This window comes from Acomys russatus, chromosome 11 (genome assembly GCF_903995435.1).
Source record: "Acomys russatus chromosome 11, mAcoRus1.1, whole genome shotgun sequence".
Classification (NCBI taxonomy): domain Eukaryota; kingdom Metazoa; phylum Chordata; class Mammalia; order Rodentia; family Muridae; genus Acomys; species Acomys russatus.
The window spans coordinates 35,441,861-35,513,949 of NC_067147.1; the positions used below are offsets into that span (position 1 = coordinate 35,441,861).

At 38.8% G+C, this 72,089-nt stretch overlaps 1 pseudogene; it reads right to left on the reverse strand.

The window, feature by feature from the left end:
• Window positions 1-26,845: 26,845 nt before the first annotated feature.
• Window positions 26,846-27,729, reverse strand: LOC127195034 (ER membrane protein complex subunit 2-like; annotated as a pseudogene).
• Between the last annotated feature and the right edge of the window lie 44,360 nt (window positions 27,730-72,089).

Here is a 72,089-nt window from a genome sequence, read left to right on the forward strand (position 1 = left end):
CCGCTACCCAGATCTAGCCAATGGTCAGAACAGTCTCCACAGTTGAGTGGAGAGTGGGATATGACTTTCTCACATACTCTGGTGCCTCATATTTGACCATGTCCCCTGGAGGGGGAGACCTGGTGGCACTCAGAGGAAGGACAGGGTTACCGAGAAGAGACTTGATACCCTATGAGCATATACAGGGGGAGGTAATCCCCCTCAGGAACAGTCATAGGGGAGGGGAATAAGGGGAAAAGGGGAGGGAGGGAGGAATGGGAGGATACAAGGGATGGAATAACCATTGAGATGTAACAAGAATAAATTAATAAAAAAATTTTTAAAAAGTTGATTATAACCATTTCAGTTTGCACTGACTTCTTTGGCACTGCTGTTCTGATAGTTTGCTGGGGTTACCTCAGGCATCCATTCAAGGCTGCAGTTAGTTTTCAGTATTTAGGAAATACCCACATGCTTGAGAAACTAGTTATAGAAAGATTTATTAAATGTGTATTTTGTGATTATAAGGGTTTCGAAGGCTTTTTATATTAGTGCTGGGATATCTATCCGACTGTCTAGCATCTATCTATCTACCTATCCATCTATCTACCTATCCATCTATCTATCTATCTATCGATCTATCTATCTATGATATCACAAAAGCTCAGGTAACAAGACAGAAACAGACACATATTACATCAAACTTGCTTCTGCACTGGTCATGAAATAATAACAAATTTTGAAAATAGCCTACAAAATGAGAAAAATACTGTTTTCAATATACACCATAGAAAAGCATATCTGGTAGGAAATTTACAAATGATAATTTATGAGGAAATATAATATGAAGCCAGGCTTGCTGATTATGTTTGTAATTGAAGCATTTTGGAAACTGCAACAAGAAGGCTGATTACAAGGCTCCTCCTTGCCACGTAGTGAGACCATGTTATAACAAACAGAGGAAAAAGTAAAAGAAGAAAGACAAGGTGACAGAACAAAAATTAGTTTCCCAGTTACTAAGTAGGCCAAGAAGCTTACAGACATTTTTTTTCCAGAAAAAAAATACAAAATGTCCAGTAGGCATGTGAAAGTAACTTGACTTTTTTAATCATTAGGGAATTTCAAATTAAAAATCACCAGAGGCTTCACTTTTGATTTTTTTTCTCTGTTATGGAATTGGTGCTGGAAGGCTTCAAATTTGTCAGTAATTGGCAGGAATAGGGACGGTGAAGGGCAAGCATCTTTTCCACATAAAACCTTAACTTGGAATGAAAGATATTCTTTTATACAGACATGTTCTGTTTCAGCATATTTAGCATTCATATAGTGATTAAAATAAAATGTTTTACTTTAAAAAGGCATCTTTTAAGTCAGCTGAATGTCACACCACAATCCTCTTAACTGAATATTTAATCAGTTACGTAGAGATCATATAAGATTAGTGTGAAGCATAGAATTCATCTCATGTTAAGTGCTTAATGAACAGCAATAACTGTAATCTTGAGTAACAGAAAAATATCAGAGGAGGAATAAGCATGTGAAAAAGCAACATGGGTTATTTCTTTTGTATTTGTATGAATATTTCATTATTGGATGCTGGTTGATGTTCCTATAGTGAAATTTTTCTTTCTTTCTTTCTTTCTTTCTTTCTTTCTTTCTTTTCTTTGAGGACATTTACTGGAAATCCAGCATATTCTAGTTCACGAAAGCAAAACTTGACAAACTTAAAAGATGACTGAATCATATTAATTTGCCTTGAAGGCTGATTGTTGCTTCCTCTTTTTATTTCACACAGCTGAATGTCAACAGACATTTTCTACCCGCTGGTGTTAGAGACCATCACTATACAGAAATCTTAGTCATAGGGATAAATACAACACTTCCTCTGGTCAACCATTTACTTTTAAGTGACAACGCTAGGAAGTGTAAGTTCGAAGTTTTTTATGTTGTTGGATAATTTTAAATATTTTATTAATTTTTATACCTATAGAGAATGTATCTTGATTATACTTACACTCCATTCTCTTCCTCCAACTACTACTCTCTCCTAACACTTATGCTTCCCAACCTCATTTCCTTTCCATCTTTTAACTTAACCTACCAAGTTCAATTAGTGCAGCCAATGTGATAATGGATGTGGGATTATTTTATATCATTCTATTTTATTTCGCTAATTAATATCCAAGCCTTAAAATATTCAGTTTTGCAAAACAATCCTGTTCCAATTCTCAACATGAACAGTAAGAGCTGAAGGCACCTTCTTAGCACAAAAGAGTGAGGTGACCCTGCCCTCTCTGTTTGGATTGTCATTACTAGCAGACTCTAGTAATGCTTCTACTGCTGACAGTGGCCCTCACCCTGCCTTCTTCTTATCCTACTGCCACGTCAAGTAGTATTGCTTTTTTATCTTTAAATTCTCCTTTTTTCTTTTATTGAAAATAAATTCTTTTCTCATATAATATGTCCTAATTATAGTTTCCGTTTCCTCTTCTCCTCCAGTCACTCCCCATCTTCCCTCCAGTCACTCCCCATATTCCCTCCCCTCTTTGTATACTTTCTTTCTGTTTCTCATTAGAAAAGCCTTCTAAGAGATACCAGACAAACATGAGAAAATAACCATAATAGTATGAAGCAAAATCTATCATATTGAACTTGGGTTCAACAACACAACAGGAGGAAAAGAATCCTAAGGGAAGGCACAAGAGTCAAAGATCCATTTATCCCCACAGTCAGGAGTCTCATTTACATACTAAGCTAATAGCTATGATATATACACAAAGTACCTGGTAAAGACCTAGGCAGGCCCTGTGCTCGCTGCTTTAGTTTCTGTGAGCGTATCCACACCTTGCTTACTTGACCATGGAGGACCTTGTTCTTGGTGCAATATATATCAAGCCTATAGCCAACATTAACTTAAATGGAGGGAAACTTAAAACAAATTCCACTGAAATCAGGGAGAAGACAAGGATGTCCTCTCTTTCACTATCTCTTTAACATAATACTTGAAGTCCTAGGTAGAGCAGTAAGGCAGCTAAAGAAGACCAAGGGTTTACAAATTGGAAAGGAAGAAGTCAACGTATCACTATTTACAGATAATATGATAAAATACATAACTGACCCCAAAAATTCGACTAAGGAACTCCTACAGCTAATAAACACCTTCAGCAAAGTGGCTGGGTACAAAATTAACTTTAAAAATTGAGTAGCCCTCTTGTATACAAAAGGCAAATGGGCTGAGAATGAAATTAGGGAAACAGCACCCTTCACAATAGTGACAAAAAACCATAAAATATTTTGGAGTTACTATAACCAAGCAAGTGAAAGACTTGTATGAAAAAAAATTTCAAGTCTTGGAAGAAAGAAACTGAAGAATATATCAGGTGATAGAAAGAACCCCCATGCTAATGGATCAGTAGGATTAACCTAGTAAAAGTGTACATCTTACAAAAATTAATCTACAGATTCAATGCAATTCCCATCAAAGTGCCAACACAATTTCTTACAGACCTTGAAAACACAAATCTCAACTTCATATGAAAAAAAAAAAACCCTGAATAGCTAAGACAACCCTGTATAATAAAATATCTTCTGAAAGTATCTCCATTCCTTATTTCAATCTCTACCATAGAGCAACAATAATAGAAACAGACTGGTGGATAAATGGAATGGGACCAAAGATACAGAAATAAACACACACACCAAGGTCACTTGATTTGTGACAGAGGAGCAAAAACCATACAATGTAAAAAAGATAATATCTTTTCCAAATGGTTTATATAACTGCACTGAATCCATCTGGGCTTGGGCTTTGTTTTGGTTGGGAAACTTTTGATGACTACTTCTATTTTCTTAGGAGATATAGGACTATTTAATTTGTTTAGCTGATCTTTATTAAATTTTGGTAAGTGGACTCTATTAAGAAAACTGTCCATTTTGTTTAGATTTTCAAATTTTGTTGCATATAGGCTCTTGAAGTAAGATATAATGATTCTTTGGATTTTCTCAGTGTCTGTCATTATGTCTCCCTTTTCATTTCTGTTTTTGTTGACTTGGATACTCTCCCTCTGCCTTTTAGTTACTTTGAGTAAAGGTTTGTCAATCTTGTTTACTTTCTCAAAGAACCAGCTTTTGGTTTAGTTAGTTCTTTGAATCGGTTTCTTTATTTCTAATTTATTGATTTCCAGCTGTCTCCTCATCAAGAGTGTGTCTGCTTCTTCCTTTTTCTCTAGGGATTTCAGGTGTGATTTTAAATAGCTTTGTATGAGATATCTCCAATTTCTTTATGAAGGCACTTAGTACTATGAGCTTTCTTCTTAACACTGCTTTCATTGTGTCCCATAGGTTGGGTATGTTGTGCCTTCATTTGGACTGGGTTATTATACAGGACGTACCTCCTGTTTCTAAGCGTGAATGCATGGGGGTGGATATGTCTGGGTGGAAAGATTGGATTTGACATAGGAAAGTCCTATATTTTGGGGGAGAGATAGAGGGAATCCTCCTTAGAACTCAAATCTTAGGGTTCTTTTGCAGTGAAGGCAGGAAAGACCAGACTAGAGTGTTGGTGTGTTTACGGTACCTGGTGGTTTTTAGAAAATCTGTGGATGGGGTGGTCAGGAGTATTCATCAGGCTACATCTTGCAGGAGGATATGGGAAGTCTGGATACTGAGTGGTGGTTGAGGCACCCAAGGGGATCTATGGGTGAATGTAGACAGAATGGTTCCTGGAAGAAGGCAAGAATATCCTTTCCTGTAGTTAGTTTTTTAAAAAAATATTTCTTGTTTATTTAGTCTAAATCTTCTATTATTTCAAGTTTGGATATATTCTGGTTGATTGCTTCTATCTGTAAGACTTTCCTTTGGGTTTTGGGTTATTGGATTTTTAAAATTTCATCTTAATTTCAGCTTGAGTCTTCTTCAAAATTTTAGTCTCTTTATTGAATTACATTTTCATTTCCTGGACTGTCTTTTTCATTCCCACCAGCCTTGTGTTTATTTGTTTAGGCATCATTCAGATATGTATTTGCCTTAATTTCATTGAGCTGTTTCTTTGTCTGTTTTTAACTCTTTGATTTCTTTCATGAGATTTATTATTGTTCTTTTAAATTCTGCATCTTGGGGTCTATCTAAATAATTCTTTTTGGAAAACATTTCTACATGATTGGTTGAGTTTGGGGGCATGGTAATAGCTTGAGCTATCATATTGGTGTGTGGACTTCTTTTGTTCTGTTTCTGATATGGACAGACAGAGTGGGTTGGGGCAGATGAGAGAATGTGTAGTCATTTTATATCTAGAGATTGGGTATTGTTTAGGTGAAATGAAGTCAGGAAGACAGAGGGGACAGTGCTGGTGTGCTGGTCTCATCCTAGAGAATGGAATAGATCTGGTTGGATAGAGAGGTTGCAGGTGGTGTGAGAGGAGTATGTGGGTCAGGACCCAGTTATGGTGGAAGTCTATAAGTTGGTTGTCACACTGGTGGGGCTGGCCAGACTAGGCTGCGTCACTGGATATAAGACCCAGGCTAGATATGATATCTTAGGAAGTATGCATAGAGGGGATGGTCAGACAGACATAAATGCCTAGGCCCTGGAGAAGGATGTATAGAACCTGTCTGTGTTGAGAGGATGGATGTAGTGTGATAGGGGCATGGTGTATAGAAGTAGGTAAGATGGAACCCAGCAGCATCCTAGTGGTTGGTTATGAAATAGGCAGAGGTGGCCTGCCCAGATTGGGGAACTGGATGTGGGAGCCAGGCTAGATCTGCTGTGATGATGAGGACATGTTCAGGAAAGGGACAGCCAAAACCATTGGGCTAGACCCTGGAATAGTGGAGCTTTATATGAATACAAGTCAAGTAAATAAAAATAAAATCTGATGAGATAAAACCCCAAGAGAGAAAGCCGTCTCTGTGTACTCTGCTTGTTGGTGTGATGGAGAGACAACAGAATAAACTGAGGTTACCTTGAGCTGCGACGTTCCAGAAGAGGACACAGAGAGCGGAGTTCCTAGATGTAAGAAGTCCTGCATGGCTCACTGGAACTAGCAATGCCTCTCCTGTCACCTGAATTATGAATTGTCATGTAAAGACCTGATATGTAGAATATCTGACATAAAACACTGTGAAAAGGTTAGCCACAAAGGAAGCCAATGGCCTGGGTGAGTCAGAGTATGTGTGTGACCAGAAGTGGCACATGATCCTTCTGCGCTTGTTTTGTTGACTGTTCTGCCTCTCTTGGTGCAAAGGAGGCTGGAAATTGTATTAATTAGCTATCCAGCTATTTCTCCACCACAATTACTGTGGGAAAAGGGTAAGGCGAGTGTGAATTGTATCAATTAGCCATCGAGCTATTTTCCACCACAATTACTGCTGGGAAAGGGTAAGGCACAGCTTGGTATGACTCTAGTCAGTTCTGTATAGTAACCACATATGTTAGACAAATCTTGAAACATTTTTTGAACATTCATGCAGAGAGGAAGCTAGTGGATATTTGTTGCAATCTGCTAACTTGGAACAATTGTTAGGGTTGTGTCAAGGAAATGCTCTAGTATAAGCCACTACTGGTCGCTGACTTAGAGCTGTCAATTATTCACTGTTCTGAGATTCTTCAGCTTCCTAAGGTCAGTCAACTGGATCTTCAGTTTTTTTGTTAGATGTCTATATAAGTAGTGAAAATCACCTATCTCATTTGCTGCACTATTAAAATCTTTACTTATTCTCATCTTTTTTTCTATTTTTACCTTATCTATTTAGCAATTAACACACAATAGCAGAACAAACTACAGTGTCAGTAATGAACTCTTTTAACCCCAACCCTGGAGAGGCTGAGCTGGAAGGGCCAGCTCGTGCTTCATAGTGACACCCTGTATTACAAACATCACAACAGCAAAGGAAGCAACATACGTGGAGAGAACTTGATGCTTTTAGTCCATCTACATCACGAGAAAGCAAGGCCAACTCCGTGGGCTCCGAGAACACGTGTGAAGAGCCGTGTTTGCTCTAAGTGATGCAGAGTCCTAACTGGGAAAGCAACATTATCTGACATGCATGCGACTGCTTGGTGGCAGTGCACTTGAGATATGTGCAGATAAACGAAGGGAGGCAAGGCTTCAAAGAAAATCTTGCTTTCCAGGGGTGATCAGCTGTCCAAAGGTGTTAGAATGTGAAGGGATGGAACCCAGACTAAAGAGAAGCTTCTAGGCACATAAAGAGTAAAGACCTCCCCCGCCCATCCCTACAGCTGTGAGCAGAGAGGCATGCCCTGCTCGTAGTAGATCAAACTGTCATTTGTTAACTAAGAAATTGCTTCAGAACCTCACAGGCAACACTCTAAATAACAACCTAGGCTGCTAAAGCGCCTGTGTTCTGAGGAAAGGCCTGATTGCAAAGCTCTGTGTCTGCACTTGTGAATATGATATTAGCAGTTTCTCAGTATGTTTTCCTCCTCCATATATGCTAAAGGACGGCACCCCTCAGTGGAATGAAGGCACTGCTGAGCAGAAACAGCCCAGCTTGCACCTACACTGGGAATAAGAACAGTACTCAGTAGCGCAGAGTTCCAGAATCACACAGAATGATATTCAAGCATCTGCCTTAGACTGGCTTATTTTTTCCCCAGCTGACTAACTTACACAGCTAATCGATGGTATCTAGAAACCTGCAGAGCAAGATCTAGTCAGGGGGTCATCACAGGAAACAGCTCAGTATAATTAACCTAGGCTGTTTTATGCCCTCTTAGTGTGTGTGTGTGTATGTGTGTGTGTGTGTGTGTGTGTGTGTGTGTGTGTGTGTGTGTGTGTGTGTGTGTCTGTGTGTAAAATATGAGTATGTGCACATCTGTGTACAGTTGTTTTCATGTGGAACCAAGTGTAGAGGCCTGAGGCCAGGGTAGTCTTTGGATGTGTTCCCACTTCCTTTCTTAGTTTTGTTGTTGTTGTTGTTTGGTTGGTTTTTGGGGTGTTTTTTTGTTTTGTTTTGTTTTGTTTTTTTGGTTTTTTCAAGACAGGGTTTCTCTGTGTAGCCTTAGCTGTCCTGGACTCACTTTGTAGACCAGGCTGGCCTCGAACTCACCGAGATCCACCTACCTCTGCCTCCCGAATGCTGGGATTAAAGGTATGCACCACCACGCCCTGCTCTTTCTTAGTTTTTGAGAGGGGATTTCTCGCTGAATGAGCCTCACCTTGGTGAGCTGGGCTAGACTGGCTGGCAAATCAGCCCTGAGCATTCACCTTCCACAACCATACCTGTTACTTTCTTTTCTCTTGCTAACAATTTTATTTTATTGCCCCCCTGTCCTTATGTCTACCTCTTTGTTTATGAAAGATAACTCACAGATATGTATCTTAGTTATTATTCCCATATATTTATCTTTGGAAAGGAAAAAAAAAATCAGACCGCCTAGCCTTTGTTATGTTTGGACTTTTGCTTTGATTTGTTTTGAATCTTTTATGTTTCCAGCTTGGAGCCACAATAGACCTTTGACTAACATGCCTGTACTTCAGTATTTCACAAACAAATGCTATGTTTATCTTCAAGAGTCATTCTAAATAAAGGTTGTTTTTGCTGTGTAACCAAGACCACCTGAATATCATCTTACATTCCATCAAGGCATTCTGAGCAAACTTGATTTTCTTCTACTGAGCTCACAGGGAGCTTGCATGTTGATCTGTTCATCTCTCTCAGGTGCTTCCTCTTTTTTTTTTTTTTTTTAATCTTTTTCTCCTTTCCTCTTCTTTCTCCTCCTCCTCCACTATTTCTTCATTTTTTATTCTTGTTCTTTTAAAGAGTTAAAGGTCATTGACTCAAGCTAGATATATGATGGCCCATACTTGTAGTCACAGTAACCATTGGGCATTTTTCTTTTAAAAAATTGTTAGTATATTTTCTTTAAAATAGAAACAACTATCATAGGATTAAATCATTGACCCATTATTAGGAATATATAATGTTTGATATATTCCACGGTACCTGGTAAGCACTTCCTACAAGCTAGTTGTTTTGCTACTAGTAAATAAGGATTCTAAGATGTCCTTGCCGTTCCCCATGCATCTAGGCTGATCAGTACATCTGGGGTACAGTAACCTGCCATGCTGACTACTGATAGTACTTGCCTTAATTAGTTTTCAGTTGCAATGCTAAGCACTATGATCAAAAGCAACTTAGTGAAGAAAGGCTTTATTTCAGCTTAGAGCTTATAGTTTACCATCCAACAAAGTCAAGACAGAAACTCAAGGCAGAAGCTTAGAGACCTGAATTCAAGCAGAGACCGTAGAGAAGTGCTGCTTGTTAGTTCACAAAGAAGATTCACTAGCAGGCATCTAGGTTGCTTAGCAACACACCTGCGGCTGCCAGGTGTGTAAAGGACAAGCTATCACTAAGCCATGCCCCCCCTCCTTCCCCTCCCCTCCCCTCCCCTCCCCCTCCTCTCCCCTCCCCTCCCCTTCCCTCCCCTCCCCTACCTCTCCTCTGCTCACTCTCCTCACTCTCCTCTCTTTCTGCCTGTCCCTATGATTTTTTGTCTGCCTCTCTCCTCACCCTGTATTCTCTTCTCTTTCATGCTCTCCTACACTGTCTCTCTCTCCATCCTCATAATAACTTTCTTGTACCACACCTGCTGCATGGCGCGTAACTTATATATCATAACCTTGGTGCTGAGACTCAGTGATGCTCTTCTCGTAATGTCTGGACGTGCTGGAATCTCATCCCCTATACCGCCAGCAAGGGATTTCCTTTTACTCTTGGTACCACAAATTAGGACCTTATTTCCAAACCACCACCACTTTCATCTGCTCTGGCTCACAATAAATCTCTTGCACCAGCCTGTCTACTGTTACGACTGCTAGGTAGGCAATTTTCTGCTAAGCATGGTGCAGCCTGGGGCCCTGCCTTGAGCTGGAGAGGGTTTTTAAACCACTCTGCCACTGCACGGCCTTGCCAAGCACTGATAATTCTAAACCGCCGCTGCATAGATTGCAGCACTGCCACGCTACCAGGCAAGGACTGCTGCACTTCAGCGGCCACAAAGGACACATAGTGGGCCACCATGTTGATTTTGGGATAAAGAGGGCAGTCACATGATTGCCAGCCATCTTGGTTATGAAAAAGTCCTGGTTTCGCTGCTGCCACCTGTGTTCACTACCTCACTTCCCTCCCACTATTTTCTTCTGTCCCACTGTTTTTGGAGCTACAAAACTGTAGTCTCTTGTAGGCCCTAAATGACCACTTAGCCCCCTTCCTACCTCCACTTTGAAGCTGCCTATGTGCCTCTGTCCTTTCCTGTGGATGAGATCCCCTCTATGAGAATTCGTTTTACTGATGCTAAAACCCTGGTACCAGGCACCAAGTTTCTTGGGCTTAGCCCGGCTAAGCAGTTGTTCTGCTGTGCTAATTGGTTGAAGAACTGCTAGCCACATGGTCCATGCTGGGTCCCACCTGAGTCCTAGGGACACCCATGACTGCAGGCTGCTGGAACACTCCATTTCCCTCTCTCACTTGCAGGAATGGTTTCTTCATATTCTCCCCCTTTGCAAAAAACACTCCAGTCTCTACACCTACGTTTCGACCTCAGGGTCTTTCTAATATTCAGCTACACTAAGAGCGATCGATAAAGTAAATAGTTATTCCCTATTTCTCTTAAAGTCCTGTCTCTTTCTCTGCCCTGCTCTCCCACTTGGCCAATGGCCCCTCCCTCCACTCACATGGCTGGCCTGCAGGAGCCCGAGCCCTGCCCCCCTCACTAATTGGCTCACTGTTACAAAAACCTGGCCTCATTAAAACCCTAAAACAATCCCATGCATATGATTGCCAAATATCAAGTCCTCTCTGATTTCTTTTTCTGCTCTCAAAAAAAAATTTTTTAAGCCTATGCTGTAAACTCTTATCTAAGGATTTATAATTTGCTTATTGGGTATGATGCTTAAAATTTAAGTTCACACTCTCATTTTGACCATAAATGTATTTGTAACATATGTATTTGTAACATCTATAAACACATAGATGTTTTCAAATACCTGCAACATAACTCCATCATCTTAAGGCAACCACATGGTATGAAGCAACATTTATAAAACTTCTTAGTCATAATTAATTCTCTGTTTATCATTTTATCTCATTCTAGGCTAAGAAAACAACAGGTCTCATTTAAATTGGTATGCATTTTTATAGAAGTTATATTTATAATATATATATATTCAACCATGGTTCAAAATGTCTTTTATATGATGATGAAATTTTAAGGTTACAGAGGTCTATTCAGATTAACAAGCTAGTTTAAAATGTATCCTGAATGCATGAATGAATGAACGTTGTTTCTCCTGCTGCCAGCTGCCAGTGCTTAGAGTTAACCTACAGGCTTCCTGGCCAATGGGTTTTATATAATAAATTCAAATGCAATTTTAAAGTTGTCTTTTACTGTTCTCCTGTATTACCACCTCTGGAAATTGGGTTATATTAATTCTAGAGACATCCATTTGTTTATAATGTTAAAACTTGGTTATTATGACCCACCTTCACTCTCAAAAGGCTAAAAATCACTGCCTTAGAAATATGTCTAGCCTTGTTTTCTAAATATGATAGTATTATTAGCATGTTAATATAGCCTTGGACTTTTTATAAACTAAACCATACAAGAAACTGTTAATGCTCCATAGAGCTATGCCATAAAAGATCAAAAGGTTCCCAGTCTCTTTATGAATGATGCTTATAATTTTTAAGGCGGCATCCTAACAGTGATGAAACCTTAAGTCCTGGTCCTTAATTACTAAAATCTTATGAACAATCAAATTCTTTAATGTGTCCAGAAATATATTTTTAATCATGCTAAGAACCAATGTGATTGATTACAGGATTAAACTTTATTTAGCATCCTGTACATATCTTCAAAGTTAAAAGGCATCTAAAAACAAAATTTGTCTATCTAGGTCTACTTGAGATGGACTGTGTTCCCACTGCTATCTTAACTAATGGGCTGAGGATTTTCCCTGAGTCCCTATACAGGAGTTGGCAAGAATGGGTTTTTAACCCTTTAAAGCCCGAAGGGAGCCATCCCAAAAGGCTCAGCTACAGCAGAAAACTATGCTGCAGACCCAGGCCTTGGTCACTGCCCTGAGGCTAGCGGTATTTCCGTGGAGGAAACAGAGGTCGGCTATGCCCCCTCCCACCAGGGTTCAGCCTGAGTCAGCTCTGCCAGGGAACTGTTCTGAATGCAGCCAGGAGGTGAATCTGGTCCCACAGCTGCCTCAATCAGCCATGCTCTGCCTACTCTCAGATTGGCTTCTGGAAGTTAAAATGCTCCCATGCAGGCTTGTCCTCTGTTCCCAGCCATGGAGGCTTAACCGGCACAAGCGCCACAGCCACAGCCACTTCCAGCCTTCAAGCTCCTTGGCCTGGTGGAGGACAGATGGCTCTTAGATTCAGCAACCTCTCCAAGCACAGGATGATGCGGCAGGTCTGTTTTAACCTCATACTCAAGTCCAGGGTCACATTGCCAACTTCTGTAGGGGAAGCTTCAGATGTCTTGTCAGTCCTCTTCATGTGCAGGGACCAGGCCTTAACTCTCACTCCTAGAGCGTCTACTGTCAAGTTCAGATATAGTCTACCTTGTTGCCAGACTTTAAAAAGCAGGTCTCAGATGCAACCTTTTAGCTAAATGACAGTGAACGCTCCCTACAGTCTTACTTATGTCTCATGGAATTTTTTTTTAAAGGCCCAAGGATTCAAAAGCTTAAGATATGAGATGAGAACCTAAAAAAAAATCATCTCTGACTTTAAAAAAAAATCACTATATAATTCACTATCATAGTTTCAAGCTCAAGATTTTAAATTTTCTTTGATCTGTCTTTTAAGTATAGACTTAAAATGCTTCTTGCTGTGCTTGACTTATACACATCCTCCTGAGAGAAGGAAGAAGCCCCTCTTTCATGATTCGTTCTCAGGCTGAAAATTAAGATCAAGTGAACTTTCGCCTCTCTGCTCTACCGAGGTTTCTGTGCTCCCTGAGGTCACCCACATTACTGTTTCACAGACGTCAGAAAGACCCATAAGGCTTCTGCCCTGCCTAAGCTCATCTCCAAGAGTATTCAGGCTTTTAACCCAAAGTTAGTTCCCAAGCCTCTGCTATGCTATGACACAAAAACGCATGTCTACTGCCCTTTTCTACAATGTGTAATTCATTACAGGTTGCAAACAATGGTGATGCTAATGCGTCTAAAGCTTATCTATGTTGTAAACTTAAAAAGGATTCTTGTAAGCTAGAGAAAATCCACCGGAATCTACCTCTCGCATCGAATGGAATACAGATGTCAACCAACAGCCCCAACCAACAGCCAAAGTGTCCGCACCCATTGCCTATTTCGAGGGTAGGATTCCTCTCCATTTCCCGGGTTCTGGGACTCCAACTACCAAAAGGTTGTGTGCAAAAGTCTCAAATGTGTGCTGACACTCCATAGACTCTCCCAGCTACCCACTCATAGGTTGAAATCATGCCACTGGGACTTTATTCCCAGACTCACTTTCTGGCCACTAATACCTTGTTACAAGCCTTCTAGATGTAAAAGCTTGTCCTTTCTGTCGGCCCAAAAGACGATTCTCTGAGGTTATCATATTAAAAAGCAAGCTGCTGTGAGTGAAAGATCTGCAGCTCTCCATGGCAAAGGCAACCCAAAGAAATGGAGCTGATTCTGAGTTGTCCTGCTGCTGATTGGTTCAGACTGGAATGTGAGTTTCTGCGTAATAAAGAGCTGGGGGAAGAAGAAGGGTCAGACCTGGGCAGGCAGGAACTCAGGGAGATGTGCACAGACACAGAAGGAGACAGAAAGGAGACAGGAAAGAACTAAGTGGATAGGTAGGCAACGAGAAAGACGGAATGCCCACAGAGCTCAGGATAAGTTAGTAGCTGGCTGGGAGACTACCCAACAAAAGGCCAACAGCCTTAAACGATAGACATGTTGCTGTGCCTTTATTAGTAAACCTCAAGCAGGCTCCACAACAGCCAGGCAATAGCTTACTTACTTCTCTACACTGAGGATGAAACTGTCTACTTAGCGTTATTGCATGGTTCAAATGAAAAGAGTGTCCAAACTAACCTGGGAAATGTTCTCAGATGGAGGCATCTAAGTTTAGAAAATAATGTGTTCAGCCCACATGAATCATGATTTTTTTTTGTTCTGGCATATTCATTTTGGCTTAACCAAACTGCTCTTTTCTTTCTTTTTCTTTCTTTTTGAGGCATTTCATAGACTTAAAATTCAATGTTTATATGTTAGAGGACTGTTTAAGAAAAAGAGTTATGGTCACACCAAAATATAAACAATAGCACCAACAGCAAATATTTATGGGAGCCGTGTTTAAACAAGAATAAAAATAATTGAAGTATGCTTTAATGAACCTATATGCCTGAAATATTTTAAGAGGCGCTAGGTTTTGAATGTTTTGTCAGATTTCAGTTGTAGCTATCCACTTTTTGAAGTCCTTTGTAGTCATAGGTAGTGATTGATTTTTGTGTTGACCACTTTCCATTGAGAATATCCCAGGAAATTCACTCTTACTTTACAGCAAATGCATACCACCTGTCATTTGTGCAGAATATGACAAAATATGTTTAAAAATTCTGGGTGAAATTACCAATTATTTGTCCTATCAGGATTAGTAACAAGCAGCCTAGCAGGAATCACATTAGAGCCTTATTGCATCTTGCTATTGCTTCTAGGTAGAAGGAAAAGAAGATACAGTTTGTTGCTTTTTTTTCTTTCTGCAAATGATATACTGGCTTTATCAATCTTTTGCCTCACCCTGTCTAAACAATTATCACTCCTTATTAAAATGCTATAATTACTGTGAAATGGTCTATTAAATTGTAATATGCTTTAAGATTTAAAATGCAACCGAGAGTATAATTATTATATACTGGTTCCTTTTCTGGTCATATACTTTCATTTATAAAGGACACCTAGTAAATGTTTGTGTACCTAACTATAGTCACTGTTAATTGAAATTAATGATTATCAAATGATAATGTAGTTCTTGGACATAATAATTTTCAAAAATCCTGGGTCTTCAGAGTGATGTCATAGTACACAATATGGATAGTCTGAGAACAGGCCCCATCGGCTCATAGAGTTGAAAGATTTAGTCATCAGGGAGTAGCACTATTTGAGAAGCTTTAGAAAGATTAGGAGGTATGGTCTTGTAGCAATAGGCGTGACCTTTTTTGCAGTAGGTGTGGCATTGTTGGAGGAAGTATGTCATTGGGGGTGGGCTAGGGGTTGGAGGTTCTAAACAGCTCACAGCAGACTCAGGGTCACTCTTTTTCCTGGCCTCTCTCTTTCTCTGCCTTTATATCAGGATGTGACCCTCTTAGCTGCTGCTCCAGTGCCTGCCTGCATCCAGCCACACACCCTGCCATGATAATAATGGGCTAAATTTTTGAAACTGTAAGCAAATCTCATTTAATTGCCATCTTTTATAGGAGTTGCCTTAGACATGGTGTCTCTTCACAGCAATAGAAAAGTGAATGAGAGAGAGGGACAGTTAATGGAACTGTCCCCCAGCATGGATAACTGATCCAAGTAGTGATAAATGATTGGCTTCTGTTCATAGGATTTCTCCAAAAATATTTATTTTTCTTTATTCTAGAACTAAAATGGAACTGTTGGTTACTGACAATATATACATGTCACTATTCTACGTTTAGAGTTATTGTGCCATTATGGTTGTGGTCATTCATAGGTGTCACACCTGGGAAAAATATTGTTTGCCTTCTGGTGCCTCACATTTGACCATGTCCCCTGGAGGGGGAGACCTGGTGGCACTCAGAGGAAGGACAGCAGGTTACCGAGAAGAGACTTGATACCCTATGAGCGTATACAGGGGGAGGTAATCCCCCTCAGTCACAGTCATAGGGGAGGGGAATAAGGGGAAAATGAGAGGGAGGGAAGAATGGGAGGATACAAGGGATGGGATAACCATTGAGATGTAACAAGGATAAATTAATAAAAAAATATTGTTTGCTTTCCTCCGTTGGACAACTGATCAAAAATGAAGAAAAACAGAGATGGTAGGTACCAAATTCCAACTGATACATATTCAACATAATTCCTTCACCTAAGGCTCAAGGATCATCACAGAAGAGGGGAAGAATGATGGTAAAATCCAGAGTAATAGGAAGTTTGCTGTGAGATTGTGTCTTCTTGAAATTCCAGAAAGGTTGTGCTATTAAAGTCTCATGTACATGGCTATCTAAATAAGAATTGAATGGCACCACCAATAGACATGCTGAGATGGAAAATGGAAAGCTATTCAGGTCTCAACCTTAGACAAAGAAGTACAGCCAACTGGTAATGCTGAGAGTGGAAGAAATGGCCTTTACTAAACAATAGCCCTACAATTGGTGGTCCAACACCAAGCGGTGAGGCCTGAAACCATTTCCAAGTATGTATGTATGTATGTATGTATGTATGTATGTATGTATGAACGTATCATCTATCACCTCTATCTATCTATCTATCTATCTATCTATATACACAGTTAATATTATATGGACTAAGAAAGTTATATTTATGTAATTAAAGGAAACATATGTATATATATATGTGTGTGTGTGTGTGTGTGTGTGTGTGTGTGTGTGTGTGTATGTATGTTTAAGAAAAAGAAGTCATGATTTGAGAGAGAGTGAGGTGGGTACTTGGGATGGATTGGAGGGAAGAAATGGAATAAGAGAAACAATAATTAAATTTTATTATAATTTCAAAAATAGATAAGAAAACATTTTTTACATTCTCTTGTGTTTTTGTTTTGTTTTGTTTTGTTTTTGTTTTGAGGCAGGGTTTCTCCATGTAACAGATCCCTGGCTGTCCTGGACTTGCTATATAGATCAGGCTGTCCTCAAAGTCACAGATATCTTCCAATGTTTCTATATTTGCTTGTGATTAAAGGCAGTCATCACCCCCCCCCACTCTTTTGCATCCTTTAAAAAAATGAATAAAAAATTTGTGGTCAGCATCCTACATTGGCAGGGACACAAAAGCGTGTGGAGAGTGTGTGAGGGGACGTGAGATGATACCTATAGGAGCACTAGAGAAAAGGATCAACAGCAGGGACCCACACCTCAAGCCAGGAGACGACAAACTCCAGAAAGTGTTTCCAAAGCATTCTGCTTCAGTGGGAGCAGTCACTTAGAATGCTGAGAAAACCATAACTGCTTCTTGCTTTAGGTCTTTTTCTGATGAGCAGTAAGAGATATCCTTATTATGATGTTGGTCAATAGAAAGAGATAGTCACAAGTCCCTACCTCCGAGGCACCCCGACTCTTTTGTTTGTTGTACAGCTAAGTAATGTCACTTTTTAAGTTGGGTACATTCACTTATCTTCACCTCACAGTCAACTCATGATATTAAGACATAAGCCTATTAGAAGTTGAAGAGCTGTATCGTTGTCCCTTGGGCATCTGCAAGAGAGTATAACATTTCTGCTGCAGAGAATATAAAATATACTATTTTGTTAGGTGAGTGCACATAACGCAATCCACCCATGGTAAAGTCTCTTTTATAAGCTGCATTAGTGTTTGCATATCACCTCTACACATCATCCCATTGCTTTGACCCATGTTTCTCTCTCTCTCTCTCCCCCTCTCTCTCTCTCTCTCTCTCTCTCTCTCTCTCTCTCTAACACACACACACACACACACACACACATATATCACAGTGCTTGCTACAGTGAGTACTCTGTAGGTACTCCTTGTTCTGCATCATTGACCACATGTAAGTTCCTAGTAGGTGGATGAACCCATCAGTGTAGAACCCATATATGCAGAGGGAGTGCCTGTAGGTTGAGTTTTCAATGTTCAAAATAACCCTGAGGCAAGGTTGTTGGTTGCAAAGCATGTACCCTAAAGATATTCACATGCTGGTCTTTGGAACCTGTGACAGCTCCTGACTTTATATGTCTGAAAAAAAAATTATGACATGTGATTACTCTAAAACTCCAGAACAAGTATAAGCATTTAACCCTCTGTTTGTGGTTTCATTATTTATTTATTTATTTATTTATTTTGTGTGTGTGTGAGAAAGAGAGAGAGACAGAGAGACAAAAAGAGAAAGAGTGACAGAGACAGAGGCAGAGACAAAGAGACAGAGGGGGTGGGGAGGAAGAGAGAGAATGTGGAAACCAAAGCATAGGCTCAGATGCTGTTTCGTTTTTCAAATATTGAGTCTCTGTAGTCTAGGCTCTCTGCCTAGCAAGCTGGAAGGATCTGCTAGTCTCCAGCTCTCCAAATTTATTATTTATTTTTTCTGTTGCTGTGATAAAATATTCTGAAAACTTTGAAGGTGGTCAAAAGGCTAAGCAAAGTGGTAGCTTTACTAAACCAGCATAGTCCTTAAGGACATTCTAAATATTTGTCCATATAAGATATGTATAGTCATAGGCCTCAGCAATGAGACTTCTATTTACAATAAATATAACACCATTACGGAAAATCACAACAAATCAAAATGCACATTTATGGAGCCCAATCACAGTAGGAATATTTACAAAACAACTCCTTTCTTTAAGGCTCAGGGGATCTTTGTGGAAGATATGGGAAGAAAGATTCTAAGAGCCATAGGATTAAAAATCTAAGGAAACATTTTTTAAAGGGGCTGAATTAATTTTTTAAATTTAATTAATTCATTTATCCAGATTACATCTCAATTTTTCCCCTCACTTGTATCCTTCCGTTCCTCCCTCCCTCTGGCTTTCACCCTATTCCCCTCCCTTAGGTCTGTGACAGAAGGGGACCACCTCCCCCACCATATGATCATAGACTATCAAGTCTCATCTTGGTAGCCTGCTTATCCTTTCTCTGAGTGCCACCAGGCCTCTCCACCAAGGGGAAATGGTCAAATATGGGGCCCCAGAGTTTAAAGTTGGTCATGGTGACGCACTGCTGTAATCCCAGCACTCAGGAGGCAGAGACAGCTGGATCTTTGTGAATTTGAAGGCAGCAGGGTCTACAGAGTGAGTCCAGGGCAGCCAAGGCTACACAGAGAAACCCCATCTCGAAAAACGAAAAATCAACACTGCCCCCCCAGGCTAAATTTAGACCTGCCAGTTGACCACGCAAAGCCAATCCTGGTCACGTATCCAAAATTCTTACCACATACATATTTCTATAATCTGTCCATTGGTGTTCTGGTCACAGTTGCCAGCAAATGGAAATGCCCTAGATAGCTATCAACATTTATTGACATCGATAATAAAATTGTGGTACACACTCAATGGAATTTGTATGGCTGAAAGAAAAATTAAATTTTCAAGAAAATGGAAGGAATATGAGGAAATAGAAGGAGTAAGGGGTCCCAAGTCTGGGTAGATAAATACATTGTTTCCGTTTTCTTTGCAGATCTTAGCTTGGAACTCAATATTGAAGAGCTTGTACTGGCAAGGAGGGCAGAGAAGGACTTCAGGTGGGGAAACAAAGAGGATTGAGGGGAGGAGAACAGCAGAACACCTGTGACATAAAATTAACGGCTGTTTTCATGAAACGATTATTGTAACATAAGTGCATGCACACACGTGTTGCGCTCTGAATCAGTGGCATGGAATAGCACATGGTTTAAGATTGAAAGGACCATTAGGTTAGGTTGTAAAAGCTGAATACTTGAGAAATCCAAGACAAGTGAGTTTGGTTGTTACCGTGTTCTCTTAAAGTCAGGCTAAACTAATGGGCTGAGCACATAGCAAGATACGAAGCTGAGTCTTATGTGACCACAAGATGTATCATGAATTTGGCTGGGAAACCCATCAAAAGGTCTGCTATCATAGCATATAAGAAATATTAAAAAAAGAAAGTACCCCTACATCTAACTTTCTAAATGTCCTTTCTTGCCTCAGGAATGTGAAGAAATAGAGACAGATCATATATTTGAAACAGAGAGAAGAAAAATGTTGATGTTTAATTTAAAGAACCTATGACATTATCAGGGTGTGTTAGGACTTGATGGGAAAAGACAGGATAACTTGAATTCTTCTGTTCTGAAACCAGACATTCTCCTCGGGCTTTCACAGAGAGCACTTAAGCCTTCACTTGCTTTGGTTGTTTATCTGTTTCTTTTCATTCCACGATTAAATTATGTTTGAGACATGAAAGAGTTTCATTTGAGATAATAACATCTTTCTTCTTCAACAAGAGTAGAACCTTTTCTGGTTCAAAATGTAGCCTCTTTGAGCCCTTTCCCCACCCATGCCCATTCTTCAGGCTTTGAGACAAGCGCCTCCTGTCTTACAATGTTTATAGCTTCTTAGCATTCCTCATCAGATTCCTTTAAAACAGAGTGTATATCACAGAGAAAATCTCTTTTCCAGCATGTTTTGTGTGCTTTAAACACTACGTCTACCTCACCAATTTAGCAAGGTAGCCACGACACTAGTCTGGCTAAGACTGAGGATGTGGACACCATTAGTCATAACATTCAGTATGGCATAGAATTTAATTTCAGGCCACCCGTCACTCAGTGCATTTTATTCCTGACATCCACCTGCGAGCATCTTACTCTATAGGCCTTTATTCTCTAGGCATTTACCGTTGTAGAATTGGATGGCATCCTATAATTATGAACATCATGTGACAAATTTTCTTTTGACTATTCTGGCTTTTTTGGACTTTCTTTTTTGCACACATTTGTCCTCTTCCCACTCAATTTGTGTTGTAAGCACAACTTTGAGGCTGAAAATAGCACTAAAATTCATTTACAAGACCATCCACTTGCCCTACTAATTTTCATCAGGAAAAAGGAGTATAGAATAGTTTTATCCCTTTCCTGAGATAGAAGAGCTCCTCAGTGAAAAATCCACTGCTAATACCTGTTCTTTCTTTGTTTCTAGTCATGATAAGATACTTTAGAAATAGGAGCTTTTAAAACATTCGATCAGATTGGGTTTGACACACATACATATATTTGTTTAACAGTAAAAACAAGAAAGCAGATATCTCAATAGTTAGTTTTGTATTCAGAGCACAGACTCTGATCTTTTCATTTCCTATGAACTGTGTTTAGAGTGAACAGTAAACAGGTTGCCACCTTGAGTCAAGCTCAAGCCCATGTTCATGAAAGTGATGGATTTGGGAACTGGAATAGACAGGTTCTGTAAACATATGCTGAGAATTCTGGCAAACAAGTAGGTCTGATAAGTTGATTGGTTTGCTCTGAGAAGAACAGCTTGGAGAAGAACTGGGTGTTAATGCAGTCAGGAGGCATTTACTGCTTTCTATCTTCTAGAAATTAAGAGTATAAACAGTAAAAAAAACCCTTCATTGTTCTAATTTGTAACCCAAATAGTAAAAGGTAGACATGCATGTATTCATAGCTACAGATCATAGTAAATGTAAACAACCATACACAGGGCTATAATTGTCTAAAAGCAAGTGAACTATTTAAGTGATACCATAGAGATTAAAGGAAAACAAAGTTTGTATACAATTTTCTAGCCTTAGATATATATGATAGACACATAGTCAGAGATATATTATACCTTAATTTTTGTCCAGAAAAAAATGCCTGTGTCTAAAACCAACATAAACAGAATACAAGTAAGAACCAAGGTTAGAGTACATCCAATTAGTGCCAGGTAACGGTATATAAAAACATTTCTTCACACCCTCCTGACTTTAGTCTTTTTTTTTTTTTTTTGAAGGTCTGGAACACACTACTCCATTTTTTATTGGCTTTAAGGCAGGTCTGGTGTGAAACCTACAATAGCCTAAAACTTACAGACATTTGCTTCAGTCTTCTACTATTCTGCCCAGTGTCAATCCATTTTGATTCTAACGATTTCCTCTCTTGTCTCAGAACAGTATTCTCTGAAGACATTCTTAATGATGTGGTGATTTAATCTTGGCTGTCCTTTATTGCTTAGGTGAGAAATGTCCTGGTTTAGTCTGATCTGATCCCACAGTGAAGGGATAAGTGGCAAATGAGTAGTTAGTGCCAGGAAAACCCCATGTGACCAATTTTAAGCTACAGAAGGCATATGTCTCAGGTCAGGTCACATGTCTCAGGTCACATGTCTCAGGTCACATGTCCCAGGTCATATGTCCCAGGTCACATGTCTCAGGTCAGGCTTATCTTGAGTACATTCTTGAACTTTAATTATATGTCTACTCCTGATGGTTTTAGCACCTCAAAAATATTACTCAGGTTCTTTTCATCACAATCTATAGGCCTATAGATTGCTAATAAACAGTATTTATAAAGCCTTACAAACTCACAACAAGTAAGTCTAAACATTTATGCTAGTTGAAAATTAAATGCTCATTCACAGACGTGTGCCTTGAGTGACCAGTGTCCAGTGCCTTTTAAATATGAGGAGATTCTGCTTAGAGTGGACAAAACTGAAACATATCAAATTATTAATTCTTAAAAGAAGTAGTCACGATACATTTGTATACACATGAACATGGACTTAATGTAAGTTAAATCAATAGGAGTCCCATTTAAGAACACCCATCTGGAAAAGTATTTTTTTGACTTTGCGTCAGAGACACTTACACATGGAGCATAAATACACTCGTGAGGGCAGCAGCAACTAGCATCATCACACAAAAGAACCATTTTCAAGTCTCTCACTACAAATCTAGTGTGCAGTGCTAGTGACTGCAGGCTCGTTTTCTGTTGTACGCATGCAACTTATATACACAGAAACAGATGTAGCCACAGTTTCAAAGAGAATTCCCCAATGGCAGTTTGCTTAATCTGAATTGGACTGATTAAAAATACAGGAAATGTCAGAAGAATTTCCTTGGCCATTTTATAGATTGACAGCCCAGATGAGATTCATATTGTATGAAGTAGAATATTCATGAGTCCTTTTGAATATATTAGTAATAAAGTTATATGTCTTTAACTCACAAACTTCTTATGATCCATAAAATTCAGACACACACTTGTAAATACCTCTAGTAATTAAATGTCTTTAGCATTGAAATAGTTGTTTACAAAGTGGTCATTTTCAGAGGGCTGAAGATCAAAAGGAATCTTGACTTCTAGGTATCCAAACATGACAAGATCAGTAGAAAACATAGGTAATTATCTTAATAAAGTATAAAATGTTGATAACTTATCAGTGTATATGTAAATCAAAATGAATATTAAAACATGATTTCATAACATTATTTACAACAAAAGACATTATCCATTATCAACTCTACCAATAACAAAATTATCTCTTCTTAATACTGACTATATAAATTGAATATATACACAAATGTTATATGGGCCAAAGCCTCGAAATCTTGGGAAAGTATATCTACACACAGTGCCACAGTAAATCAGTTTAACCTCTATTTCTATAATTAACATTGAAACCACTGTATATAAACCATTCTATCAGGAAGGACCCTCAAAATTTCACATTTAAATTATTCAATATTTTGGTCAGGCCTGCCTGAGGTAAAGGCCTATATAATGAATTATTTCTTTTTCTTTCTTTTTTGCCTCCAATTCTATAATCAACAAATAAACTTCTGCATCTTAGCTAGGAATGTTTTCAAAGGCAAACTATAGATGAAAAACAAAACAAAACAGAGACCCAGAAATCGCAGCTAATATATTTTAATGTGGTCTAAAACATTCATAGGTATATTTCAAACTACACATAACAAGAATAGGAATTTTAGCATGTCGTAAGTTCAGAGAGAAAATTTAAAATGAAGAGCCAGAACCTTGCTATTCAGTTATTTATAAGAATTCTTTGGGGGAGATTAGCTTTCTTGGAGTCCCTAGAAATTCCAGAAATCTGGATGTAGGATTCAATATTTTAGCTCAAGGGCAGGGAAGATGGCTCAGTGGGTAAGGCTTTTGCTGTCAAGCGTGATAACCGGAGTTTGAACCCGAGACCCATATGGAGGAATGGGAGAACTGACTCCTGTAATAGCTTTGATAAAGTAGTTGCTGCTTTAGAATCCGTAGTAACTTTACAAAGGATGAACCAGTTAGAAGTCTCCCTAGAGGGCACCAAGCTTTATCCACTTGACATTTTTCATGGTTACACAAATCACAATAGAAATCTCGAAGCCCTTGTTTCTCTGTCTAAAATGTTTCTGTAGAAACTTAATACTTCAGCTGAGTAGAAAAGACAAATACACTTCAACATTTCCTGCCACATGGGGGCCACTCAGTGCTCAGCAGAACTCCAGAATTTGTTCAAAAGAACTTTGAAGCTGACAAGGGCTGTCACAGAAACTGTAATAGTCCAAGTAGTTCAAAACAGCTCAGAAGTCCAAAAGATAAATGGAGTCACTAAATGATAGTAGCAAGAAAAAGTTCAAAGGGGACTGCCTCACCAAGCAGGGATCAAATAGCAAGGATCAAAACACATACACAAACACACACACACACACACACACACACCCTTGTGTGCATATCAACATATATTGAATATATATGTGTGTGAATACATAATATGTATTATATGTGTATACACATTATATAGTGTGTATGTGCATATATTAATATATATTATTATGTATGTCTTATTCTGTGTTTATATACCAGAATATATTAGTGTGTGTGTGTGTGTGTGTGTGTGTGTGTGTGTGTGTAAAACCTGTTGAGACCATTGAGTGTCTCAATGTTTATCCCATCCCTTGTATCCTCCCATTCCTCCCCCCCCATTTTCCCATTATTCCCCTCCCCTATGACTGTTCCTGAGGGGGATTACGTCCCCCTATATATTCTCATAGGGTATCAAGTCTCTTCTTGGCTACTTGCTGTCCTTCCTCTGAGTGCCACCAGGTCTCCCCCTCCAGGGGACATGGTCAAATGTGAGGCACCAGAGTATGTGAGAAAGTCGTATCACACTCTCCACTCAACTGTGGAGAATATTCTGACCATTGGCTAGATCTGGGAAGGGGTTTAAAGTTTACCTCCTGTATTGTCCTTGGCTGGTGCCTTAGTTTGAGCGGGACCCCTGGGCCCAAATCTGCCTATCATATTGTTCTACTTGTAGATTTCTAGGACCCTCTGGATCCTTTTATTTTGCTGTTCTCCCATGCGTCTCTCATTTAGAGTCCCAATAGGATGCCTTCCCCTCTGTCCCAGTTTCCTGGTAAGTGAAGGCTTTCGTTGCTCTTATATATATGTATCCATGACTAACCACTTGGAATTTAAAAACCTATTGCTGAGTTTGTCCTTGGAGAAAACAGATTCTCTTTCTCTCTGAGCCACCAGGTATTGTACCTCTGCATCTGTGGTAGGCTTTGTAGAACTTCCTTAACTCGTGTTGGCATGTCCATTGGTATGGTTCTTATGCATCTCTTGTTTAGGCAATCATGTTGTTGAGATTTCATTGGCACAGTTTTTCTGTGATGTCTAGAAGACACTATCTCATACCAAGCATCCTGGCTATGTCCTCTGCTTCTTAGAGTCTTTCTATCTCCTCTTCTGCAATGCTTGGCTTATTGACTTTTTTTGAGAACACATGATACAAATAGAATGGCTTTGAACACTTACAATAATTGCTTTTTATCCTGCATAACAGACATGCCTGAAGTCAGTAGGGTGTGTGAGTACACACTGCATGAGCCATGTGTAGTCCTGGGAATACTAGGGTTAAAATTCCTGTTTTCTACTTAAAGGACATGGGGAATTTCATGCAATTTACTGATATTGCAGTTACTTCTCATGCCTGACATCCAGACTATTATGATTATATGATAAGACAGTAAAATAATTTGAGGATTTGGTTGTAATTGTTCTTCAATGGTAGATAGATGCTTACTTAGCAGTAATTAGTGACTTGTTGCCATCATTCTGTATAAGGTGAAACTTAGCACTTTTTCATTCTGGGAGAGAGAACAGGTGTTGTACATAGGTAAATATGTTTATGTATCATATCAGAAAAGATATATCTATTTTGGGAGTTAATACTTGATCAATCTTTATACTTTTTTCTCAATATATTTCTAGGCCACTTGTCTGGACACACTTATGAGAACTGCCATTATCTTTAAGGTGAAAAAAATAGATGAAATAATTTTACAAAAGGTAACATAACAATAAATATTCCATTTAATAAAAGATATAACATTTAATTTACTTGAACTTAGTAGAAATAATTTATCCAACTTTATAAAAGAAAAGGAAAAATGATGGGATACCAAAAAGAAACATAAAACTCTAGGTTAATAATTTTTTAATAAAGATATTTCTTTAGATGGATGCAGCCTCTTTACAGTTTAATAAATAGAGATTTATTAAGTTTTAATAATATAACACTATAATTTATGTGTGTGATGCTCTCAAATGGACATGGGTGATTTTTTGTTTGCATTCCTATATGCTGCCAGGAAAGAGTTCCTCAGACATTTTATTTTCACCTCTTCACATACTCTTACAATATGGGAAACTAAAAATAACGATCTATTGGCATGTCTTCCTTACATTTGCCTGCACTTAACCATTCAGAAATCAAAACTTAATTATTTATTAATTCCTACAGAATAAAAATAATATATTCACCAGAGGCAAAAAAAATCTGTATTCTTCTAAAATATTCCCCGAAAGTAAAGAAAAAATGTTGTAAAAATGACTTTATTTTACAATCATCTATACCTACTAATTCTGACTTAGTAGAATACAGTGAACTTCTCCTCAATTAGTTCATTGTGATGTATTATTAAGAGGATTTTTTCAGTTAATAAATCATGTTTTATTTAACAAGGTGTGTGTGTGTGTGTGTGTGTGTGTGTGTGTGTGTGTATGAGATGATATGAAAACTTATATACAATCAGTAGTCTTAAACCTTAATTCCATGAATCCCCTCTACTTTTCCTACTTAGTTGCACAGGCAACTTAAGGTCTATATAAACATGATTTATAACTGACTTCTTCAACAGAAAATTAGAATAAAAACAGCACTAAGCATTTTGTAACTGTCACAGACCAAGAAGTTCTACTGTACACTTTGAAACCTGATGTCACAGAGTCTCTAAAACCCAGAGACTGATTGATCCGCAATGTTTCCATTGTGTCTTCAACTGCCTTGAGAAGCTTCTGGTTTTCTTTTTACACTGACCTGCCAACTGAAGCCCAAAGAGAGCTCCCATGTTTCTGTTGTTGAGTTTCAGTGCTGTGCAAAATACTTTCTTGAAGGCTCGAGGTCTTTGGGTTTGCTTTGGTATATTTGACTTCTACACACTGCTGACAATATATGTGGCCATGTGGATTAGTCATCCTTAGCTCCTCTAAGCAAAAGACTGGGTTTGCAGAGCTGCGTGTGTTCACTGTTATAAAGTTCTATAAGCCTGTGCCAGGCTTCTTGATTTCCAACAAATTGTTCCAGAAAATGCTTATTGAGCTCTCAAATGGTCTCCACGTTTTCTCCCTGGATTTTTCAAATGGCAATCTTTCTTATGCTTCCTTGCAGCAGTTTGGGCTGGGACTTTTTGCAAAATTCAACCATTCAATTGCAGAGAATCGTCATATTTTTCTATAGTTTCCAATCACACACCTGTCAACAACTTGACTCTGTGACTGTCCCAGAACTGTTTTCTTAATTCCTGAAGACAAAACAATTCCTAGGAGTCCTAACCAAATTCCAGGGCAGCGGTCATTTGCTGCTCATATATAATCAAAATATCCCCAAGCTTACCAACATAGCCACTAACTAATTTTTCTCCAACCTCTCTAATATATTTGCTATTTCTTGAGCTTTCTTCTCTCCCTTTTCTCGTGTTATCTTGAATTTCTTCCCAAGTTATTTCATAACTCTCAGTGACCTTCATCTTCTTCCTAGAATCTAGAGCAGTGGGGAAAGAAGGCTGTGAGTTGGATTTCAATAGTTATTTTTAGATAGATAGCAATATACTTTTATTCTTAACCAAAATGAACAAAACTAATAGACTGAAAGGGAGAGTCGGTGGGAACTGAATTAAGCATGCTTTCCTCTGTTACATTAAAATTGTTCCTCTGAGGTGATTACAATTGGGATGTAATGTGAATAAATTATAATTAAAAAAGAAAAAAAAAAAGAACTCAAGGCAGAAGCTTGAAAAAATAAAATTATTGCTCTGATTTAGGTTACAAATGAATCTTATCTATTTTGCATTATTAAGCAGTAGTTAGCTGGAAAATGGTGCTCATTGAGCTGTACAGTGTTTTCTCAATGCTGATAGGTCTCGTTATGCAATATCACATAGCAACATTTGTTAATAGTACAAACAACTACAACCAGAACTTCCTTTAATGCTGGGAAGATACAGAGCTACAAGTTGTTTTATTTTTTTAAATTCACAGGAAAGCTAGATTTTTATCCTTTGCAATAATGTTGCATCCCCTGAAGTAACTGTTTCACCAATGAAAGTACTGGGCAAATCATCAAGCCTGAAAAAAAACCCACCATTTGTACCTTAACAATTTTTTCAAGGATATTTGTTATCCAGTGGAAAAAATCAAGTTCAATTTACAGTAAAAACAATTCAATGGATGATTTTTTTTTCTTAAGATGCAATTTCTACCCTGTAATCTCATACTTCATTAAAGTGAATAAAAATCACAGTGTTTAAATGTTGAAAGTTAAAAAAAAATTAACAATGTATGGACCCATACTTTAAAAGCAGACTTTTGCTAGGACATGGTGATGACTGTGAGAGCCCAGAGGTACAGTTTATGTTACTGGATGTGGGATAGGTCTAGTGTCATCAGTTGATACGGCATTTTGTATTATCAGTCCAAAGGCCAACTCACTGAAATAGGGAGTGTTTTAGTGTTATTATGAAAAAGATACAGAATATAGTCTTGTGGATCCTATGATCTATCTTTGGAGACCCACTGGCCTGCGACCATGATCCCCATGTCCATAGCAGCATTGTATGCCTATATTCAGAACATCTTTAGGTAAATTTCCAATATTTTCTGAGAGTGATACTCTTTGAACCATTTTCTTATATTTATTGTTTTGTTACCTCAAATCTCTCTCTCTCTCTCTCTCTCTCTCTCTCTCTCTCTCTCTCTCTCTCTCTCTCTCTCTCTCTCTCACATTCTTCCTTCACTACATCCCATGAACCTTTTCAGTTAAATCATCTGAAGATATTTCATTGTTTCTGATATCCAATCACTTAAACAGAATATGTAACTGATTGGGAAAGCATCTGCTATTTAATTATGTTTCTATCCTGTGTGCTGGATACTCTTCATGTAAGTAATGCACTGGCTTCTCTGTCCAGTTATGTTGTTATCACTCTGCTTTCACTAATGTTATCCTCTATATTTTTTTCAGAGTAGTATTTAGAATAATTTAATCACTTTACAGCCTGATCCCAGCCCCCTCCCTTCTCTCCTACCAGCCCCCCCCCACTCTCTCCTTCTCCTATTCCTTCCTTTCCTTCTTCTCAGAGAAGGAGGGGTCCCAAAGGCAAATCAAACCACCCTATCACCTCAAGTTAAAGCAAAACCAAGTGCATCTTCTCCCACTGGGGCCTGACAAGGCAGCCCAGATAGGGGAAATAGACCCAGTGTCAGGCAACAGATCAGAGACAGCCATACTTCCATTTTTAGAGGGCCCACATGTTGACCAGGCTGCACATCTCCTACAATATGTAGGGAGTCTAGGCCCAGTCTATGAGACCTCTTTGGTTAATTGTTCAGTTTCAGTGAGTCCCCATGAGGCCAGGTTAGATGACTCTGTAGGTCTTCCTGTGGTCCTTGACCCCTCTGGTTCCCTCTATCCTTCCTCCCATTCTCCCACAAAACTCACCAAGCTCACCCTATTCCTTGGCTGTGGGTCTCTGCATCTGTTTCCATCAGCTGCTGGATGAAGCCTCTGGAAGACAGTTATGCTAGGCTCCTATTTTCAAACGTAGGATAGTGTCATTCATAGTGACACAGGTTGGCTTTCTCCTGTGGGGTGGGTCTCAAGTTGGACCAGTCATTGGGTTGCTACTCTCTTAATCTCGGCTCCATCTTTACACCTACTCTTCTTGTAGGTAAGAAACATTTTGGGTCAAATGTTTTTTCGGTGAGTTAGTGTTCCCTTCCCTCTATTGGGACTCCCACCTGGCCACAGGAGCCATCAACTTCAGGCTCTTTAACCCCTGCTGCTGGATGTCTCAGCTAAGATCACCCCTATAGACTCCTGCGAACATCCCCTGTCCCAGCGATGCCCCACAAAGATTTCCATTCTCTCTCCTAGTTACCTCATCTGCTCTCCTCATACCTCATCCCTATCCCGTTGCCCTCCCCATGCCCTCTCCCACCTCTCTACATCTACTTCAGTTGTCTGTTTTATTTCCTGTTCTGAGCGAGATTGATGCATCTTCCTTTGGGGACTCCTTGGGTCAGTGGATCGTAGCATGCTTATCCTGTACTTCATGGATAATATCCAGTTATAAGTGAGTACACAGCATGCAAGTTTTTCTGGGTCTGGGTTACCTCACTCATTTCTAGTTCCATAAAGTTGCCTGCAAATTGCATGATATCTTTGTTTTCAATAGGCAAGTAGTATTCCACGATGTTAATGTAACACATTTTCTTTAATCATTCTTCATTTGAGGTACATCTAAGTTGTTTCCAGTTTCTGGCTATTTTGAATAAAGCTGCTATGAACATAGTTGAGCAAGTGTCCTTGTGGTATGGTAGAGCATCTTTTGGATATATGCCCTGGAATGGCCTAGCTAGGTCTTGGGGTAGCACTATTACTAATTTTCTGAGAACCTTCCAGAATGATTTCCACAGTGGTTGTACAAGTTTGCACTCCCATGAGCAATGGAGAAATGCATTCCTTGTTCCACACCCTCACCAGAATGATCTGTCATTTGAATTTTTCCCCTTTATTTATATATTTAATCACCATGCAGCCTGATCCCAGCTGCCTCCATCTTATGCTCTCAGCCCCACCCTCATATCATCGCCTCCACCCCCTTCTCCTTCTTAGAGAAGAGGAGACTCCAAGGGGTACAGCCTATACTGGAATCTCAAGTCAGAAGGACTGAATATATCACCTCCCACCGCTGACTAACCAGGTAGCTCATCTAGAAAAAAAGGAATATAGAGGCAGGCAGCAGAGTCAGAAACAGCCCCTACTCCCGTTGTTAGGGAGCCCACATGCTGACCAGACATCACATCTGCTACATATGTGTAGGCGGTCTAGGTCTACTCCATCCGTGTTCTTTGGTTGGTGGTTCAGTCTCTGGAAGCCTCCCTGGGCCGAAGTTAGTTGACTCTGTAGGTCGTCTTGTGGTGTGCTTAACCCTCCAGCTCCCTCTGTCATTCCTCCTGCTCTTTCACAAGCCTCCCTGAGCTCAGCCTATTGTTTGGCTGTAGGTCTCAGCATCTGTTTTCATCAGCTGCTGGATGAAGTCCCTCAGAAGACAGTTATGTCAGGCTCATGTCTGTAACCATATCAGAGTATCATTATAGTGACAGGAGTTGACTCTCTCTCCCATGGGGTAAGTTTTAAGATGGGCTAGGTTTAACATTTCCTCCATCTCTGACCTATATTACTTCCCACCCTCCTTGTAGACAAGACAAATTTTGGGTTAAAGGTTTTATGGGAGGCTTGGTTTCCTGCTACCTTCACTGGAAGTCCTACCTGGCTACAGGAGGGGGCAACTTCTGGCTCCTTAACTCCTGCTGCCAGGTGCCTTTGTCAAGCCCCCAGGATCCAGCAGCGATGCTTCCTTGGGAGAAATAAGTCTCAGACAGTCATGGTGGAGGAGTTGAGTGAGAGAACAAGCCTTAATTTTGTGAACCAGGGACATTATACACCTTAGGCATTGGAAGGGGTTTTGAAGGGAATGTGTTTGATTTGCTGGGGATATGGGTTCCAGGGATACTTAATATACATGTAACAAAGCAGCCCTGTCAAAAGAGGGGAAAGCAGCACTTAATTATCCTATGGGTAGGGGAGAATCTCTAGTTAAGTTAAAGGGCCATTGGTTAAAAGTCAAGACACCAAGGCATATTATTAGCATAGATGTATCTCTAGGAATCCACAGGTGCCTGCTAAACAGGTTTCTTATCAGGAAAGGTTTGGGCCTATAATCCTCCCTGAGGGCTATGTGGTACTCCTTAGGGGATCTAGGGTTCCCGAGATCAGGCAAAGAGAGAACTGCACTGAGAAAGGGCATCCGAAGAGGAAAGTTGATTGCACAAAATGCCTTCATCAAGAAATTGGAGACATCTCAAAAAGCAACTTAACAGAACACCTGAAAGCCCTCAGGGAGGGGAGTGGGGAAGGGGGCGGGAGAAGCAGACACACCCAAGAGGAGTTAACAGCTGGAAATAATCAAACTCAGGACTGAAATCAATAAATAAGAAATAAGTGGGGACTGCCTCTAACATGAACATTGGTGTCCCCAATTTGATCATTTCCCCTTGGTCAGGAGGCTTGGTGGCACACAGAGGAAGAGGGAGGGCTATCTGGATGAGACCTGATAGGCTGTGGTCATATGGTGGGGAAAGTGGTCCCCTTCTGTCAGAGGTCTAGGGAAGGGGAATAGGCAGAAGAGGGAGGGAGGGTGGGGATGGGAAGATACAAAAAGAGCAGATAACAATTGGGATGTAATCTGAATAAATTATAATAAATTAAAATTTAAAAAATAAATTAGAAACAACAACAACAAAAAACAATTCAAAGACTCAACAAAACTAAGTGCTGTCTCTTTGAGAAAATCAACAAGATAGACAAACCCTTAGCCAAACTAACTAAAAGGTGAAGGAAGAGTATCCAAAACAACAGAATTAGATGAAAAGAGAGACATAATGACAAATACTCAGGAAATCCAAAGATTCATTAGGTCTTACTTCAAACCTATATGCCACAAAATTAGAAAATATAAATGATATGGACAATTTTCTTGATAAATACCACTTACCAAAATTGAATCAAGATCAGACAAACAAATTAAGTAGTCCTATATATCCCATTGAAATAGAAGCAACCAAAAAAAAAAAAAAAAAAAAATCTCCCAACAACAACAACATCCCAGGGCCAGGAGATGGAGTCAGTGCAGAATTCTATCAGACCTTTAAAGAAGAACTAATATCAATACTCCTAAAACTATTCCACAGAATAGCAATGGAAGTATCACTGCCAAACTCATTCTATGAAGCCACAGTCATTTAGTACCTTAAAAAAATACAAAGATCCAACAAAGAAATAGAATTTCAGACCAATTTTCCTTATGAACATTGATACAAAACTACTCAATAGAATACTCACAAACTGAATCCAAGAAAACATCAAAAATATCATTCACCATGACCAAGTAGGCTTCATCCCAGGTATCCAGGGGTGGTTCAAGATACAGAAACCCATCAATGTAATCAACTATACAAACAAACTGAAGAAAATAAATATGTGATCATTTCTTTAGATGCCATAAAAGCACTTGACAAAACACATACCTAAACATTGTAATGGCAATATACAGCAAGCCTATAGCCAACATCAAACTAAACGGAGACAAACTTATATCAATTCCACGGATATCAGGGATTAAACAAGACTATTCACTATCTCTGTATTTCTTCAACATAGTACTTGAAATACTAGCCAGAGCAATAAGACAACTATCATAGATGATACGATAGTATACATAAGTGACACCATAAATTTTACCAAGGAATTCCTCCAGTTGATAAACACCTTCAGCAAAGTGGCTAGATAAAAAAAAAATCAACCAAAAAGTCAGTAGCCCTCCCATATACAAATGACAAATGGCTGAGAAAGAAATTAGGGAAACATCACTTTTCACAATAGCCACAAATTATATAAAGTATCTTAGTGTAACAACCAAGCAAGTGAAAGATACTGGGACTCAAAGCTGGACTTTAGGTAGAACATTGAGGTCTGTAGGGTAGAGTTGGGGGATGGAAGGACCATGAGGGGTCAGGAGCCCCACAAGGCCAGCAGATCAGGACACTGTGGGGCCTTCACAAACTGATGCACCAACCATTTCAGATGTAACCTATAGACAGCTGATTCTCCAAGTGGTGGTGGTGGGGGCTGCTGCTGAACCTCTGACATGCACTCTGGTGCCCATGATCTGATCAGTGCCCCTTGGCAGGACAGCCTTGTGGGCACACAGAGGAAGGGGATGCAGGCTATCCCGATGAGACCTGATAGGCTGAGGCCAGGCAACGAAATAGGAAGGCCTCTTCTGTCAGAGGTCTAGGGGAGGGGGCATAGGGCAGAAGAGGGAAGGAGGGTGGGAAAGGGAAGGGAAGAGCAAGGGGGTAACAATCAGAATTGTAATGTGTGAACATATTACAATAGAATTTATAAAAAATAATGTTTTCATTGCACAAGTATGTTTCTATTTCTCAAAGGAAATAGAAAAGCTTTCTACTCTGTGTGTCCCAAACATGAAACTTGAATGGTTAGCTCTGGTGTTCTTAAAACTGGTGTGCTGATGTGGAAAAGTACTGTGTGTGAACATAACTCATGGAGACTCTAATACAGCATCTAGTATTGAAAGAAGAAAGTGACAATGACAAGTGGGCTTTTCAGAGTGCCCCGGCTTGACACTCTGAAGGAAGGGCGATGCATGCCTGCAGTAAAACGCAGACAATACGACTCATTGCTATTTTCTCAAGTGGTTTTTTTTTTTTTTTTTTTGGTGTGTGTGTGTGTGTGTGTGTGTGTCATCCATCCCTGGAAATTTTCTGAGGTGCAAGTTCCCAGAAGCAAGGAAGAGATAAATGCAAAATGAAATGTGAGCTTTCCAGTGAATTAAAGTGTCTGCCAGTGTGATTGGCTCTCAGTTGAAAAGTAAACTTAATTAAAAAGAAGGAAGAAAAAAAAACCTAATGTTGCTGCTATTATAAAATCCAGGATGACAAAAAGTAAGCTGGGCTGAAAAGCTAATAATTCAGTGATGGGCTAAAGATTATTCAGTTTTCATTCTAAGTTCTTGCATATAATCATTTGTTTATTTATTTATAAAACTCTCTGGCTGCCAAAAAAAAAAAAAAAAAAAAAAATGGCACCAATTAATCCTGGCTCATTTGAAGTTGCATTTGTTCCAGCTGTCTGTATTAGAACTAGAAGGCAGGGGTTAGGAAATGTCCCCTCCACACTTGTTCCCTGGTATGGAAATTAAGGAACTGGCTGGTTGACTGTCCCCTAGACTCTCTTTATCTAGCTGGCATAGACACCTGGGAAAGAAGCCGTAAAGGGAGTGTACAAATGGGCCTTGAGAAACGCAGTTTGTGTAGGCCTAAAAGGCCACCAGAAAATCATCATCAGTTGTCAACTTTGTTAAAATTCAGATGGCGTGATATTTACTTTTCTCACTATGAAATGATGACGCCTGTTGGAGGAAGCGGAGGTTTGGTTCTGGCACTCATATTGAACATGAGAGCATGTTGCCTTATTTTGGTATTTCTCATATTGCTATAATTCAAATTCTGTAGCTTAGGTTTTATTTTCTTTCTAACATGTTTGCTTTCTTTTCCTCTGACTGCTATTGAGAAATAGGTGAATAAGATTGCTAGACATGTGTAAACTTTTCAGTATGGATCTGCTGAATACAGTGTGCACTTTCCTATTGTTAAAATTCATAAAGGAAGTATGTCCATGTAACCACAGGGAGACGTGTAGGCTGTTTCACTACAGCCTGATTTATAGCCAAGAATTAAAGCATGGCGGCACATGCCTTTAATCCCAGCACTCAGGAGGCAGAGGCAGGTGGATCGACGTGAGTTCGAGGCCAGCCTAGTCTATAAAGTGAGTCCAGGATAGCCAAGGCTACACAGAAGAGACCCTGTCTCGAAAAAACAAACCAAACCAAAACAAAACAAAACAAAAAACCAAAAAATAAAAAACAGTTTTCTCAGCAATAAAGATTTGCTAAAATGGTTTATTTGTATTATGAAATATTTTATAAAAGTTAGGATGAATGGCTTATTTACTATAGACACAGGGACTGATGGAAACTGTTTCAAAAATACAATTGTGAACTCCAAACTTACATTTTGATCTTTAAGTGAATAGTAACAGCAAGGGGGTGAGGTGAGATTCTTTCCTATCCTAGAGTCTGAACTTGAGGTAGAGGCAGGAAACAGCTCAGATAGAGCACTAAGATGCTCTGCCCCAAAGCACTGTTTGCATTTAGCTAAAGATCTCCCATGGTGTCTTCAAATTTTTTATAGTTCTGTGATTTTTCTGTTTTATGTCTAGGACAATGGTCCATGTTTTCATTTTATGTCAGCTGTGGGTGGATTTTGGCTCCTAAGTTGAAGCCCTTTGCAACTTGTGGCTACAGATGTCATTGCTTCAGGACTATTTGGGGGAATAGTTGGGCATTGTCTGCTTTTTCCACTGAAGCACTATTGCATGTTTTCCAAAAAGCTTCTGGGCATATTCCTGCAGTCTGTTTCTCGGAGCTGCATGCCACTCTGCTGCTGTGTTTACATCTCTAAACTCCATGGTATTATGAGTGTTATGGCCAGATGATGACTAAAGGGACATAGCTTCAATCTCCTATTTCATTCTTATGCACGATATACTAATCTTATTTAGATCTATGAACATGCTAATAAAGGTATTAGTAAGATCGTAATCAGTTTGTGAAAAATTAACTTCATTTTTTAATTAAATTTTTATTTCTAATTTACTCACTTTATGTCCTGATTGTAGCCCGCCCTCCCTCTCTCATGCCTCTTCCCCCGTGGCCTAGCATCTGACCCCAGACTATTAAGTCTCATCTGGACTTCCTGCATCCTGTTCCTCTGTGACCTGGCGAGCCCACCCCACCAGGGGGAGGTGATCAATGAGTGGGCACCAGAGTCCATGTCAGATCTAGCCCCTACTCCCCACATTATGGGACCCTCAAGGAGACTGCGCTGCCTATTAACTACACCTGAGCAGGGGGTCTAGCTCCTCACCATACATGGTCCTTGGTTGGTGGATCAGTCTCTGCAGGGCCCCCTGGGTCCAGATTTGTTGGCTCCATTAGTCTCCTTGTGGAGTTTCTTCTATTCCCCCCAGCCTTCCTCATGACTCCCTGTGCTCCTCCCAAAGTTTGACTGTGAGTCTCAGCACCTGCATCACTTCCCCACTAGGTGGAGCCTTTCAGAGGCCCTCTGTGGCAGCCTCTGTCCTGTTCCTTCTCTTCAACAGCTTCCAGTGTCTACTTGCCCTTCTGAATGATAACTTAGCATCTTCCCTAGGGTTCTCCTTGTGGTTTAGATTCTTTAGGTCTGTGTATTGCAGTGTGGCTATCCTGTATTATGTGGTTAATATCTACTTATAAATGAGTATATACAACATGTGTCCTTCTGGGTCTGGGTTACGTCACTCATTTCCTTGTTTTTAATAGCTGAGTAGTTTTTCATTGTGTCCTTTGGTTGAGGGATGTCTAGGTTGTTTCCAGATTCTGGTTATTACAAATAAAGCTACTATGAACATAGTTGAGCACATGTCCTTGTTGTATGGTGTTGTATGCATCTTTTGGGTATATGCCCAGGAGTGGTATGGCTGAGTCTTGTGGTAGCATTATTCTCAAGGTTCTCAGAAAGCGCCAGATTGAGTTCCAAAGTGATTGTACAAGTTTGCACTCCCACCAGCAATGGAGGAGTGTTCTCCTTCCTCCACATCCTTGCTCACATGTGCTGTCACTTAAGCTTTTGATCTTAGCCATTCTGACAGATCTAAAATGGAATCTCAGAGTTGTTTTGATTTGCATTTACCTGATGACTAAGAACCTTGAATATTTCTTTTTTAAATATATTTTATTAATTTATTCATATTAGATCTCATTGTTATCCCAGCCCTTGTATCCTCCCATTCCTCCCTCCCTTCCATTTCCCCTTACTCCCCTCCCCTATGACTGAATATTTCTTTAAGTGTTTAAAAGCTAATTTCTTCACCATATTGAAATCTCTAATATAAACTAGGTGTCTTTTAGTTTTCTTGTTTGGTTCTTTTCTTTACTGTTTGTGGTTTCCTACATACATATAAAGCACATATACTTATTTTTAACTTACACATATTTTATTTAGTCAGAAGGCTTGTGAATTATATATTAAAACCATCTATCTTCCATGTTTATTCTTTGAATTAAAAAAAAATATTTGCCTGGTTGAGAGCTGGCCTCACTCTAAAAAAACTTCTTTCTAGAAATAGTGTCACCTAAGAACATGAGGACATAGTCAAGCCAGGAAAGTAGAAGATAAGAATGTGACTAAGAGAATATCATGAAAGAATGTCACCCCTTCACCAACACGTTTTCTTTCTCCATTTCAAAGTAGCTGCTTCTGACATGGGGCCATCTATCATCCTGGATTGGTTTTTTTTAAATTTATCATAATTTATTCAGATTACATGCTGAATGTTATTCCCTCACTTGTATCTCCCCGTTCCCACCTCCTCCTTCTGCCTTACTCCCTTCCTGTAGACCTCTGACAGAAGGTTTTGAGTCATCCATATTGTATAAGTTCAATTTCTATCTCTGCTAATTGGTGAGCTGTATGACTTTAGGCAAGTTACTTAATTGTTCTGTATCTTAGTTCTCTCTGTAAAATTGAAGATAACTTTCCAAAATGTGTATGTGTGTGTGTGTGTGTGTGTGTGTGTGTGTGTGTGTGTGTGTGTGTGTGTGTTCCAAAGCAGATACCTATAATTATTCCAGCACTCTACTTGACCGACAGTTCAATTTCTCAGCATGATTTGTTGAGAAGATATTCTTACTTGTTGAATAACTTTAACATTTCTTTAGAAGAGCCTGTGGCATGTGAGTACGTATAATTTTAGCCTCCTGTCATTTAGACCCATCTGCTGCCCTTGCTTTTGCAAATAGTATACTGTCTATTGCTGTGATTTTAGAGTCAGCCTGGAAATCCAAAATCCCAAGCCTCTCTTTAATGTTAGTCTTCCTAATGGGTGTTTATGGTTTTAGGAGTTTTGTGTTTCCATGTAAAATTTACTTAGTTTGCCATTCTGTAATTTTAGTTTTGAATCAGTATGATACAGTTCTGACTAGCCTTGTTCAGAATCCTTTGGTCAATCTTTAAAATGCTGTAGTTTGCATCTGAAATGAAACCTCCTAATGTAAGGTTTGATCACCAGGCTGACACTGCCAGGTAACCTATTTCTGTCGACCTTTTCAATGGTGGGGTCTAGTGGGAGATTTTATGGCTTTGGAGGTGAATCCTTGAATGTGATAGTTGGCTCATTTATGTTCCTTTTTTTTCCACTTAAAGCAGTAGGGTTAATCAATCATCAACTGAAACCTCAAAACTTGTAAGTACAAATAAACATGGAAAGTTTCAAAGTAATTTAATAATTATTTTTAACATCATAAACAATTACAACCTTTCAAACATTTTGTTTTATTGCAAATAGAAACACAGTTCATATTCCAAATGCTGATCATTTTCCCTGTGGCTTCGTTGAGTTAGCACCAGCTCTAAGGCCAGTGAGCCTAAGGGTGTACGACCACACTCACTCAACCTGCAAACATCCATTTTGCTTTTTACTTCCCAAACTCTGTACCTAGTTAATTTCCTTCTCTTTTGCTTCTCTCTTCTTTCACTAGCATTCTTTCTTTTTCTACTCCAATTCTTTCCCTTATTTGGGATGACTAGGACCCATGAAATACTCTTAATTGAAATGCGGAGGATCACAAGTTACAATGTCATATATGTATAAAAAGGCCAGAAGGAAACACATCGCTTTGTTAACTTAATGAAAATATAGAAGAATTTAACTTCAGCTGGAGAGGTAAAAGAAGAAGCTTATCTTGAGAGACCTCATATTGCTTCTCTCTCACCTATAATAGGACAGTTTACTATGATACCCAAGATTAATTTCAACTTTTCCAGATGTGCATAACCGTCTCAGCGTTTCAAAACTTTTTATTTAAAAGTTACATTATTCTTCCTACATTTTATAATGTGACTCATGTTGGTAAGTTCATTTTTTGCACCTTCTTTTTCTCACCTGTATAATATTCGTTCTATAAACTCAAAGATTTTAATGTATTTACTCATGATACTAGGATTTTGTTTCCATTATTTTAATCACCTATGTTATGCTCAAGGATTTTTATATATTCTCCCAAAATGTTATGATGTTGTTTCCTTTTTTTAACCATTTATGTCATGTTCTTTAATAAGCCCTCTGTATTCTTCTGTATGCAAAGTTGCCAAAGATAAATCAAAGATTTGCCTGTTACTGCTTTCAGATAATGTCTGAACAACTTTTATTCACCCTTTTCCCATTAGTAATTATTGCAAAAAGACTGGGGAGATGGCTCATGGAGAAAAAGAAAACACCTGCCATGTAGGTATGAGGCCCTGGGTTCAAATTCTTAGCACCACATAAACGGTGGGTATGTAGGATGTTTGCTATTTCAGAGCTTCTCCAGGGACAAGGAAGAAGGGAAGAGAGGATAATCCCCAGGAGAGTCAGGATCCAATTGGTCAATACGAGCAATGAAAAAACAATGAGGAGCTTCTGCTTCATACAAGGTAGAAGGTGAGGACTGTAACAGAAAATGGACCCCTGACTTCATGTTCTATATGTGCATGTTTATTCATTCACACAAATGTATGCACACACACATACACACATAGGCACACATTTACACATACAGGTTCATATTAGTTCATAGTCTTCACAGCTCTACTGGATCTTGTACCTGGTGATTTAATTTTTTTGCCCACCTGATAATTATAGAATTGTATTCTTTTAAGTTTGGATCCCACTTGTTTGACTATTTGTAAATTGGGCTTTATGTTTACCTATTCTGTTAATTTTGATCAGCTTCATATTGAATGTTTATATGTTATTGTTTTTATAAAGTTTAAATAGATATGCTGATTCTTTATCAGTACATGATATCTCCACTCTCCCTCCCTCACTCCATGATGTATTTGATAAACAGAAGACTTTATGTTTGTGTGATAAAATCCATAGATAATTGTTTTTCCTTTTTGGCTTCATAATATATTGTGTATGGTGTGTGTGTGTGTGTGTGTGTGTGTGTGTGTGTGTGTGTAAGTTTGTGTGGGTCCATGTTTGTGCTCATATATATATGTATGAACATGTGAAGTCAGAGTTTGACACAGGTGGCAGGTATCCAAACTCAGTTCCTAATGCTTGTGTGACACCACTTTAATAACTGAATCATGTCTCCTGCCCAAAGATTTTATATTCCATTTTTACAAGTCTGCAGCTTCTTAGGTTATCCCCATATATATAACCTGTTTCCATTTCAAGTTTGTAGATTTGGATTTTGATAGAAAATTCCTTTTAGTCTACTTTGTATATGAGGGATTGATTCTTCAGCGAGGCCATCAAGACAAATTACTACATCTTTTCCTTTTACTGAGTGACATTCTCTGCAGGATGATAGTTCTCACTGTGTGTGTGAATCTGTCACCCATTCTCCCTGCTCCCAGCTAACTTCTGTGGCCATGTTTTTGTTATGGTAAGGGTTCCAGATCAATGGGACACTCCAGGTGATGTGTTCTTCTGTTTTTAACAGTAATCACGTCCACATAAGGTAGAAACAATGTCAGTTCTCAGGAAATCCAACAAAAACTGTTGGACTTTTTATTTGTGTAAATTTTAAAAGGTATTTTGATGAATGTAGCCCATAATTATGAGGTAGAGTTTGCAACTATATGGATACAGGGCATTATCAAACCACAGGAAACAGCCATTTCAATTCACTTACTTCATAACTTCTTTGTATTTGAAATGTGCAAGTTCCTCTTCTCTGTGTTTATGTTGTTCTGCACATTAATTTGATAAAAATTGTCAACTATACGATACCTCTCCTTCTACACAAAGCATCCTAGCCCGTCTGTTTCAGCCCGCTTTCACTCATGTCAGTTGCCTTGAGATTTTTTTCGTGGCGATTACACACTTCTTTTACTAATTTATAATGACTTTCCTACATTATTGCTATTTTTAATTGAATCTTCTTTTTTAAAGTACATTTTACTTGTTCTTAGGATGTAGACAGTTTTGTTTTTTTTTTTTTATAGATACAGGCCATATTTATGACAAACTCACAAACCCACTTTAATGTTTCCATATTTTCCATTCATTCCATTTTCCATTTTGGGAAAGACTGGAACTGTGAACTCTGGTAGTTTTCTCTCTTCTCCTCTGGTCTATGTACAATTTAAAGACCTATTTGCTGGACAGTGATCTGGGGTTGGAGACTTGTAGTGGATTCCTGATCAGTTTGGTGGACAGTTTACTCATTACCCTTGTTTCATGGCTCCTTGTGTTGGGTCAAGAATTTTATTACTTACACATTGTATTATTTTTATCACATCAACTTTGTTAATATTTCTTCAGATCTTCTGTCTCCTCAATGGCACTTTTGCTCCTATGTGAAACATCTTTCATTAAGTGACTCTTAAAAAATATTGCCCGATTTTCAGTCAGTTTTTACTCTATGCAATTTTATCTACTTTAGACTTTTTGAGACATTGAATTTTGATATGAGTGATTTTGGGTTCTTGAATAAAATACCACAGAAAGGACAAGCAACCGAATTCCCTTATGAGATTCTGGAGGCTGGGGCTTTCCAGTGGTGGCTTTCTCTTGGGTTGCTAAAGTGAATGGGCACGAAGTGAATGACTGGGCAGAATGACCGAGCTGTCTCCTATGCAGCCAAGAATATCATCTTGAAGACCTGATCTGATCAACCCATTTAACCTAAATATTTACCCCAAGGCCATATCGCCCAAAGATGTCACACATTGTATCACTGTTTCAAGATACAGGTTTTGCATACATACATACAGTTCAATCCAAGTCTTAATCAGGGATCTATCACTGTGAAGAGATACCATGACCAGACAACTTTCATAAACGAAAGTCTTTAACTGAGACTTACTTACAGTTTGAGGTGTTTAGTAGTCATCATGGTGGAGAGCATGATGGCATGCAGATAGACATGGTCTAAGGAAGTTGAGATTTCTACATCTAGATCAGTAGGCAGGAGGGAGACACACACACACACACACACACACACAGAGAGAGAGAGAGAGAGAGAGAGAGAGAGAGAGAGAGAGAGAGAGAGAGAGAGAGAAGAGACTGGACCTACCCCAGTTACACACTTCCTCCAACAAGGCCACACCTGCCCCAATGAAGCCACACCTTTTAATCTTTTCAATTAGTACCATTCTCTGATGAACAAGTATTCAAATATATGAGCCTGTGGTAGCTGTTTTTATTTAAACCACCAGAGTCCATAATAGCCTGTCTATAATTGTCTGCCCTTTCTAATATAGGTTTGCTTTTGTCTAAAGTATACTGTTTCAGCTAATAATATCTGTAACAAGTATTGATCTCTTTCTAATAGTGCCATTATCTCATGCCACACATCTCAATATGCCACTAGACATTTTAAAAAATCAATAAATATGACAATTCCATTTATTGAGAAGCTACCCAATTTAACTTAACTCAGTACTAAAATATTTGTCTTTTTATTTCCCCTTGGATTTCACTTTGCTATTATGTTTTCAATTTTCCTTTCTTTTTTTATTATTGAGGAAGGTTTAACTGAGGTTTCAATATTGTTGTACATTCTTCTTCTCCTGGTTTGGAACTTACATGGTACTGTTATTTTCATTGCTATAGTTTTACTGTCAGTTGAACATTTAGTAGAATAGATAACTAACCACTTGCCTCTAATTCTGAGCTACATAATGCCATCAGTTTCTTTCATGGTAATCAGTGCTTTTCTATTTATACTCATTATTAATAATCCTTTTCTTGAAATGATAATTATCCTGAAATTTAAGTGGGCTGACTGTTTTCAGTCAGTCTGACATATACTGGAATCATCTAGGGAGAAAGCCTTAATTGAGGAATTCCTGCTGTCAGATTGGCCTACAGGCATGCCTGTGGACTAGGGATTGATGTGGAAAGACACAGCCCACTGTGGGTGGTACTACCTGTGGGCAAGTGGTTCTGGGCTGTACTGTATAAGAAAACATTATAGCAGCAAGCTAATAGGCAAGATTCCATCATGACCTTCACCTCACTTCTTGCTTGCAATTTCCTATCTTGCTTGAGTTCCTTGCCCTGCTTTCCATCAGTGATGGACTGTCATCTAGACTTGAGAGAAAGAGTGCCAGGGAAGGCATCCTGGGCCTGTAGACAGCATTCAAAAGTAAAAGAAATGGAGATAATAAAAGATAAATTATATGTTTTTTTTGTTTTGTTGTTGTTGTTATAACTCAGAAAATTGAGCAGACTTTGTGGGAGAGGCTCCTTAGGTAGCTGCATGGAAAAAGGACCTCTGGAAAGGATAAGTTCACTATCTCACTAAGATAATAACTAGTTCTCCCATCTCCTTAGCATTTTTTCTGGTGAATCGGTTTTCCCAATGGTTGGATTCTTGGTCACATGATTAATAGGCCTAGCAAGACTACATTTTAGGGGAGAAACAATAGTATGTGATATTCTAATCTTTGGAGCGGATCAGCCACAGTCTTGCTCAAGGTTTCAAGTCTATCACAATCACCTGAGTGAATAATAGGCAAACGGTGTTAAAATTATATATAACATGGTGATTAATCAAACACAGCATTAGTGCTTTAAAGAATAGAGAAAGCACAGAGGATAAATTGATAGATTAATTATTTTTCTTTGACTTAAATGGTACATAAAAAGAGAGAGGTGCATTGAATAGATAATAATTTTGCTTCCTGTCATGATAAATTTAACACCCTGTTGATGAAGATCACCAGGCAGTAAGGAAGGTGAGTTTTAAGGTATTAAATGCAATTTGTGTTCTCTCTGAACAACAAGATTTTTATTCAAATGTGTTTCTAGTTCTGACTTTATAGACATGTCTATTAATATGCAGAATGAATCACAAGATATTCAAATAGGCTGATGAATGCTAAACTGAACATAGTGCTTGCTCCCTGAATTCCATAAACTATCTTGAAAAGGCAGCACTTGCTTCTTTTATTTTCTGTCTATTACTATGTGCCCTAATCCCAATGATGCTGAGAAATGGCTAATGTGCTATTGTCCTTCATATGGATACAAAGGTCATAACAAGTCTTTTGGAAATTAGCATTCTACTTTACAGAGCTGAGAGCTTTGTGCTCAAGATTTGCTCAAGCTTGTCCTTATAATGAAACACTTGGTCCAAACAATTTTATCATTAAAAAAGTAATAATGAAATTTTTATGAAGCCACAGGAGGAGGGTGTAAGGTTAATTCATGTCAGAGAAAAGAAAACAATTCAAGCACTCCATTCAATGAAAATAGATTTTCTTCATGCTCCATGAAGTCATCCACTAAATTTTAACACATCCTTCTCTTCCTCTTCTGAGAACAGTATACAAGGCCTAAATAAAAAGACTGTATGCTAGCCCTTCAGCCCACAGTCTCTGTTCCTTACACAATCATAGTATTGACGATAGTGATGCATCTGTCACTGAGCCTGAAGCACTGGGATTCATCAAATATTAAATTCTACTCAAAGATATGTTTAATCTTATTATGCCTCTTTCAAACCCGAAAATCTCCATATTTTTACAGTTAATGATGTGATAAGACCAATTTTACCAACCATTTACCCAATTCTATCTCATAACTGTAGTTATACTTACCTACCACTCACTATTAATTAAATAACTTGATCTTAGTGAACTCTTGTAAATGTACAGTTTTCTATGCCTGCCTTTTCTTTGAGTAATGACACGGAGACACATTTATTAAATGCTTCAGGCATAATAGCTGGGCAGATACTCAACTATTCTAACCTGACAATTCTGGTCTGGCCTATTTCCCAGCCATGTGGCTCACTACCTCCTTTCTAAGTCTAATCCTGGCATCTCATTCTTCATCTCTGTTCCAGTGGTGACTTCCCTGGTCCCCTAGCTGAACCCCACCTTCCTCTCTGGACCTTGAAGTCCAACCTTGACCTCTCTTGCCTAGCTATTGGCTGTTTAGCTCTGGATGTTTAACCAATCATAAGGTGATGGAGAACAATGTTTACAACATCCCAAGACAGGAGATGCTTCATGATAATGACACAGTCAAAGTCTGGAATGACACCAGATCTCTGGGTACAGAAATTTGTATTTGAATACACAGTGCAAAAAAATCACCCCAACATCTCTCACTTTAGCCCCTAAAAGCTCTCTATCTTATATTAATACACTATACACAATAAGAACAATTATGAAAACTATCAGGTAAGATTACATTCACTTTTGCCAGTCCATTTGTGCTTGGCAACCTTGGAGAAAGTACTCTACTATATATCTTATCTTGTAGAGTCCAAAGTTTTGTACTTAAATTACGTTCTATCATAGTTTGAATTTATCAACCTGTAATTATCTTTTTAGACTTTAAAGCATTTTGTTAAATCCAAACCAACTTAATCTTAATTGTGAGACTATAACTATTTCATCTTCAACCTAATCAGAGACCTAAGAAGGATAAATACTTAGTAAGTAGACAAAAAAGGTAGAGAACAACTTCCAAAACTATAGAAATGATGGAGACATATAGATTTCTGAACAGCCACCCAGGGCTCCTCTGGAACATTGGGGAATCATCTTTAGTCTTCAGGCCTAGAATATCCGACAGATGTGTGTGTGTGTGTGTGTGTGTGTGTGTGTGTGTGTATGTGTGTGTAACAGGAATTGTGAGGAACTGCCTACCTTGTCTTGGCCAAGCTCAGCAGTTGATTTCCTTGTGTCCTGCTTGTCTAGTTTGGACAGCATACTGTAAGGATTTGAAACAAGGGAAGTTTTTACACAGTGGCTAGCTTGGCACATTTGAATAAAACTCTATATGGTGTTTTTTTAATGCCCATTATCTTCTCTGAAGAAGACTGGGGGTGTTGATAGGAGCAGACATGTCTCACTGACATAAAAAGCCTTATGCTAATAAAACATCTTTAAATTCCATAGCCTGTAAACCTCTCAGGTTTTTGGAGACCATCTACCTGTAGTAGTAGATGCACTCATATACAGACATGCATTGCCCATTTCTAGCTATTTACTGTTTGTGCAACTTTGAAGACATCTACATGAGGTTAAATAAAGCTTATTTCTGTAATTAAAGTAGTGTCTAACATGACCATAAGCTGACGAATTATTAACCTGCATTTCTAATTATCCTAAATGGTTTATAATAGTATCTTTCAAGCCTCCTGACTGAAGTGGTCCAGCTGGGTGGGGAAGGCTGGGAACTGTGCTCAGCAGATGCCTGACCCCTCCCCTGTGGCAGGTACCCTTCAGACTCAGCCAATTGTACCCCTGGCCCCTCTAAGCGCCTCAGGATGGTATTGGACTGACCCTCTGTACCAGGTTTTGGGGAACCTGTAGTAACTTTTCCTGAAGTTCAGCTGCTAGGCTTCCTATCAGAGTAGCCTGGGCTGATCTCAAACACTCTGCCCTCTCAGCTACAGTTTTTTCCCACTTCCACCCAGGCATTTGTCTTATAGTAGAATCTTTTTTTCCTAAGCTTGGATTTCTGTCTAAGTTTGGATTGTGATGGATGCCAAATGTAAAATGCAAGTTTTCCTTTAGTGCCCACCCTCATTCTGAATAATGATGTGGAGACCTTTATGTTTACTAAAATCTTCAGGCATTATAGCTGGGCAGATACTGAGCTATTCTAACCCAACAATTCTGGTCTGGCCTACTTCCAAGCCATGTGGTCCATTACCTGCCATCTTAGTCTTGCACTGGCACCTCTTTCTTCATCTGTATTCCCAAGGCAAAACTCTGGGTCCCCACCTGAGTCAGTCTCCCTCTCTCTCTCTCCCCCCCCCCCCCAACCTTGCCGCCCTGGTCCGGAAGTTCTGCCTTATTCTTTCCTGCCCAGCTGTTGGCTGTTCACCTCTTTATTTAACCAATCAGAAAGTGATGAAGAACAAGGTTTACAACAAATCAAGACAAGAGAGGCTTCATAATAATGACAATGTCAAAGTCAGAACTGCAACCAAATCTTTGGGTAGAAAAACTAGCATTTTAACACATGGTGCACAGGAACATCACAACAACAAACTCCTAGCTAGAGCCATAAAACAACTAAGGGAGGTCAAGGGTATACAAATTTGAAAGGAAGAAGTCAAAGATCACTATTCACAGATGATATGATAACATATATAGGTGACCCCATAATTTTACCAAGGAACTCCTCCAGCTGATAAACACCTTTGGCAAAGTGGTTAGAAACAAAATCAACTAAAAAAATCAATTGCATTCCTGTATAGGAAAGGCAAATGGGCTAAGAAAGAAATTAGGGAAACAATACCCTTCACAATAGCCACAAAAGGCAAAGTTTCTTGGTGTAACTCTAACCAAGCAAGTGAAATCTTGTACAACGAAACAAAACAAACAAATCCTCCAAGTTTCAGAAGAAAGAAATTGAAGAAGATATCATAATAGGAAAAGATCTCCCATGCTCATGAATAGGTTGGATTAACATCGTAAAAATTACCATCTTACCAAAATCAATCTACATATTTAATCCATTGACATGCCAACACAATTCTTAGAATCTTCGAAAGAACAATTCTCAACTTTCTATGGAAAAATAAAAAACTCAGAATAACTAAGACAATCTTGTACAGTAAAAAAATCTTGTTGAGATATTTCCATCCTTTATCTCAAACTGTATGATAGAGCAACAGTAATAAATCTGCATGGTACTGGCATACAAACAGAATGGTGGATCAGTGAAATTGAGTTGAAGACCGAGAAATAAACCCACACACCTAAACCATACAATGGAGAAAGACAGCATTTTCGAAAATGATGCTGGTCTAACTGGATATCTACATATATAAAAATACAAATCGATTAATATTTATCACCCTGCACAAAACTCAAGTCCAAGTGGATTTTCATTCTGAGAAAACTGGCATTGGGAATTTGATTGGGATTACAATAAATCTGAAAGACTACCCAGTGGGGGATCAAAGCAGATGCTGTGACTCACAGCCAAACTTTGAGGTGGAGCACATGGAGTTATGGAAAAGTCCATGATAGAAGGACCCGGAGAGGACAGGAGCTCCACAAGGAGACCAAGGGAGCCAACAATCCTGGGCCCAGGGGGGGGGGGGCTGCAGAGACTGATGCACCAACCAAGGACTCTGCATGGTGGGGACTTAAACCTCCTGCTCAGATGTAGTTAATAGGCAGAGGAGGGGCTGCCTCTGACATGGACTCTGTTGCTCACTTCCCTCTGTCAGGAAGGCCACCGAGGAAGTGGATGCAGGCAGTCCAGATGGGACTTGATGCGCTAGGGTCAGATGGTAGGGGAGGACAGCTTCCCCTGCCTGAGGACTAAAGAAGAGGGGGAGGGGAAGAGGAGGAGAGGACCAGCAGGAGATGACGGAAGGGGCTACACTCTGGATATAAAGTGAATAAATTAAAAATAAATTAATTAATAAAAAGAAGTTTTACAAAGGATCACTAATCTTTCCAATCTTTGTTCAATAATATATGTGAAAAAATTAAATTGGCAAAAACAGGAAATAAAGAAGTCAAAACACCCTTATTGATAGATGACATCATTCAAAGATTCCACCAGGAAAGTCTCAGAATGGGCAAATATTTTCGCCAATGTGTTAGAATATAAAGTTAATATGAAAAATGGATTAGATGTTGTAATATAGCAAACATTTCTATCTTACCATAAGCAATCTAAAAACTTATTGCAATCTCAATAAAATTCCCGATGCCAATTTTCACAGAATGAAAACCATTAAGAAAAAACTCAAAAAATATATCAACAAAAGCTGGTGATGATGTGGACAAGCAAGCCAACTTTATATGTATATGGTGAGAACGTAAACTTTCCCAGACCCCACAGAAATCAGTGTCAGTGCTGCCTCCATAAAAACCAAACAATAGGCCACCCACCTATGCCACTCATTAGTATTTATCCAATGATCTCTACGTCTTCATATCCAGAGCTATGCGCATATCAATGTCTACTGTAGCCCTTGTCACAAAACTAAATTATGAAACTAACCTTGGGATCCAACAGTAGAGCAATGGATAAGAAAAAAAACATATAACAACAACAAGATTTTTTTTAAAAAGAAAAAATATATACATCCCTGATGGGATATTTTTCAGCTATAAGAAAGACAAAGTTATGGGTTTTGAAGGAAAATGGATGCAATTGGAGGTAATAATTTCAAGTGAATTATGCCCACCTCTGAAAAACAAATACCATGTTTATTCTTACTTGTGCTTCATAAAACCACATGCATTATGTGCATATATATTTGTAGTCACGAAATGCCACACCTAGGGAAATAAAAGCTAAAACTTGGAGTTTCTGGATGAGAGCAAAGACTGCATGGGCAGAGAGTCACATGGATTCTCTGGGTTTCTTTTAAAGAGAAAAGAGAGCAATTTTATTTTGCAGCCTGTTATATTTAAAGGGCAGTGCGGGTGTGGAAGTGAGTGGGTAGGATGGGGTTAGGGGGTAAGAGTGGTCCACTTGCAGTGTTTTCTCTCTAAGACACCTTCCTTCCCTCCATGCTACAGTTCTGGGGTGGCACCCCTGACGCAATGCCTGGGTGCCCTTTATGTTCCGATGCACTGAGCCACATCTGCTCTGATCTGCAAGGATCTCACTGTTTCTGTCCAGGTTTTTTGGAAACTTCAGTGACTGGACATTTTTCGAAGGCTTTAGAGTACCATTTTTCTTATACTACAAAAATATTACATTCACAGAAAATAACATCTTAAAATACCCATCAGAGGCCATACATCATTGGAAAGTACTGAACCTAATACATGCTAGACATTTTTTCTATTAGGCCTGGGAGTTTTCCTGTTTGCTGGAAAAACAAAAACAAAAACAAAAACAAAAAAACCAACCTTCACAGCTCCTTTTGGTGCCTCCTCTTTAGCACATCACTAGTCTTGTGCTTTGAGACTATTATTGGCACAGTAAAAGTAAATGGAACTCTGTACTGCTAGATAATCTGGCTCTTTCTAAGTTGCCAGTGCTAAGCAGAATGTACTTGGCACTGAGGACAAAAGTGTATCATTTCCTCAAGAGACAGAAGGCATGTAAAGAAACTTCATCCCGCTGCTCAATTAATGGCTGGTGATACAGGGAGCATCAGTTTTCCAGGGATGAGCTTCCAGGTAGCTGTCCAATCTCCAGCAGTCATCTCCAGACATAGGAGCTACTTTAATAATCCCAGACTTTTATATTTATAAACTTACATATATATGTACGTGCATATACATATAGTAGTTAATAAGAGGTCATGATTTGAGAAGAGATGGGACAGAGGAATGGGGGAAGCGATATAAGTAAGGTGCTCAAATCAACTGTCAGAAAGTAAATGAAAAAAATAGGCTTCATTAGTAGGCCTAAAACTGGAATCCACAAAAATATACTTGTTGCTATGCTTCACCAGATACATTTTTTATCAAGCGTTGGCACATTCTAGCTCACAGTTTCCATCACAGATGCATACTCAGAATGAATAAGCAAGACTGCCCTTGCCTTGCCTTGCCTTCCTTAGGGTATCACTGAATGTGAAATGAAAGCCAATAAATATTTTATTTCTCTTAGTTAATAAATTTGGAAGAGACCCAAACCCAATAACAGTAATCTAAGAAACAATTTCAGTGAGTAGAATTGTAGAATTTCAGATAACATGGGCAGCTTACTGAGATGTGAGTGGGCCAATCTTTGAAAACTCCACATATTGTACTGGATAAGTGTGGTGATGCATAAAGCCATATGTACAGCCCATGGTGCTGGGGTGGCATGAAGTCAGCAACACTCTTCACAGTAGCTGTAACCCTAACATAACTATTACTGTTCACTGTCCAAAAACCAGAGCTATTTACACTGGTATCGGCATTTAACAAGCATTCTGTGAAAGGCATCGAGGAAGGATATGATGGCCTATGTTCCTATACAGCAACTGTGAGACATCTGAAGTTCTTGGTGCAAAGACCAGTAAGTCTATAATATAAAAACATGGAGTTCCTCCTAAAACAATAGCCTTTAGAGTGAAAACACTGGCAGAAAGCAGGAAAGAAGCTCTGAGATTCAGCAGGCTGGATGGCGTTCAGCTCATGACAGAATTGCAGATGAAGCCAGGCTCTGGGGTAGAAGCAGGGAGCTAGGCAGCACTCCTGAGAAGACTCAGAACCTTATGAACAGTTGGGTGCAACACCCCTGCATATATATATATATATATATATATATATATATATATATATATATATATATATATATATATATATATATGCATTGAGCTATCTAATCTCCTCCATCTGCTGCTTGAATAAAAGTGTTTCAAAATAGTAATACAGGTTTTTATTAGTTAAAGCCTTGATGGGTCTTTGTCTTATTGGGAGGTTGAAAGCAAGAAGGGAAGAGACAGAAATGTTGGTATCTGAATTCTCATATGGTAGGATAATCATACTCTGGCCATCTTAAAATATATTAAATAACATTTTAATTTATTTGTTGGAAAAAATAAAATTAAAATATAATTATATAACTTTACCCATTCCCTGTCTTTTCTTCAAACCCTTTCATTCCCCACTCATTCCCTCTCGTGTGTGTGTGTGTGTGTGTGTGTGTGTGTGTGTGTGTGTGTGTTTCATCCTGAGTTCATTTACTGTGGCATGTGTATAAACTACATTTTTTTTTGCTAGACCAAGAATATTAAATTTCCCAAGATACATGAGTACTATTTAACAGTAAATGGATCTTTCAAACTGTTACTACAATACTTGTTTCACAAATATAATAAGAGAAGACACCTTCTTTGATCTATTTTCCCAGTGTTTAATAACACTAAAAATGCCTAATTAACTTGCAGTTCAACTGAATTATCTTTAAAAAAAAATTACCAAAGAGGCTCAATAGTAAAAGATTTGTCTAACACATGTCAGGCTCCGAGTTTATCCCACTAGCTTGACAATAAACACATACACACAGAAATAAACTGCCCTTTTGTTATATTAATAAAATATTATGAACTAATGAACATTTAGGAAATCAAATATTCACTTTTCTGAGCATCATTCTGCATATACTAATGGTGTTGATTTGAAGCTACAGTAGTAAGGGTCCTGAACATCAAGGCATCAAAGGCGAAGATGAAGAATGAGAAAATAAAGACAGAAACCTGGGATCAGGATGTCTGTATGGGTTGATGACTCAAGCCAGCAAATGTACAGAGAAGTACAGCAGCTTATGTACTGTTTGCTGGGGGGAAATGGGCCAGAGTCAGAAGAAAACTAGTATAAGATGGGACAGAGTTACAGAAAGCTAATCAAGCAATGTTGCATAAAGGGAACACAGGTTATGTTTTGGCTTTGCGGGTGTTGGAGTTATTAATTTACTGCATTTTCTTCTGTGTAGCCATCCTCTTTGGGTTGAAATTTTCCTTCTAATATCTTCTGTAGGGCTGAATTTGTGAATAGGTACTGTTTAAACTTACTTATTTCAGGGAAAACATTTTTACTGGGTATAGAATTCTGTGCTGGTCTCTTAGGGTCTGCATGTCACCTGCCCATGCTGTCCCAGCTTTCATATTCTCTTTTGAGAAATCAGGTGTATTTCTGATAGGTTTGCCTTTATATGTGACTTGGTCTTTTTACCTTGAAGCTTTTAACATTCTTTCTTTGTTCTGTACATTTAATGTTTCAATTATTTGATGGGGGGGTGGGTGTTTCTTTTCTGGTCCAATCTATTTGGAGTTCTGTAAGCTTCTTGTATGTTTCTAGGCATCTCTTTCTTTAGGTTGGGGAAATTTTCTTCCATGATTTTGTTGAAAATAATTTTCTAGGCCTTAGAGGTGAGACACTTCTCCTTTTTTTAAAATTCCTATTATTCTTAGGTTTGGTATTTTCATAGTGTCCCAGATTTCTTGGATGTTATATGTCAGGGGCTTTTGAGATTTAACATTTTCTCTGACTGATGTATCAATTTCTTTCATCATATTTTCTTCACCTGTGATTGTCTTTTTCATCTCTTGTATTCTGTTGGTGATACTTGCATATGCAGCTCCTGTTCTCTTGTCTAGATTTTCCAACTCCAGGTTTGCCTCAAATTCTGGTTTTTAAAAAAATTGATTATAATTCCATTTTTACATCTTGGACAGTTTTATTCATTTTTTAATCTCATTAGATTGTATTTTACTGGAATCTTTTACAAGATTTATTCAATTTCCTTCATCTGTTGGATTGTATTTTTCCTGTAGTTCTTTGAGGGATTAATTTTTCTCCTTTAAGTCCTCTATTTTTCTAACCTCAGATTTATTTATTTATTTATTTATTTATTTATTTACTTTAGGTGTGTTAGTATCTCCAGGGCTTGCTGTGGTAGGATATCTAGTTTTGAGTGGTGACATATGGCCCTGGGTTTTGTTGCTTGTTCTCTTACACTGACCTCTAGCCATATGTTTGTCTCTGGTAATAGAAAGCCTGGTGGTCTCTGATGGCCAGGCAGCTCGGTAGGGAAGCAGAGAGGGCTCTAAGCTAGGGCCGCAAAAATCTCCTTGGGTTGGCAGATGTGGATCAGAGCCTAAGCACTGCTCACCTCTGCTGGCCTAGTCCCAGATGAGACAGGCATGTCCAGGGCCAGCAGGGAGATGGCTCTAAACTGCACAGATCCTCCACTGGCCTGCTCCTGATGGTTGTCAATGGGGCTTGGGTCCCGCCTACAGCTCAGCTCTCTACTGGCTATGTCTCAGGTGAAATGGGTAGATCAATGAGATCATGCGCAGGCTTTGGCATTATGAAGTCAGCCAGGCAGCAAACGAGGCTTGCTTTACAGAATTGGATTCAGGCTTGCAGTTGTTTGATGGACAAGCAGGCACTGTTTTCCCAGCACTCTGATTTGGCTGGTTTCCGCCATCTTGAACCCATGACTTATATGCTCATATTGTCCCTCTAGTCTCTGCAGGGGGACCAGTAAAACTGTAGATTGGGATTGGGATGTTGACCTCCAGTATCTATGTATTGTCCTTGGGGAAGTGGAGGAATCTGAAGTCTGATTGCTGAATCAGAGTGCTCCTAGGGGCAGAATGCATTGGACACCGCAGAATCTTGTGCTGACATTTAAATTCTTAATATCTATGTACAAAATACATGGGCATCCAAGTTAATAAAAGACAGAATGTCACAGCTTAAATCATATTGTCAGGCATGGGGCTCCATGCCTTTAATTCCAGCACTCAGGAGGAAGAAGCAGGTGGATCCTGAGTTTGAGTCCAGTCTGGTCTACCACGTGAGTGCCAGGATAGCCAAGACTACACAGAGAAACCCTGTCTCAGAAAAAAAAAAAACAAATCCTATATTGACCCTTATACATTAATTGTGGGAAATAATAGGTCCTCTCACCAACAGATAGATTATCCAGACAAAAACTAAACAGAGAAGTACTAGAGTTAACTGACTTTATAAACCAGAGGAACCTAACAGATATTTACTAAACATTTTACCTAAATACAAAAGAATATAGCATTTCCCCCAGCACTTCATGGAACCCTTTTCCAAAACAAACTAAATACTAGATACAGAACAAGTCTCAAAGATGCAGTATTGAAGCAGCGCCCTTCCTGCTAGCATCTTTATTACAGGCAGCAACTCTGCATGCTGCTGAAGACTAAAGGTAAGACAAAACCAGCTCTAAACACTTTTTATCTACAGTAGTGTTCTGGGTACAAAATATGCTTGTGAAGCAGTAGCACAAAGGTTGTGGGAATTTCCAACCAATATCTTATCTGTCTTAAGACAACTTCATGAGATGGCGCACATGCCTGACAATGTTTAGGTAACCAAGAACCTAAGACTAGATAGGTACATAGGGTAATGCCATATAGATTATTCTGTGATGGCTAATGTTATGTCAATGTGACACCATCTACAGTTATCTTCCAGGAGGGAGTTTCAATGAGAAAATAGCCCTATAGAATTGTACTGTGGGGCATTCATTTAATTCCTGATTGATGGGAAGGACCCAACCCATTGTGGGTGGTGACATCCCTGGACTTGTGGTCCTGGTTTTTATAAGAAAGTAGATTGAACAAGCCATGAGTAAAGCAGGAACCAGCCCCCCCCCCCAATGCCTTAAGAATCAGTTCCTATCTGCTATGTCCAGCACCACATGAGCTCCTGCTCTGACTTGCTTTGGTGATGGACTACGATGTGGAATTGTAAGCCAAATAAACCCTTTCCTCCTCAACTGACTTTCATCATGGTATTTCATCATAGCAATAAAAACCTTAATTTAGATATATACTAAATATCTTAAAGAATATAATGAGAAAATGCCTCCTAATGACATTCTTCTATATTTATAGACCAGTTCCTTGCTCAAACATCATCAGAGAAGGTTCCTTCTGCAGCATATGGAAAAATATCCAGATATCCACAGCCAGACAATTTGCAGAGAGTGAGAGACCTTAGGACACTCAGACCTAGATAGGGAACGCCCCCATCAGATTTCTCCCCTCAGTGTGCAGGAAATAGAGTAGGAAAGAGGATAAGAGCTAGAAGGGATGGAGAACACCAAGGAAACCAGGCCCTCTAAATCAATAGGAATAGTTCACGCATGAACTCACAGAGACTGAGGCAGAATGCAGAGGACCTGCAGAAGTCTGCACATTGTGGTGCCCAAGAGCTGAAGGGAGAAATAGATTCATTCTTCCATTCCGAAGCCAGGAGCTATCTCCAACTGATAACCACTTGCAAACGAAAGTGTAGTTTTCCACAAGGGAGAATTACTTAGGAGACAAACTACTCTCTTAAGGATAGGTTGTTGGAGGTTGGTCTGATGTATTTTGATGCTAATTACTGCTTGCTTTCTCTGTGTCCCAGCTATTCCTTGCATAGAGCCTAACCTATTTGACCAATAAAAGGCCATCACACCTGGACAGGGCAAATGGGATAGGCGTGACTAAGGTTCCCAGGCTTGGAGAGACAGAGAGAGAAGAATCTTGGGAGGAAGAGAGACTGGACAAGATGAGAGATGGTTGCACCAACATGGGTTAGGTGGAGGAGAAGCACATGGCCAGTGTAGATGGAGACTTGGCCCAGATGATGATAGCAAGTATTTGGGATTATGGATGAGAGGTAGCTTGGTAGAAATTATTAGAAGCAGATGGCATGGAATTGCCTCACTATGGAAAATAGTTTAGGGGATTAATATCTAAGGCTATTTTAAAAGATAACAGGTGTCTGTGTCTTGATTGATTGCTAACGGGTTAGAAAATACTGCCGTAATTATAATTATACACATTATTAAATATACACATTATTAGGTCATACTGGTAAATTAACTGCAACAATAGGTTGCATACCCTGTAGTAGTGGCCAAGAGATACTGAACTCAATGAATTTGAGGACGTTCTCTGCCTTATAACGTCATGTCAGATGTCATGGCTTTGTTACTTTTGTAATATTGTTCTCGTTTTCTATTTTATCTCATTTATATAGTTTTACTTTTCTCTCTTTTACGCTACAATTCTTTAAATACATTATGGCTTCCAGTTCACTGTTTTTATGGGATTCCAGAGGATGCAAATGAGTGGTGTGTGTCTATATCTATTTCTTGTGCCCTTTCTTGGGTTCTTTAACTCATTTGTTTGTTTTGTCCAATTCTGGTGTGCTAGCTTTTGTTCTACTTTATTATATTATATTGTATCTTATTATTATCCTTTAGAAGCCTGTTTTTTCTAATTATAGACAGAAAGAGGTGAAATGGGATGGGAAAGAAAATAGGAAGGAATTGGAAGGACAAGAGGGAGGAGAAACTACAGTCAGGGTATAGTAGGTGAGGAAATAAAAGAGGAAATATATTCATAGTCAAAATAATTTGTTTTTATTTCTTCACCTTAGAGTTTAATTGAAACATAATGTAAATATTTATGGAGTACAGTGTGAGGATCTGTACATGTATGCATTAAGCTAGAGTAACTAACATTTCTACCTCTTTAAACATTCATAATTTCACTGTATTAAGAAACACTAAAATCTTCTCCATCATTACTTTATTAACATATGATTGGTTGTTGGCTAGTCAGGAATCAACGTTTAAGAACACAAAAAATTATTTTAAAATACAATTCAAGAATTACACGTTCATCAGCGAAATGCGTTGGTTGTCACTTGTTGGGGCTGGGTCATCACAACACGTGAGGAGAGATTTAAGATGGAAATGTGCAATAAATTTGTTTGCTCCTGAGGGAGACAACTGTTGTCCTGTTGCGTCTTTCCATGATCGATTCTCTTAGCTTGTGCATTGTTGGTGTTTCTTCCTCTTACAAGAACACAGCTATAGCAGATTATGGTCCCGACCTTGTGACTTTATTAACCTGAGTTACCATTGTTTTCTAATTCATTGCTGTTAGAGCTTAGATAGTCATATATGATAAGGGGTGCAATGCACCCTGTAATATATACAACTTATCCAAAGTGTAACAGTATTTTGATCTAAATTCCAAGGAGTGTGAAGCCACCATGCATAGTTTTTAATATCTGAAGTTTTCCTACCCCAAGCTTTCTATGTAGCATTTTCTATTTTTCTACAGCAGTCACTTCTTTCGTGCTTTATATTCCCCAACATTCAATCATCTGAATGATTCCTGCTGTGTCATGTTTTTCACCAAAGACGTAGGCCATTCACGGCTCAGTGGGAATGCAGAGTAAAGCAAACTGCTCCTACGAAGACAATTCTCTGCACGCATTTGGACCTGAGTGGAAAGGGTAAGAATGCAGAAACTGTTGTAATACATAACTCCCGTTGGCAAGTCACAAAAACTCTGAGCTGGGGACAGAAGTCTTGTGCCAGAAACTTTGCCACAAGGTGTGGATATCAGCAAAACAGTTTCCTAGAGTACTTGGATATCAGCTAAATGTTTAAAAAAGATTACAGCCATTTGTGAGAATCATGGTTGTATTTTTTTTTTTTAAATTAAAGCCATAAGAACATTTAAAACACACTTTGCTATCAAAAGAACACGACAGCTTGCAATTTCTGATACGCTCCAGGGATAAACATGAAAGCATGTATCAGCTGAAGGGCTGTGAAAGTGCTAAAGCTGTGGCATACCCAAGGCTGCACATTGCAGCCCTGTCTCGCATGTTCATCTGAGGATTAGACTCTCAACAGGGACACATTATTAGACATCAGATCCTGAAACCTACGCATGAGCTTCAGGCAAGTACTCTGCGCAGTCTCCTTAATGTTCTCCTTTGTTACTGTCATAACCCCAAATGACAGCACCAAACAGGGAGGTCTTATAAACGTTTAGCTACAAGCAGTGTTCTTTGTAGGTCTTTTCCATCATTCTGAGTAAGTTGTATACACAGCGTAACTACTAAAAATAAGATTCAAAGATAAGAACATATCACTTGGATATGAGGATTATTTTGATCTGAAAGAAAAAAAGAGTTGACAGAAGAAGAAGAAGAAGAAGAAGAAGAAGAAGAAGAAGAAGAAGAAGAAGAAGAAGAAGAAGAAGAAGAAGCCTGCCTTTCTTTCATCTGCCTAAACTCAAGTCTTCAATTTACCTTTGTGAAAGTGTAAGCATTCTTTCCCATTCTACAAGGAAAAGAAGAACATATTTTATTACATGCAGCAAGGACTCAATCATTGGGATATATACACAGCCCTTGAATTTTTGAGGCAGAGTTTTTTCCAGGTAGGTTAGACTGGCCTGAGTTTCAATGTCTGACTCCACGCTTGAGTAGACAGCTGGGGTCACAGCTCTGTGCTCTCTGGGTTTACAAAATATTTTTTTAAGAGTTGGTTTGGAAGGAAGTGATCCTTGCTAATTTGACATTTAATTTTTGTAGGTTTTCAGATTTTTCTTCTGATTCAGGAAAGAGAATTAAACACTGATGAACAACAGCAACAAAAAAGGCATTTAAAATGTTTAGAATACTCACCTAGCTAGATTGGTATTTATAGCTGGACTGACTACGGTAAGGAAAATGGGGTGACAGGGGTCGAAAGAAGGCCTCACTTGACTTAGGAGGCAGGACTGGTAAACACCAGTTGATATAACTTGTATTCTGGCTGACAGAGCTCAGTAAGTCGTCCCCCCCCCCTCAGTCCCCAAAATTCAGTAAGAGCATCTATATAGATTTGTAAACACGGGGCTAATTTATCAGAATGAATATCAACAAAGTTGGGATTATGTAGCACTTGGTTTAGAAGAGAAAATGCCTGATATCTTGGGTTCTCATTGGCATGATGAAATATGTGGTGCATATAGACATACATGGTGGTGTGTATGTGGTTTATGTGTGCACTACATGTGTGTGTTATGCAGTAGTGTGTTTGGGATGAACACATATATTCTAGGTTTGACATGAGTATGCATGTAGTGCATGTGTGTATCCATATGTGGTGTATAAAGGGTACATGTGTATGGTGTTCATAGGAAAACACATCTGTGGTTATGTATGTGGTGTGTATATCTGAATGGCCGTGTGTAGGTACTTTCAAGAGTGCAGTGTGCTTGTGTGTGTGCTCTGTATGTAACTGCATGTGCTGTGCATGTTAGTTTTGTAGAGTATTCACATATATGCTCAGGACAGATTTTTTTAAATAAGATCAACAATTAAACCTATAGAAAGACAAACAAGAATCCAAGCTATTGAGTAGTTAATGCAGAAGCTCAACAAACAATTAAGAAAAGATAACAGAAGAATTACCAGTAACAAGGAAGGATTCTAAGATCTGAGGAAGAAATTAAGTAGTCAGTAGAGTCTAGAGAAAATCCAGCAATCACACCAGTCAGTGTCCACATCCCACATCTCCACCTCTCTATCTCTCTCTTTGTCTCTGTATCTCTCTCTATCTCTCTTCATGCCTCTCTCTCTTCTCGGTGTACTTTTCCCTCCAAATTAATCTCCTTCAATTAATTAGTCCTATAGTTCCCTTTTTTATTACATTGTTCTCCATATCATCTCAGTACTAATAGTTAGTCTTACTGAGTTTTTTCTTTCCATTTATACACACAATAACTAATAAAGTATTTCACAATGCTATCCATTTCTATTACTCAATCCAAATGAATGTATCATGGAAAACGAAAAATATCAAGACTAAAAGACAAGATAAAGTATTTGTAATAATCAGGGAAAGGTAATAAATTAAAACAACAACAGTATCAATGAGCATGGCAATGTGAGAACAAAAGACTTCTGTGGTGCTCTACCCCCAGATAAAGAACTACACAGTAATTTTTTTCATGTTTTTTTTTAAATCAAGACTCTGTTTAAGTGTTTTGTGGTGCTGAGAGCCCCCAGAGCATTAAAGGAACTTGTAATATCACCCAAAACTACCAAAGCAGGCTAGAAAACTCTGGCCAGCATTACTGTAACAGTATTATAGTATATATTGGCTGCTGAGAGATGGAGAGTTAGCTTCTCCCAGGAATGAGCTCCCTTACCTGGTCAGCCTTGAAACCATATACCACAAACAAGATAAACAAACTCAGTGGGTTCTATTTACACACACACACACACACACATATGTGTGTGTGTGTGATGGACAGATAGATGGAGGTATATATGTAGATCATGTAGATATAGATATGTGTAATAACAAATATAATAAAGCAAAGGGGGCAATCAACTTGAGAATTAGGGACATGGGAATGGTTTGAATAGGATAACTTGTAGGGACTGGGTGGAAGAAAGCAAGCAGAAAATGATGCACTATTTCAATGAAAAACATTTAGAAAATTGTAAAAGAAAGAAAGAAAGAAGGAAAGAAAGAAAGATGTACAAACGGAGCACAGGAGATCATTGGAACAATACAAAAAAACAAAATCTACAAATTAAGAGCATGGAAGAAGAATTCTATGACAAAGGCATAGAAAGTATTTTAAACACAACCATGACATAACAATTGTTTTTGTTTTTGTTGTTTAGTTTTGTTTTTTCAGTATTGTTTTGTTTTGTTGAGACAGGGTTTCTCTGTGTAGGTTTGGCTGTCTGAGACTCATTTTGTAGACCAGGCTGGCTTTGAACTCACAGTGCTCCACCAGCCTCTGCTTCCCGATTAAAGGGGATTAAAGGTGTGTAGCACCACACCTGGCACTAGGAAAAGAAAGATACATTCAAGTACAAGAAACATAGAGAATATCAGATGGATAAGACCAGAAAACAAACTAGGTCTTAATTTCATGCGTTAGATAAAGAACAAATGAAAGTGTTTTTCAAATTTGCAATGCACATCCAATGGCAGGTCTTCATAACAGTTGATTTCTTAACAGAATCTTTAAATACCAGCAGTGTGTGGAATAATACATTTCAAGTTCTGAGACATCACATCTGCTGACTCAGACTATTATACTTAATAAAACTATCTGTCATAATTAATGGAGAAAGAAAATCAATCCATGATAAAAAAAAAACAGGCTAAATGAATGTGTGACCTTTGAACCTAGCTCTGCAGCAGATACTGGAAGATATTCTTTGGATTTAAGAGAATGGTAAACACATCCATAAGGCTATAAGGAGAAAAAGTGCTAGATCAGCGGTTAAGTGTATGAAGATAATGGAAGATATAATGGAAAAATAATGGGAAAAACTTCTACAAAATCAGCAATATAACAGGAATCATCACACATCTTTCATTTTTTTCCTTCTATTTTTTTTGTTTTTTGTTTTTTGTTTGTTTTTTGAGACAGGGTTTCTCTGTGTTATCCAGCCTGTCCTGGAACTAATTTCCTAAACCATGCTGGCCTCAAACTCAGAGATTCACCTGCTTCTGAATCCCACGTGCTGGAAATAATGGTATATTCTACCACTACCTAGCAAATACACATATTTCAATAATAACTCTGATTATTAGTTTGACAATACGTTTAGCATGTTGAATTAGAGAAAGGGCCTATCTTTTTACTGCCTAAAAGAAGTACACATTCCCAGCAAAGTTAAGTTCTCCTCCAGGGTTAAAGGATGGATAAAAAACATTTCAACCAAATGCAACTAGAGAATAAGAAGACATCAGTATTCTCAGATGTGGAAAAAGAAACTTAAAAATTAATTAGACAGAAAAGGTATTACATTATACTGATTAGGGGACAATTCATCAAGAGGAAATGACAATTGGAAACATACATGCACTGAGCATAGCTGCACCAAAATTCACAAAGCAAACACTATAAGTCATGGGTTAACCAAATACAATAATGGCTGATGACATCAATACCCTACTGCAATCAACTGACAGGTCCTCTCAGCTAACAATAAACAAAGAAATATCAGAGTTAAATGGCACCGTGGATCCAATGAAGTTAAGAAACATCTACTGAATAGTCCATCCAAACACTGAAGAAAACACATTATTTTTTGTATGTTATGAAATTTTCTGTAAACTTGATCAAAGATTATGAGACAAAGTCTATCTCAACAAATAATGAAAATTTGAGATAACATCTTATAGTCTATTGGAAAATAGTGGAATAAATCTAGAAATCAACAACAAGGGAAACAAGAGAGATACAAAGGAAAACATTATGTCAGGTACTAATGAAATACAGAAAATTTTAAGGGCATGCCTAAAACACTTACATTCCACTAAATTAGAAATGGGTGGATTTCGGCCAAATTATACCAAGATGGGAGGAAGAGTTCACAAAGATTTATACCAAACAATGAGAATAAAACATTAATACAATATCTTCCAATTAAACAGCTTTTGGACCAGATGGATTCACTGCAGAATTCTATCAGACTTTTTAAAGGAGTATCACCAATCTTTTTCAAATTATTACATAAAATAGAAAGAGACTTCCAATTCAAGCTTCTTTTATAAAACTAGTTGCTTTAGTGAAGTTCTCTAATGGGGCAAAGCGAAGGAGAATAGACATGCATACATACATACATACATACATACATACATACATACGTAAATTTATATAAACATAAATATACTATATATGTATATATATGTGTGTATCTGTATATATAGTTCTTACAGAAGACTTAGGCTTGATTTTCACAACATCACTGTTCATAAATGCCACTTTTAGGAGATCTGACATCAGTCATGCAAATGATATACATACATACATTTGGACAAATATTAATACACATAAAATAAATAAATAAATCTAAAAGACATTACTAAGGGAGTGAAAAAACTCTGCAATAACAATATTTGTATACATATATACGTATATATGTATACGGACATACGCACCACACACACTCATTCTGATATATATCAGAATTTATTAAGTCAGCTTTAAAATAGAAAAACAGCCAAATTACACTTTAGAAGTTGAGAACCAGGTAGTTAATTGCTCAGTCCCTGAGGTTGTGCGGCTCAAAACAGCCAAAGTCTTCTCTCAATGGCTCTCTCTCTCTGTGGAAGCAATGATGGTCATTCTGCTGTCAACAAAACATGAGCCTCCACAGTCTCAGTTTGGTGTTAGCAGCCCGGAAAGTTCTGGAGAGCTTCCAGTCCACATTCTACAACGAAAGCTTGAAGATGGCAATTCTGCCATCATCAGGGAAATAGGAAGCAGCAACAACAGAATGACTCAACTCTTCAGGCAGGGCGAATAGGAAGCAAGCAGAGAGCGAGGTGAATTTCCTTCTGCAGTGCTGATGCCAGAGCTGCTGGCCACAATTGGAGTGTGTCTTCCTCCCTCTGTGAAGATAAGAGGGACAGCCCTTCAGGTGAAGGTCCATACTTAGGAGGTTCTGATTCATGGCAAAGTGACATTTAAACCAAGCCTGACATCAAAGCCAGATGAAAATACAACGAAAAAGGGAAATTAGAGGGCAATTTCTATAATGAATATAATGCAAACCATTTCAAATACTTAGAAATTGATTTAAGATCAGCACAGTCAAGGTGCCTTCATTCACTGTACATATATATCCACTGGAATTTTATTCATGTGTAAATAAAAATAAATTTATTAAAAGACATTTAAAATTTTCAAGAAAATGAATGGAAATGAAAAATTTGAAATAATTCAGCTTGGAGAGGCTAATATCACATACTCTATTTCCTATGTATAATATTGCTTCTAATTTTCATATATGTGCATTTATTTGTATACAAGTAAATACCTACAGAGCTCAGGAAAGTCAAAAGGGGCCTACAAAATGGGGAAAATATTCTTTAAGGTGAGAGAGGGTAGTAAAATGTTTGGGAAATGAACATGAGAACTAGACTGTAAGTAGCAGAATGCTGTAAGTGAGGGGGAGCCATGGATCAGGGAAGAAAAGAGATGGGGGGATAAATAAAATGGAGTAGAGTAAGAAGGTCATAGGAAATCTGATACTTGGTTAATTAACAAAAATTAATTAATTAAAACAGTAAGCTTATATAGAGGTATGCTTGAGTAGGTGAAACTTCTTTCCAAAGCCATAGGTTATCATATGAGAATCCTAGTCCCTAAGTAGGATTTATAACTGAATTGTTGGTTCGTCAATCCTAAAGGTTCTCCCAAATAATAGAGTTGATGTGACTATTGAACATGATGGCAAAACTCTATTGCTGATGACACCAAATACTGGATTGGCAAGGCATGGGAATATTAGGCTGGGATTGGTTGAAAGTTCCTTTTCTGCTGATTAGCTCTCATAATGCTTGAAGGTGCCATGTTGGCTACTGGGAGGGAGTTATCAACAGTTTTAGCAGCTGTAAACTCTGATGGATTTTGATGTTAATTAATAAAAGGCTGTCACACCTGGGTGGGGCAAATGAGATAGGTGTGGCTAAGGGTCCCTGGTGTGGGGAGACAGAGAGAATCTTGGGAAGAAGAGAGACCGGAGGAAAAGAGAGGAGAAGGAAGGCTGCCATGGGTTAGGTGGAAGAGAAGCACGTGGCCAGGGTGGATGGGGATTTGGCCCAGATGAAGAACATTAGCAAGTATTTAGGATTATGGATGGGGGGTAGCTTGATAGAAATTATTAGAAACAGATGGCATGGGACTGAGGCAGGTATCCCATACCTGTCCCACTGTGGGAAGTAGTTTAGAAAATTGATGTCTGCCCTGCCCCAGGTTAACTAAGGCTATTTTAAAATGTAACAGGTGTCTGTGTCTTGATTGATTGCTAATGAGTCATACTGCTGTAATAATAATTATAGGCCTGATAATAAGCACTATTAGGCCATACTGGTAAATTAACAACAACAGCTAGCCAAGGTGTTTATATTTCTGTAACAATGGTAAATCTTTAATGAGGGTAACCAACCACGTTCTGAATGAACTGAAGGCACCGTCCACATGAGGAAATTCACAACTGGTACTCTAAACTCAAAAGCCCAAAGACTGAGTTGTCAAAAGACTTAGTTGGGAGGGAGTTTGGGTGAGTTAATGCCTGCCCATCACATTTTATTGTAAATAGTTATGTGTATGTTCATAGATTAGTTCCGCTGTCAGCTTTGGTTGGAGTAGCTTCTCTTATTCATTGCTTCCCGGTAACTGGAGAGACTCACAGACGATTAAAGTACTGAGAATAAATGACTGTTCACTTGCTTAGCCCTCTTATCGCTTTCTCCAAGTCTCAGTAAATATTGTGAAAGAGGGACTGAGAAGAACGTAAGCTTAGTGGAAGGCGAGAGTAGACAATGGCAGCATAAAACAACGGCTTCTGAATATGACTTTGTTATTTGCACTCTTGAACTCAACTCAACTATGATTGCATTCATAATGCCTGTACAAGTTTGGGCCCCTCAACATCCTGTCATGGAGGAAGAGGGTCTCACGACTCCCTATCACTTTCTGAGGACTGGTATATAATGAATGGCTGATCTGAGAAAGAGAGAGACATTTTCTTCAGTGGAACCTATGCTCCCGTAGATACACTCACCCATGCTCCAGTAAGCAAAATAAAATTGAGTCATCATTTTTTTTTCCTAAAAGACGTGGATGTAGAGGGCAGACTAGTTGGGAAGAAGGTATCTGTAGGTATGTGAGGGAGACAAGGAAGTGTATGGTCAGAGGTGAACACAACTAAAACACGTTAGGTACACATTAAAAAAAAAAAATGAAAGCGGTGGCGCACGCCTTTAATCCCAACACTCGGGAGGCAGAGGCAAGCAGATCGCTGTGCATTTGAGGCCAGCCTGGTCTACAAAAGCAAGTCCAGGACATCCAGGACTGTTACACAGAGAAACCCTGTCTCAAAAAACCTAAAAAAAAAAAAAAAAGAAAAGAAGAGAAAAAAAAAAAGGAACCTCATTATTATATGTAATTATCATTTCCTTGGAAAGTATTGAAATAAGAGTATCTAAGAACGGGTTGATTCACACATCATGTAGCCATAGTCAAGAGGTTATTGCAGCGGTTCCTATCGAGGACTGGTGGGTGTGAGGATTGCAAAGGAGCAGACACAGCTGTGGGAACACCTTTGGAAGAAAGTGGAGATTCAGCTTTTGGAGACCCCCACAAATGATATCCCATCGTCTTGGCACAGTGACTCCTCATTCTCCTCGATTTTAAATTGTAGAAATATGATTATCTTTTTTTCTTTCTTGTTAGTTAATTTATTTATTCACTTTACACCCCAGTCATAGTCCCCTCCCTCCTTTCTTCCCAGTCCCCCATCCACCCTGCTCTATGCCCTAGAAAATGCAGTCAGTCCTGAAATAGGATTATCTCTAAGGAAGTCCCCAGTCTAAACTTTAAGCACTCTGATTCAAAGGTAAGATAGTCCTAACTCTTAGTATTATCTTGTACGTCTTGGAAATTTTTGATTTGTTGCAAAAATAATGATTAGAAGGCCATACAGTGGAAACACCATTGAAATGGGGTCTGTTGACTTCTAGACATGGAAGAACGATGCAGGACTTACAGGAGGAGGTGCAGATGACACAAGTACCCTCCCCTTGGAGGCTGATTACAAATGTACTCATCAAATAAAATAGAAAAGAAAGTCCTACTCTATTTTTGACCAAATTTATAGTTTTGAAACTTGAGACACAGTGAGCAAAAATCACTGGATTAAGAAATTTAAACAGACACAGTTTTCATCTATCTAAGCTCACAAGTTGTTGGAAGACTTTTCACATTCCTCTTCTAGTTTGGGGCTATCATGTTCATTTGCAGATTTTCTCCTTTGATAGTGATGATCCATTCACCACCTAACTTAATTGAGAAGTATCAGAGTCAGCCATGTGTCCGTTGTCTACATCAACCTCAGCCAGATACATACCAAGAAGAAATTTGTAAACAAAGCAATGTATTGTTGATGGGAATCTCCTATCATCCATTTTCATTTTAGAATATGAATAGCTGTCCTTAATTTAATCCTCCTAGCCCGGATTATTTTTCTTTTCTCTCCATGTTCAGGTTTAGCTGCTGTTTCCAAACTGATTCCTATCAAACACCCTCTATCTTGTTAAACGAGATAGTTATTAAGCGTCAGAGGCCAATACTATTCTTACCTTGAGTTGAAGAGGTAAAGTCCTTTCTAGATCTCTATTTCTCTTCTATCTTTACTATCAGGTTTTATTGTCCTCATCTTCATTAAATACTCAGGAAAGTAAATTAGTGTCTGCTGGAATCTCTTCACGTTTATGAACTAGGACACAGGGAAAGTTGATTTTTAATGAAGCAATATCAGTAATTGATCTCTCTTTGATATTAGGACCTTATAAAGATCAATGATTTTTTAAAATAAATTCTTCTCTCATATAATACACCCTGACCACAGTTTCTCTTCCCTTCATTCCTCCCAGACCCTCCCCCACATCTCTGTCCAAGATCCACTCCCCTTCTGTTTCCCTCCAGAAATGAACACACTTCCAAAAGACAATAAAAACAATGACCAAACAAGATGCAATGAAATAAGGCCAAACCCTTTGTATCACGACTGGATAAGACAACCCAACAGGAAAAGAAAAAAGTCCCAAGAGCAGGCAAAGGAGTCAGAGAAATCACAGTTCCACCATTAGGAGTTCCACAAGCAAACAGCCACAACATGGGCAGGAGACCCATACCTCTGCAGGCTTTGTGAGCACGGCTTTCCTTATTCAGTGGCCTGTGTTCTCCTGGTGTCCTTCATCCCTGATGACTTCTACAGTCTTTCTTCACCCTCTTCTTCAGGGTTTCCTGAGTTCCAAGGGAAGAGACCTATGGCGACCTCCAATTTAAACTCTGCATAATGTCTGGCCGTGCGTCTCTACATCCACTCCCATCTGCTGCTGGAGGAAGAGCTTCTCTGATGAAGACTGAACAAGGCCAATCATTCTTAATGAAAAGACCAACTCACAATCCAGCCCAATTTGGTCATTGTCAGTTTTCTTAGGTGACTAAATATCGTTCCCAAATGAAAGAAGTTTTAACGCTAATTTATATAAAATATCTAAAGCTTTTATTAAATCTGGTGTACATTGTCCTTTAGTAAAAAAAAGAAATCCTCTAACTTACTGTTTTTCACAATAACACTGGCAGAGGGCACTTGGAAAATTTTTAGAAATCAATCTCAGTCAGGAATAAAGTTGGTTTGAAAACTGCTTAACCCTGTTCTCTGCAGGACCCGCTGTACCTGAGGGTGTATGATGCTGGTAAGGAAGTCAGCCTGATTGTGGTGCCTCCTACATATTGGTCTTATTCCTGTGTAACTTGTATTAATATTTTATCCTATATTTATTTAACTCTCATTGATATCTTTAAAGAACTGTTTTATCATGGAACATATGCTGAGGCTTCTGGTCTAGCATAATACATAGTTTTGATATCTCAGTGCTTCCTGTGTGCTGGTTTGGGTTTTGTTTTAGTTTGCCTTAGATTAGAGGAACAAGAGAGGAAAAGAATAAACTGCCTAGAATATCTAATGTCTCAGCTTCCAGTAGTGGATGTGGGACGGGGCAACAGCTGAGAGGCATCTGTCCATTAGATGTGATTTAGACAGCAGCAGGTCAGCTGAGAGGCGGTGCCTGCTTGTCACTGGGCCCTGAAAGGGCAGGGAAGCACACAAAGCTAGTCTCCCTGTTGAGAGGCCAAGCAGCAAAGACTTACATCACCTCTTTATTCCTGGGAATAAATTAAGAAGATAACAATGCTATCTTGTCTGATGTGGAAGACATCTCATTTTAGAAGACTAGACCCAGAAAGTAGGTAGTCTTCCCAGAGAATGTAGTCATGTGTTCTTAAGGAGAGACACCCATGAATTCCACGCTGAGAAGACAAAACAGCCACATCTAAATTACTAACTCTTTTTACTGCTAGTTTTGGAAAGTGAACCCCGCATGGTAAACATGTCCGGTACACTTTCTCTACTCAGTGGCCAGAGTTTTTTTTTAAATGTTCTCATTCCAAAATATGCAGTTCAGGGAGACAGCTCATTCTCATATGTGTTTCCATTTACTTTCCAATTTGTTTTTTTTTTTTAATAATCACAGTTTCCTTTTTTATAATCATAATTTCCTTTTATAATTATAGTTCCTGATTGCCTCAAGAAGAAAGTCTGCTTCTGCACTCAAAATCCTTTGCTATGACTAAAAATATGCAATAGTTCAAATGTTAATTGTCAATGTCGAATTCAAAAAATGATTTTATTTTTAGTGACCTAAGGGACAATTGTGCATGTAAGCATTGAAAGCCAGGTAAATTAAGTAGAAAGCTTTCTCATTTCGAGAACACTTCTTTTGGAGGCTCAATTTAAATCACTACTTTGTTAATTTAGCAAGTGTTTGTTAATACTTATTGCACACTGTGATAGTCTGAATAGAAATGGCCTCGGTAAGCTCAAAGAGAGTGCCATCAGCTTTGCTGGAGGAAGTGAGTTACTAAGGGGTGGGCCGTGAGAGTGCCACCAGCTTTGCTGGAGGAAGTGTGTTACTAGGGGGTGGGCCGTGAGAGTGCCACCAGCTTTGCTGGAGGAAGTGTGTTACTAGGGGGTGGGCCATGAGAGTGCCACCAGCTTTGCTGGAGGAAGTGAGTTACTGGGGGGTGGGCATGAGGGTTCAGAAGCTCAAGCCAATTCACTTCCTGTTGTAAGTAGAACTCTCAGCTCCTTCTGCACCATGTCTGCCCGCACAGTGCCAGGCTTCTCACCATGATGATAATGGATGAAATCTCTGCATCTGTAAGCCAACCCTAATGAAATATTTTCCTTTATAAATGTTACCGCAGCCCTGGTGTCTATTCAGAGCAATAGAAACCCAAAATATGAAACACACAAAACAGAGTTGTACTTTGGAATTATGACACTATTCAACGCAGGCAAGGTTCCTGCTGAGATAAACAGCACAACTGAAGCACTTTGGTGAGGGAAATGTTTATATTGTTTTACACATCTGGGTCACAGTCTACACTGAGGGGAATCATGGCAGGAACAAAAGGCTGGAACTTGGAGGCAGGAACCAAGGCAGAGACCATTGAAGGATGCTGCTTACTGGCTTCCCTCATCTGGCTTGCTACTTTTCTTTTACAGTTCTAGCCCACAATAGGCATGGCACGTCTACACCAATTAGCAGTTAAGAATATGCCCTTTACAGTATAAATTAATCAATCGATAAAAACAGTACCTTCCACAACCTCTCCTTTTACATGGTTTAAGCCTAAAACACATTTATTTAAGGCACCATTCATAGAAATTTCATTTATAAGTTAGTAAGGTTAATTTTCCTTCAGAAATGTGGGAGACTCACTCAGCTTCTACTGCCCTATCCCAATGTGATCTTCACCTCTCTATACCCCTTTCCTGCCCACTGCAGTTACTCAGGAGGAACCGCAACCTCTCAGTTTCTCTTCCTTCTCAGACTGGCTTTTTGGACTGAAAGAGAGGATTTTCCTGGTCTGCTGCACAGTTCTGGTCATCAGGGTCCGCTGCTAAAGCTGGCATCAGTTGAGACATTACAGGGCCAGTCCTTAGCCTATTGAAGCTCACGGACTCTGAGGCCCACCGGCCCTTTCCCCCTTGACTTTCACTTCCTGGCTTTATCGCTGTACTTTCCTTCTTCTCATGTCACACTGATGTGCCAGGCATTCAGGGAGACTCTCCACAGACCTGTTCTGTCACAGACACCAAAGCACTTTTGCAGACAGAGATACCAAGACCCTAAGAGGCTAAGCGACCTGCACAGTATTTTATAGCTGCTGGGTGACATTGTACGAAATCAAATCCGAGTTCTAGATGACAGGACTCTTCTGAGTCTGGAGAAATTTTTATGAATTCACAAGGACAATTTCAGGCAGGCCTGAAT